This window comes from Labrus mixtus, chromosome 12 (genome assembly GCF_963584025.1).
Source record: "Labrus mixtus chromosome 12, fLabMix1.1, whole genome shotgun sequence".
Lineage (NCBI taxonomy): Eukaryota > Metazoa > Chordata > Actinopteri > Labriformes > Labridae > Labrus > Labrus mixtus.
Window position 1 is genome coordinate 10,009,538 of NC_083623.1, and position 51,887 is coordinate 10,061,424.

Genomic DNA, 51,887 nt, shown 5'->3' on the forward strand with positions numbered 1-51,887 from the left:
CTGAAAACAAATGTCAGAATTTCCAGGAAAGATTTATGTTCTGTCTTCAGGAACTTGAAGTATGCTGTAGCAGAACAGTACATATGGATTAGTGTAAAGCTAGCATTGTTTGCTACAGTGACTTTAATTTACGTCCACCAAACGCCAGAAGTAGCTTTTCACTTCCTGACAACACTAAGCTTTGAGACATCACAGTCTCTATTCTGAACCCAAACCACTTATTTCATACCAACAACAAAGGGGCAGGCAGCGATGACATATTAAATCTGAAAGAGACTAAAAATCTATTGATTTGTTTCTTAAACTTACCACAGTGTTTCTGACAGAAACTCGATTGTTCAGTGACACCTTTTATCCTTGTGGTTTCACGCTCCACTACATCCAATCAGCTTGGATTAAGACTTCATTTGACCAGCAGTAGAAGTATCGTAGCAAGCGAGTTCACCTCAGCCGTAATGTAATGAAGGTTGTTGCTCATTCAAAGGGAAAAAATGCCTACAGGGGGAAGTTTGAAGAACAACTCTCACTATTTCTGCCAACACAGCCACCTTGACCTTTACAGGTAATTGGCTTTTTTTCCCTCTACATTAAAAACCACCTGACCAATGTCATGTATAATGGCCACTATATGATCTGTATCAATCCTGTTGCTTTTAGGAAGAGGTTATTGTTTCTGAAACCCTCTCTTCTGAGTAACACCTGCAGCAAGATATTGCTATCTATAAATATCCTTCAGTAGCCTATACAAACAGAAGCTATATTCCTGTTAAAATCCTCACCCCAGTCCCTCAACAAATAAAACAGACAACTCTCATCAGTATGACAGCAAGCAATTTAGAGAACGCAGCAGTGTAAAAACTATTCATGTATGTTGTAATTCGGCTCGTTCATCAGTTTTATCCTGCACTTTCCCTACCATTTACCATTTCTCCCCTGCCTCTTATAGGTTTCACCAACAGGGAATGGATTTTTTCTTAGATTATTAGCGGGGGTGTTCAAGAAAAAAACAGGGTGTTACATGCAATCTGCTTTGGATATACCCATCAGACCATACTGTGGACTACAAATAATAGGTTAATTTGCCCTTGTCTCACCCGAAGCCACTTAAAGAAGAAACTTGACTTCATTTCCCAGCTGTGATGAAGAAGTTGCCACTTCTCCACACAAGGGGCATAGTTCATAAACAGTTACGTTACAGCAGCTGAGGACCGCGCTGATCAGTTAAAGCTAGCTAGTTTATAGCTTCCCTTGTGCCACTTGGTGATGGTTTGACTCTCTGAGGTGTTAACACTGGGTGGTCCATAGTTTGCTTATTATAATTTGACTATTTCTAACACAATATTAAACGGGAATGTACCCAATATCAGTTTCATATACTTCAGAGGTCTCCAAAAATATCTGACACAAATTTGATTGGAAATGTTTTGATTTAGGTGAAAAATCTATCTTTAATTCAGTCTTTGCCATCATTTAAAACGAGTTCTGTGACACAAACTAAACTGCAGCATCTAAAATGTCCTTTTTTTAAAACACCAGTCAGATGAGAGACACCAGCTTTGGCAATTTATGGCAAAAATAAAACATCCTGACACAAGGTCAATAAGTGGATGCCTTCTTGCTGGCAGCAAGTGACAAAATATTGATATCAAAATCCTTCAATGGAACCCAGGCCTGAACCCGTAAGGCTCAGAGTAATGTTCAGGAACATAAAACTATCATTATCTGTTGCCGACGGTGCTGGATCATCTGCAACTCGTGGAAAGACTGTGGTCAGCTGTTCACAAAAGAATCGAATAAAGATGAGATGTGATGACGATTGAAGTTTTTAACCAATTATACCTCACAAATTGTGAGAAAAAAAAACATGTGTGAAGGCATTTATTAAATGATGTTTTTATTCTTTTGAGGTTTCTTGAGATGTACTCATTATAACAGCATCAGTCAAAGTGTCAGAACAGCAGCTCTTATGATCATCATAAGCATCCAGTATTATTTCATGGCACATATAGATCATTTTTACACTTTTGTTTTCCGCTCATAATCCAGCTCATCCTCACTTCCTTCTTATTTTTTTTTCTCTTTAGCCCTTAAAGAATGAAAAAACTCTTGACCTCTTGTTAGCAATTAAACCAATGAGTGATTTTTTCCCGTTCTAGGTGACCTAAGTTGATTAACGTCCTGAAGAAGTATGGAGTATTTTTGGGACAGGCATTAGGCCAAGTTGACCTTGACCTTTGAGATGCACTTTGTCTTCTGCAAACCCTGACGTATCGATGCATGATTTGCATTTTTATACATAATTGATTGCACTATTTAATGAAAATCATTGCATGTCAGTACCGATACTGTGTGTTTGTCATTACAATAAATGGCAGCTGACAAAAGCAAAAAAATAAAGTGTGGACTAAGCACTATGCTAATACATCCTGAGTGTTTCAAATCTTACACAAGAAGCCAGGTAATCGAAACTCATTTCGAACAATTAGCTAATTATCAGGGAGTAATGGTCTTATCCGTTAACATTAGGGAGAAATACAACCAGTCGACAACCTAAACTCTAAATCCAATCTGAGAAAATAAAATGGTTCGAGTAACATTTTGGAGGGTTTATTGTAATCGTAGGACGTTTCTGGTCAACTGCTTTTGCTCAACACCTTGGAGTCCCCTGCAGAGAAAAGATCTTTTACATCTCTCGCTCCAGTATAGAACGGTAGCTAATCCAAGCGGACACTATAACAGCTGACAGGAAATCAATACTTTCAGTAAAAGACAAGAGTGAGGAAAGTTACTGCCACAATTTCACTGCATTTCACCACTGCTGAAAACCATGATATTGATTTCTAGTTAGAAATTTTGAAGTCACATCAGGCAGGAAAGTGTTGAATTTCAGCATTTCCACGACACGAGGCAACAAATAAAAGGGACGAACCTCAACTGGATGTTTCTTTGAATGAGTTACCTACTGTATGCCTTGTCACAAATGGGAGGCATGTTTCTTCTGATTCACTGAGTTTTATTTCATGTCCACATGAATTACCCCACAGGAGTCACCCAGCATGCCCAAACAACTGTCTGAACGACAAATGTCAAAACAATAACCTGGCAAACCAGGGATTTCAAAAAGTGTTCTGAGACAGTCTGTTGCCTCTCTTCATCGGCATCAATAAAAACTGCATAATCCGACAGAAGAATTGCATCCATTTTTTGTTCATGCAGACTGTGTAAAATCAGCCAGCTCAGAGACATACAATGCAATATTTCAGCATCAAACATTGCTGTTATCAGTGAAGACTTCTGCCTCTGTCGAACTGTCGGTCTGAACTTTCAGCAGGCAGACGAATCAATACAGGGCATCACTTTGAGAAACATTAACATTATGGCCTCCTACATGCATCATCGCTGGTTTCTCAAGCAGAAAATGGGCTTTTGAAACCCCTGAGCGAGGTTCAGATGGTTCCCTTAAGATTTCCTGGTTTTAGCGATATGGGGTATGTTTTTCGCAAGCTATTCCCAAACAGATAATAATAATAATAAAAAAAAAAAAGTTCATGGTCATGATTTCTCTGTCAAATTGCAGGAGGAAGACAGTGCAGGGAGGCAGGGTCAGTGATGGAGCCCTGAGAGGCACCAAGTGACTTGCAGTCATAAAGGGGAAACTCATTTTGCCGCCCCATTTTCCCAAGTGTCATTATCGTACAGTTCTACGTCCTGGAGACTGGAGGCATCTGTGTCGTCTCCCGCGCTGCTCTCACTGTTCCTGAAGGCGATTCCTCCAATGAAGGGGTACACGCTTTCTGTGAACAGTTCTCTGATGTTGTAATGAGGGAGTTCAGGGTCTTTTCTCTCAGGTTTAGTGATACACTTTTCCTCCATGGCTTTATTTCGTTGATAATACTTTGAGAACTTATTGAAAATGATCGAAATGGGTAGAGCTACGACTAATAGTCCACAGACAATACACAAAGTGGCCACAATCTTCCCCGCTAGCGTCACCGGGCATGTGTCGCCATAGCCGACTGTGGTCATGGTTATTGTCGCCCACCACCAGCCTGAAGGGATGGTCCCCAAATCTGTGCTTTCCTCTTCCTTCTCAGCAAAGTAGATCAGGGCAGAAAAGATTGAAATCCCCACCGAGAGGAAGAGCAGCAGCAGACCCACCTCGTTGTAGCTGTGGCGGACTGTTGCGCCCAGCGCTCGCAGTCCGATGGAGTGGCGAGCCAGTTTGAGGATTCGAAGAACCCTCATGAGGCGCAGAACCTGTACCACCTTCCCCACGTTTTCCAAGTCCTCGTTCTCCTCAGCGGCCTCCTCGTCGGCTGTTTCTAGCGCTAAAGTGGCGTAATATGGCAAAATGGAAGCCACGTCAATGATGTTTAAGGGGTTTCCAAGGAACTTTCTCCGAGAGGGAGCGACAATTAGCCTGATGATGAACTCTGCAGAGAAACAAGCGATACAGATTTCCTCAAGGATGGCAAGGACCGGATCCTCGATGGGTCTATCATTTTCATCCAAGCGTTGGAACTCGGGCATGCTGTGGACACACATAGCAATGATGGAGGTCAACACCACACTGAGGGAGGCCACGGCAATGATCTTTGAGGATGTGGAGTGGCCTGGATCCTCCAGCCGGAGCCAAATGTAGCTCCTCACTTCAGCACACCAGGCACCTTTGAACTTAGCCAGGTCTTTATCGAGAGCAGAGAGCTCCTCGAAGGAAGAGCCCAAGCTGGGTGGCTGCTGGTCGTCACTTTGGATTTCCCAGTCTTTGTCCTCGATGTACTCTTTCCTCTCGTGGTACCAGTTGCTACAGCAGGAGCTCAAGTGCAGCTCGTGGATACCCCAGTACTCGATCTCCTGGCTGAAGGAGAAGACGCACAGCTCCTCCATCATGTGGATTTGGCCGGTGTAGTAGAAGTTGAGCACGCAGAGGAAAACTCGTGGATTCCGGTCAAAGTAGTACTCCTTCTCTGCCGGGCTGTAGTCGTCACACAGCTCGAGGATCGCCGCCTCGCTTCGACAGCACAGCAGACGAGCCAGGCGTGTGTGAGGGAAGCGGAGCAGCATGTCTGGGTCCACTTCATGTCGTACCCCTCCCACATTTAGGTGGACCTGGTCCTCCTCGTTGCCCTGCCGGTGGAGGAATTGCCCATACCCCATGGTCCTAATGACACAGAGATATCACAACTACAAATGAGGGCTGACATTTTTAGTGACTTTATGACAACAACAAAAAAAAATGCATCACACGTTTTCATCGAGGACTATAATTGGTATATATTAATTCAGAGCGATAAGGACACATTCAGAGAGATAAAGACACATTTGACTGCATTGTTTGTAGAACACATTAGTCCTCTGAAGGAAAAAAAAAAAAAATCAATAAAGCACACACAGGAAATGGCTTAAGCTGGAGTGAGTGAAGAAGCGTGAGATACTGTCACTTCTTTGAGGGCTCCAGTGCCGGATTATTAGCAGAGGAATCAAATTACAGAGAGGACTAGACAAACACCAAAGGAAATCAAAGGCAACAAGTTGAAACTGAACCCTTACATCATTTCAAGCAAGCATTAGATATTGTTCTCCAACATGTGCAGATTTCTGTTTTGTTTTCGTGGGTCTAGTTGTTAACCACCCTCCTAGAAATACAACACAACATGTGCTGGTTTGCAAGCACATTTGCTGACTTTTGCATGATTTTATTTGATTACTTTTTAAACCAAACCTCATTTAAAAAAAAAAAGTCATTTACTTTTAAGTTGTGTCAATTACTAAAGTTAACACTTACCTGTACTTGGAGCCTTTCTTCCCATTAAACTAACTTTTATCCGGCTGGTTTAGTTCTGACATTGTGAGTAAACCTCTCTCAGGGAGGGAGAGCAGAGCTGCAGCTTCACGGACGGGACAAGAGGAGCTAGAGGAGGGACCGCGAAGCTCCGGCAGTTTGTTTCCTTTTACAGGGAAAAGGGAGGGGCGAGAGAGGAGAGTGGAGAGAGGAGAGAGGGGGGGGGGAGACCATGCGAGGATTTACCGTTATATTATAATCAAGTCCTTTTATTATGGTAATATACTTAGAGGAAGCTGTATATTTCTTTTGTTTAACTTAAGTTCCTCGAACTATTTAAAGGTACTTTCCTCAAGTAGGCTTAGAAGAGCACCTGCAATAATTTAATGCCTTTTAAATATTTAAAGCGAAATTGCACCAGGTTTTGTATATATGTTAAAGTGGTGCAACTGAAGGCAGCGAACCACAGCTCGTCTGCACGCTGGAGGGAAGTAAGTAAAATCACACTCTGACATTTCAATCTGCGAGAGAGAGAGCGAGAGAGAGAGAGAGAGAGAGAGAGAGAGAGAGAGAGAGAGAGAGAGAGAGAGAGAGAGCACTGCTGGAAGGCTGAGTGCCAAACGAGGCAGTAACACTGCATTTGGCAGAGGGGAAGTACAACATACCTTTATAGTTAAACAAAAAAAAAGAAGGCTGTCGTAGGTCATTTTGTTTCATCCATTATTTTATTTTCCCGAACAAATCATTTTCAGAATCTCCCAGATGTGAGGCTTACAGCATAAAACTAATTTCTCTACCCTGTGCAGAGGATCTGTATTCCAACCCTATAATGTAGGCTATGTGTCATTTCTGTGGCGAGGTAAACACCCCTTGATGCATCCTTTCTGCACAGGATTTGCAATAAGTTCTGTACTGTTACAGACAAAGTTAACAAATGAACCAGGGCAGGACTTTCAACTACACAGCTTGTTGACTTGTTTTTGTAATTTTGTGAATTGCAAATTTGTTAAAATGTCTTAAATTTGCACTTGTTGAATAAACTACAGGCTGGTCCTGACTCCTGCTCTTGTGTCATTGTAAAGCTTTGTGAAAACATTTTGATGTTAAAGCTCTCGACTGGAAAATACTGCAATGACAGCGTCTTGCATCTGAACAGGCTCACATAGCCGCAGTACAAAGACGTAACATCTTCATGCAGAGGTGAAGGAGATGTCACAGGGCAGGAGGGTCATTTTTATTGATTGTCATTCATTTTGTTTCTAAACGTTCCGCTTACTCAGAGATATACGTTTCTGTTGTTTAGCTTTGACATTTATTACATTATCAATTTTGTTTTTCAGTTTTTACTGTTTTAGGCTTGTGATCATAGGATTGCAAGGAACAAAACACCATTTGAAAATGATTGATTCTTATTTAAAACATGTTTTATTCCACGACACACTTCAAGAGTTTATCATCTATCAGAATGTTTCATGTGTCTGGATTCAGGCCACATTAAAAGACACAAGTCTGCACTCATCAGGCCGTAATGTGATCCACCTGTGAGTGGGTGTATTTGTAAAGAAGGAACTCCCTCAACCTGCCCAAAGGGTAGGCCTAAAGAGTTGATTCCCTCTTCTAACCGCAAATAAAACTGAAAAAGCAAGGGACTCCTGAGGCTGCAGTATCACACCTTATGCGCCATGGGTGGATTTATCGGATTTGGGTTTGTAGTTTAGATTTTATCTGTTGCTTCCACTCAAATTGGTTTATGTTATCTCTAAGCTGATTCAATCTCTTTCAGGTGGTTTGTTCTGCTGATTGCAGTTGTAATTGTAGCTGCTCAAAAGAAGCTGTCTAGAAGTATGTTTTTGACCATTTGATAACAGAATTACATGAATCGTTCTCTACCTCCAAACTAATATAAACATTTAATCCCAGATATCGGCACACAATGCCTGGGAAATGTCATGCGTGTGGATATTGGTCCACTTGGAGGAAAAATTCTTGAAGTTGCTGCTGTGATGAGTAAGCTAACACTTGTAAATTCAATATTTCTTTGTGTTTGTCTCACTTTTCCATTCTCTTAAACTGTCCTCTTTTTGTTCCTCAGATAACGCCACCGTCTTTCTTACACCAAGTATGGCCTCTCAGTGTGGCCTCAGTGTGACAGTATGCCAGTTTGGCAATGCCAGGATCTATGCCTCCCTTCAGAACTGTTTTGCCCAAACTGTGGTAACAAAAGCTAGATTTTTTTTTTTTTTTTAAATAGAGATTTTTAATGTGGTAATTCTGAGTCTTACTTTCTTGTGTTTGTAGGACTATACAGCTTTCACAACAACATTAAAACTTCACCTACACGGGAACCAGATGGGTGAAGATGAGCTGTACCAGGTGTCTGAAACCTGCCTCTACACTACCTGGGCCTCCAGGGACATTATCTGTGAACGCAACTATATGGAGGCAAGTGAAGGCAGCAGGACCCTCAGGGGTCATGTTCCAGTCTATATGATAAGTTGTTTTATGTCCCTTTTTGAGCATCAAGGCTGCATTTGATGTCACTGCAGAGGGGATGGTGGGAGATTGATTATCACTTATGATGCGGCCTCATTTCTAGGTGTCCATGAAAAGGGCAGCTCCAGATGATTATGTCCTGCCTAAACATCCTGCCAAAGGGGCCAATTCAAGGTTTGGTGATCCTCGACAAGATGCTGAGGTTCGATGAGCTAATTTTTAAGGCTTTTTATATTTTTTAACCCCCTTTTTATTTGATGGCATGCTCTATTTCCATCCAGAAACGCCCCGTAGAGGCAGGATCCGGAATGAACACGCTCATCATCACCACTCGTGCTCCAAGGCTGCTCCTGAGAAGTCCGAAGACTTCCCCTGAAACATACACCCAGATTGTAAGTGCACTGCGGTCACTACATTTCAAAGTTCCTCTCAGGCAGACTCTCTGGGTGAATTACTTGCAGTCCATTCGATAACTCAGTACTTGCTTACACTTGCAGCCAGTAAACTATTGGATTTAAATCCATCAATGGCGTCAAACTGCCTTTTTTAGATTGATTACTTTGTCTGAAATCCAGTTGGAAGCGTTGCTTATATTGGGAGGCAACCCTTATTATATTTACATCCTACATTTTGTCAAATTACAAATATCCTGAGGTATTTCATGTTCTCTTGTTCCCACAGTATGCCCCATACTCGCCCATGAAAGCATTTTATGGACCTAACAAACACTTACACACACACTTTTATGTGACTTTTACCACACAGGTCGCGGGAGTGCCCATGACTGTTGTCAAAACATCAACTTTATTTGAAAAGAAGTGGCTGGCGACTGAAATCGACGCAGCAGCTGCTTGTCCAATACTGGAGGGTAATGAGCTTGTTAGCAAAACAGGAGGCAGGGATGTAAGCTAACACTGAAGTTGGTGTTTGCTGTCAGTAATGTACTTGTTTTGATAGGCTGCACCAAGTATCTTTGGAAATTGGAAGTATCTGGAAATGTTCATATTTGACTCCAATGAGTCAGCTTTATTTAACTTGATACACCTTGTATCAGTTAATTTCAAATGGCAGAAAACAATTGTAAGTCTAACATGGTAAAAAAAAAATGCCACTTTTTTTTGCTGAGAAGACTGTGCCTCATGTCTTTTCAGTAACTATGAAGGTGGAGCAAGCAGGAAGTTAGTTTAGCTAATAGCAGAAAACCGCTAGCCTGGCACCAGCCCAGACAAACCACAAATTGTCATTTATACTTCTACTAGCGTATGCAGTTTTTCTAAATGTCAACAGTTTCTTTTTAATCACTGTGCATATTTGAGCTTTACAGCACGTAGTTTGTTGCTGACTGCTGTAAACATTTGGGATTAGCTAAGCTAGCATTTTCCAATGCTAAACTCTACTGTTTTTTTTTTTTTAATTCAACAAGTTTGAAGGTCATATAGATCTATTCATCTACCTGTAAACTAGAACACAAAGCATGTTTCCTTTGTTTATAGGAAGTGTGTTCTTCACCGCATACTCAATCAGCTGGTTCCTGCCGAGGCACATCGACCCTTTGATTTCCTCGGGTCATTACCAACTGTTGGAAGTCCACATGGGCGTCGATGGTCAGAAACTGGACGCTGCTGAGATGGCTGCCAGACAATACTCTCTGACAGTCAGTGACATGCACATCATTGTTGAAATCCCAATTGGGGCTGTTGGCGGTTACTTTAAGGTTGGTGGCACCAAATAATAGCTGTAGGTATCAACTTAATATGAAGGTTATAAACTAATTAAATTGTCTTTACAGGCTCAATAGACTTCAAGATGAAAAATGTTTGAAAACACATCTAATGTCTGAATCAACACAACTATAGCCAACATTGAAGAGGAAACTTAAACTTTGTTTTTTATCAAGCTGAATTGTGAAAGTTGCTTCTTTAAATGTGGGTTTGACATGGGATCCTTCACGTGGGCCGTTCACAAAAGATTTTTAATTTTGCAGAGTCACGTTCAGGATGGTCAATACCTCACATCCTACACGATTGAGCCGATGATAGAGATGCTTTGGACTGAAGACTCCACTCACGGGGACACTCGTTACAAAGTCCTTCTTCCCATCACAACACCATTACTGTCTCGACCTCCACAAGTCATCGACAGTGAGTCTTGTTTTATATATATATATATTTAAATGCAAGCTGCCTTAATTTCTCTTGTTCTTCTGCCCCACAGACACTATCCCTGAGGAGCGGGTTTTTAAAGTGCTATTCGGGCCCTTCAGCTCTGATGTGGCTCTAATAAACATTACCTTCCCCTCTGAGGTTCTCTCTGAGGCAGACTGCAAAGTCAGAGGCATTAATGTCTTGGAGCAGATGTATCCTGAGAGCAGCTCCAAGGTCTTAACTGTAGAGGTGCCTTTCACAGACCAGGTTGTGCTTCAAATGGTAGGTATCAGTCTAAAACTTGGAAATAAAATAGTATGTCTTCCTTTTTTTTTTTTTTTTTTTAACTGAATCTTAAACTCTTTCTATTTCCCACCAGACTGAAATGGGGATAACTGTCTACATTCTTGACATCACCTTAGGCCTGGTGGTCCTGCCGGAGTTGGCGCCATTTACTCACACTGCTTATCTGGAAGCCAAATTAGTAGAAAATGGTTTGGATATTGATTTGTCTTATTCTTGATCAAATGGTCCCCAGCAGGTCAACTAATAATATTGCACTATAGACTTAAATTCAGACCTTCTAAAATCTTGAATGTCAACAAGACTCTAAATTCCTGTGATACTGAATCTATATGTATTTCCTCGGCAGTTCCTCCCTCCATTTCTGGTGCCTGTGATTACCAAAACTTCTACGTCTTGGTTAAATACGGGACCCACGGCTTCAACTTTCAGACCACAGTGGGGAAGCAGATTTTAACCCCTAGCCTGGCTCAGCAGTATAGCTTCATGGAGAACGGGACACACTTTAGCTTTGCTGTGCCCTTTTCTTCCCCTGATGTCGTGTTTGAGGTGCTAACATTATCTGTCTTGATAAATGGGCAGGGATGTCTTTGGTTTCATTTTTGTAGATATGTGATGCCCATATAAGGCATAATTCTCGTGCTTTCTGCATCCCTCTAGTCTGTTCAGTCGTCAACTATCAGGAGCAGACTAGATGTGGTTTTGAAAAACCCAGAAACCAGCAAAACAATCAAAGAATTCTCCATGTCTTGCAATAACATTTCACCACTAACAGGTTTGTCGGACAGTTAAAGATGCCTATTACGGCTAACAAAACACTCGACGCAAACTTATGTCTGGCTCTTGTCTTTCAGAGTGTTTTCCTAATGGCACAATGACAGCCTGGGCTGTCAAACTGGAGTCTGTTCCCAGTCTGAACCCCAGTCAGCTCACACTCAAAGACCCCACCTGTGGTCCCGTCTTCAGCGACGACCACTACGCTTATTTTGTCTTCACTGCAAACTCCTGTGGGACGACCAGAAAGGTGAAGTATACATTTTTTAATACAGCTTGTTCACATGAGACAGAGATTTTATTTTTAACTTTACTTTTCCCATAGTTTTTGCCCAACATGATGCTGTATGAGAATGAAATCTCTCTGCCGGATGAACTGGAAAGAAAAAAACAGGATTCAAAGAATGAAGAGCCAGAGTTTGAGTAAGTTTTTATTATTCTAAGAAATTAAACTGTTTTTAGGAGATTATTTTTGCACCAGTTTATTTTGTTTAAAGATGTTCTGGTTGGCCTTAAATGGATAAGGTTTTGCTTCAATCTTTAGGATTTAACAGTCACAAAAAAACAATCTTCTGACTTTTGACACGCTGGTAGAACAAGAAAATCTGTATCTTTAAAAACCTCCTACAAATTCTAGAAACTTGCACTCAACAAAATGCTGCTGTTTCAGTAGTTACACATGCAACTCTGAATTAAAACCAGATTCATGTAATTCTATTCCAAATGGAGTAAAATTCAGTTCAACATGAATCCTGATGTGAGTTTGGCAAAAACATGTATTTTATTGTCAGACCTGTGTGAAATGGGTTCAACGTTGCCACTACATCACAAATCGAAGCCATACCTCGTGTGTCCATTTTTCAGATTAAAGGTGTCATGTTACTATGACATCAACAAAACGCACGCTGTGGCCTTCCATGCCAGACCTCGCAGGAGTCAGCCGTATGCTGAAAATGCAAAAGGAGAACTCCAGGTGGAAATTAGACTTGCTTCCGGTAAGGGGAAAGTTTAATTTGATTAAAACATATATTTCCTAAATGTGGAGAAATGTTTGTCTTTCTCCACCTAAACTTTAAAAGATTTAGATGAAGATATTTAAACGAAACTGGGAAAACAAAAACAGTTCTTTAACCTTAAAGTTGGACATTATTGAAAATATGCATGGATCAGATGTCTGTTATGGTGACTGTTTTTGGAGTGCTGCACATGTGTCAAAAGCAATTCAACACTCTGAAAATTGGTAAATTGACCATATTCTCTAAAGTCGAGAAGCAATTTCACAAATTGATATTAAATCAATCTTGGTGAAGTAATAGGACTTGTATATTAACTTAACTGATGTTTCGTTGCCCTCATTGTGCCACTTGCCAATTTGGTCATTAAGAGAATTAGACTGAATGTACTTTTGATTATTATACAATTTAAAGTCCTGTCCGAAACCCTTGATGATGATTCAGGTCAACATGCACTTTCTCTTCTTACTCAGACGACTCGTACAGTGCGTTTCACAGAGTGGAGGATTATCCTGTAGCAAAGTACCTGCTGCAGTCGCTGTACTTTGAGGTGGAACTAATGAGGTCAACGAACTCCAAACTGTCTGTGGAGCTGGAGAACTGCTGGGCCACGCTGGATGAAGACAGGACATCCCAACCAAGGTGGAACCTCATCATAAACGGGTAACTATGCCAGGATGTTTAACCTTTCACAAAATGTAATAGTTATTTATTTTTTTAAATCCTAAATCTGTCTGCATTTCCGTAAAACCCATTTGCAGTTTTTCTCACTGTTCCTTGTCTTTCAGGGAAGCTTTAAAAAATGTTTTCATGCACTACTGTGTATTTGTAGAAAGTAGCTTGGAAGAACTTTGTTAGCTTTGATTGGTAGCCTGCCCCTTTGGTTGATTGCACAACGGCTACAAAGAAAGCAAAACTGGCAACCCAAAATGTGTGGATGGTGTTTAGCACGAGTTTACACTTGCAGAAGCTGGAGCGCAATGAATCCTGGTACATGCACAAGTCTGGGAGAACTTGTACTCTACAGAATATATAACTTAAAAAAAAAAAAAAAAAATTCAACATTGATTGGATTATTGAATTTTATGACTGACTAAAAAAAAAATTATGTCTGTCTTATCCATCCCAATAAACATGACATCAGAAGGGGCATGAGCAGAGTATTATTAATGGGTAGAAAGTTGGTCGAGTGTATGATAAATTGTCATAAAAGCAACAGGCAGGACTTGTTTACCTTATTCTGAAAGCACCCAACATAGAAAATCTTCTTTCTTCCCCCTTTCAGCTGTGCAAACCCAGTGGATCCGTACCAGTTGATCCTCCATCCAGTTTGGCGTGATGACAGAGTTCAGTATCCCTCTCACTTTAAGCGCTTTGAGGTCAGCATGTTTGCCTTCTCTGAAGACAAAGAAACTTTGAGTCGCCAGGTAATTTGATGAAAGCCACTATTCAGTTCTGCAGAAATTGAACATCTACCTGTGAAGCTGTTAAATGTTTATGAATATCTTTGCATGCCTTTAAGGTTTATGTCCACTGTGACGTGGTGATCTGTGATGCCAGAAATCCTCAGGGTGGAGTTTGTACTGGGCCGTGTTCAAACCAGGAAAACAAACTTAAAGGTAGGAAATGGTGTGCTGTGATTGGAGGGGAAAACATGTTTTAAAAGTGGCTAACATGTTGTTTTTCTGCTTTACAGGTCAAAGACGTGCTGTTCCTCACAAAGACAGTGTCAAACATGTGTCTTCAGGACCCATAAATCTGAGTTAACAAACATAATAAAAGCTTTTTAAACAAATTCAATCTTGCATTGTTCTACTTGAAAGTTGACTTAGTACACAAACACAACAGAGCTATGTTATTGGTGTTTTCAAGCCATGTTGTTACTGTAATGATTTTTCTAAAGTTTCAGTTTTTTTTAAGAGAATTATTTTGGGGCCTTTTATTTTAGAGATGGGACAGTAGATAGTCAGACACCAGAGTGGGGAAAGATGCCACATGCTAGCTTTCGAGTACTACAGCCTCTGTGCACTAAAAGATTGGGGGCCGGCAGCCTATCGACCTCATCCTTAAAATAAAAACAAGCTTTCGTCTACACTAATTAACAATACACAGTTTATCATGAATGCAGATCTAAAAGTCTACAGATGCTGTAATGTGCCTTGACTATTCATGAGTTTAAGTATGAATGTTCCTGATAAACATGAGGTTGCAAATACAATTTCATGGACGAATGAGTTCCTTTTTATCAGTGGTACAAAAGATCATTCTTAGGTAAACCTGCTTTCTTTGTTTTGGTGTTCAAGCTGCTGAGGCATTAAACCAAAATACTTGAACTTCATAAATAAAATGGTGTGTGAAAGACTTCAAATAGATCTGACAAGTCATTTCATTTAAAATATGTTTCACTGAGTACTTCACCAATTTTTGTCTTTTTTACTTTGCTGCCAGTATCACCTTGAGGATGGGATTCATTTGACGTGTTGACAAAGGGGAGAACACATTTTACCCGCAATACAATGGCACCAACACTTGATCACTTAATCATACAAAGCCCAGATTCAATGTTAGAATAAAAGTTGTAATATTCATTTCAATTCAGAAGGGCTTTACTGGGATGGGAAACTTACATTTGCATTGCTAAAGTGAAAATAACACTAAATTAAGTACAATAAAAGAATAACAAATTAAACATGTAATAAATCTGTGCAGGAATGTAGTATTAACAAGCGTGTAGACAAACTGAAGTTTCAGGGGAAACTCAAAATATAAAGAGAATGTAGGTTCACAATTTACCAATTAAAAGATCTTTAGTAACCTGTGTTTGGACAGAAAACAGAACTTGGAGATGCAAAACTGTTAAAAAAGAATCCAATCATGTCATTCTCAGACTTTTTGTACAGACTTATTTGAAGCTTAGATTGTTAATAGTTTCAGCCTGTCATTTTAAAATAAGGAGACATTTTTAAGCTGTCATGACTGATCTATCCTGTTTCATTCAGTTACTCTTTTCAAAGATTGCAGGGAGAAGAGACTGGGGGATAAAGGGTTGGACTCAAGCTCTGGACTGAAGCCTTACCACAGGGCCAAACCTGCACCCTATCAGTGACTATTTTTGGTCAAGTTCAAGACAAAACAACTCCAAGATGGGGATTATCCTGGACAGTCTTAATGCTACAGATTCCAACAGAAATAATTTCAGAAACAACAAAATTCCCATGAACCTGGTCTTCAGGTAGGGGAGGATATTTGACCAGGCAAATCTGGAAATGTTTAAAGATAAATACATCCTCACTTAACCCCAGAGTCTTAAAAGTTCAAGTACAGTGTAGGCCATATTTTGGATCAAGTCCTCAGGACACTTAGAGCTACTAGGGGAGAGCAAGTACACAATGGAAACAGCTTTCCCAAAACCTCAGGGCCTATGCAGACATTCATTACAGTTACTCAGCTTTCCAACCTTCAATTACATGTAATATACTTATCATTGATCTTGTATGCATGCAGAGCTGAGGACTTTAATTGTTCAGTATTGACCTAATCATTTTCTTGAATATGTGTAGCTAACATAATTTGAACAGAAGTTACTTCGATATATTATGAATTTATTATATTTATTTTAAGTGTTTGTTGCTGTTGTAGTTATTGTTTTTTCTTCAGAATTTTTAAGTTTCTTTTTTTCCCCCTTTGTCACTTTAAGCCCTGTTGCTATATTAATGAAGTCCTTTCATGCAGGGATCAAAAACGAAGTAACCAAAGAGTTAAGAACACTTTCTTTATTTTCAGAGTTTTGAATCATTTAAACAGAATGATGGGTCCAGAGGAGAGCTGTCTGTGATGTTCGGAGTCTGTACTTCTTTTTTCTGGAAACAAGAAGAGTGTTAATCAGTGTCTGCACATGGACTTCAAAACATTTCACTCTTATGTAAAGCACTGAAACTCACGTCTTTTTACTCCTTTAATCCCTTGATGCCTGGAGGTATTCTCTTCTGCAGTTTGCACACACTGTCCTCCGCAGGATCCATCAGCTCGGCTGTCTACATCACAAATCACTGCATCACAGTGGACATAAATCTGTGGACCGAGATGGATTTATTAAGCAGAGCAACATGCAGCTGACCAAGAGCTGGCTCATTTTGACTCCATTTGTACCTCGTCTTTCAGAACTGCTTCATCTCGAGTGAAGGTGAACATCTTTATGGAGAAGCGTTTGACGTGGGATGGGATTGTAATCCTGGAGTCGCTCACAACAGGGTGGAAGAGTGTGACATAGCTGTCATCATGATTCTCACAGCTAGTAGAAGTAGAGAAGTTGAACGCATCATAGCAGCTTTTTAACCCATGAATATGGGATTTAATTTGGTATTTGCATCTCTTTCAAATATCACAAAAACAGGACAGTCAGTATGGAAACCTGTCCAATCCCCAAGCACTGGATTGGTATTTGCATCTGTAAGAACACAGCATTGTGTAACTGTTGAAGTACTTAAACAAGTGTAAAAAGTAAGAGTTTCTGGCTCAAGTTTTTAAATGAAAATAAAACAGACAAGTAGACTCTGGGGGCATTGTTAGTGCTTGCACCCCATGTACAGAGGCTGTAGTCCTCTAAGTGGGCAGCCCAGGTTAAATCCAACCTGTGCCTCCTTTCCTGCATGTCATGCCCCACTCGCTCCCTGATCTGACTCATCTCTACAAAAAATAAATCTTAAAAGTATCTGGGTTGTGATGACTCATTTATTTGAACAAAGAACTTTTCAGTAACATTTTTCCCTGTCATTATGAAATTGACAAGTATAGGTTCTGACATGCAATCAACAAAGATTTTAAACAACTCAGTGCTTAATGTTTTACACTTCTCAAGTTCCCCACATTGATGACAGCACATGTCTGATGTCTTTTTTTAATACCCTGTCATAAGCAAATTTCCCCCAGGGCATACATTTTGCAAAGTAACTAAAGAGGTTTTGTTATGCAGTACATTACCTATCCACAATAATGTCCCAGCTAGGCAGAGACAGCCTGTCTTCATGCAGCGTGGCCCAACAGTTCTCCAGGCTGAGGTCCAACTGCGGGTCATTCGACTTCATCAGCTCCACCTCGAAAAACAGAGGCTCTCTCAAAACACCGACCACTGGAAAATCGTCCGCTTTGTAGAAGAGCTTGTATGAAGAATCTGGAGAAGAAGACAGTAAAGTGTTAATGCACCTACTATGGAACAAGATGAGCAATTTCAATTTAGTCAAATTCAGTTTTACCATGAGCTAGCTTCATTTGCACCAGCAGCTGGCCTAAACCGATCTCTGCTGCAGGCTCATTGCTTCCGGGTTTGTAGTTGAATGCAACGCTCTGAGTGCCATTGACCATATAGTAGCAGGAAATGGTTTGCCTAGAGAATATGTAGAAGTGTGCTTAACTTCAAGAAACACAACATCAGATGGTTCATGAGGATAAAACAGAGGAACAGTCCACCTACTTGTAATCGGGATCAATTGGTGATGTGTTGGCTACTCCTTGGTTGTAGTTTTGCTTCTTGTCGTCATTATTGTAGTAGAGGCCAATCTCGTTTTCATACAGCATGTAGTTGCCCAAGAACTGAAATTTTTTTGCATTAACACATTTGTAAAATGGTGCTTTAATATCTAGAATTTAGTTTTCATTGAACTTACGGTTCTGGTGGTCCCACAGGAATCAACGCTGAAGGAGAAATATGCAAAGCGATCGTCGCTAAACGTCGGTTTGCACGAGTCATCCCTGAGAGTCAGCAAACTGGGGTTTAGGTTGGGAACCGATTCCACCTTGACAGCCAGAGCGGTCATGGTTCCATTTGAGTAGCACTCTAAAGAGAAAATATATCATGAACATGTTCTTTTATCTATTAGGAGAGCAGAATACACTAGAAGTCGCAACATCTTACCGGTTGTCGTCGTCGGGAAGTTGCAGGCCAGGTAAAGATCCGCCAGCACCCAGTTGTTGATCGGATCGAAAAGCAGCATGTCAAGCCTGGCTCTGAGTGAATCTGATGTCAGTTGCTGTAAGATGAAATAAGTTACCCAAAGCAGACATGTAATGTTGACATTTTCCAGTATGTACCCCTACCTCGAACGTTGTGCCCTTGGCAGTGTACGGCACTATCAGGCTGAAGTGTGTGCCGTTCTCGTGATACCTGTAGTCTTCAGCCAAATCAGCAGTAAGTTGTCGCGGTCCAACCATGGTCTCGAAGTTGAGTCCTTGGTTTCCATATGCCACACTGATGTAAAACAAGTTCTCGTCGCAGTTGCCAGTGACCGTTGGTAGCACTAAAACCAAATGAGATTTTCTTACAAATTATTTCCGTTGGGTAAAAGCCTCGATGGTAAGTCAATCAAGTCAATGAGCTCACCAACATCCTGCAGAGTTGCCTGTACATCCACTGGATGGGCAAATGGCGTTCCTTCAGGCAGAATGATGAACCCAAAGACCAGAGGGAGGAAGTAGTTTGTAACCAAGGGCTCAGGATTCTGTAGTAATCAGGAAAAAAAGCTCAGATATGCCACTGAAAGCAAGACAAAAAGCAGACCAAACACTGGCTAAAGGGAGTAAGATTTTGCATACGTGTTGTACGACAACATCAGCGTCAAAGGACACTTTCAGAGAGTAGCTCTTGGTTCCATTGGGGAAGCTGTGCTCATGGACAGTAAATCCTCTTCCATTGCATTCCTCAACAGTGAGCACCCCAGTGGAGAATGTGATGTTCGTCAACACCACATCATGAAGGAAGGTTCCTACGTGTACCATGAACACGCGGTCCTCTGGGACAGTATCTGAACGAGAAAAAAGGGATGGTTAACCACGTCCTAGAGCTTGAAATTAAGAAGTCTGGCAGCTAAGAAATGGGACTCACTGTCTTTGAAGTGGGGAGGTCGGGGCATCAACGGGGTGGTAATGGGGAACAAAACCTTATATCTGGTGTCCTCTTGGGTGCTGTCGGCCCTCCACAGCACCTCCAGCATGGGCTCCACAGAGTATGTGATGTGGTACTGGTAATCTGGGGCATGGCTCTGCAATTATTCATGGCATTTCAATAAAACATGCAAATGGACCAGTGACTGAAATCTTGCATATGGAATCTAGAGACTTCCTCAAACCTTGTAGTAACCATCGGGTGAGCCCACTGGGATCACAATGATGATGTGGTAGTCTGTAGTGCTTAGTGTGTACCCCAGTTTGGCCATCTGAGATTTATCCAGCCGCTGCCCATTGATACCCATGTGCATTTCTATGATTTTAAAGGCACCGTCTATCAGAGGAGTCACTTTGCGAGGCACGTGCCAAGAGATTCCATCCTCGGTGAAGAGGACGCCACCTGTTACCAAAGAAGACTGTTAAGTTCACTGTCCAACAACCCATTTGTTGCATTTTATGTTACTTGAGACTCACCTGTGGGACAAGCTGCTGCCAAGTTTATCACATTCAGACCATGGGGCACTTTGTAGTAAGCGCTCACCCTGAAAACTTCCATTGGGACTCTAGCCACCTAAATATAGAGTATACAATGACTTATACAAGGAGGAAAAAACCCAATTAAAATACGAGTGCCGAGCAGTTTTGCTTACATCCTCCGAGTAAGTCTCGGCTGTGTTGTACGGGCTTCGCACAACCAGGCGGCTGGAAGTCATCATGGCACCATAGCCAGCTTGTTCAGCCTCCTTCAGCACCATAGACACTGGCTCGGGAGCATAAAAAGTCATCTTCCAGATACCAGAGGCCTTGAAGGGAGAAAAATACACAATTATTTCAATTGAAGAGTTGCCAAATGGTGCAATTATTGTAATGTAATGAATTAATGTTTTTACTTCAGGGACAGTGTTCATCTTTGAGTTGTCTTCCTGAGTTTCCCCCTGAGCGTCAGCATCAGGTGTAGCAATGAAGTTTGACACCTTTCATAAAAAATAAAAATAAAAGAGAGCGAAAAGGAAATGGTGCTTTAATTTGTCACCACAAATAAGATGGTAGCAAGTATTAAGTTGAAGTGACATACTTCCATGAAGTTCCGGTCGCAGAGAATCTCTCTAGAGGCCCATCGAGTGTAGCTGCAGGCCTGCGTCACATCATGACTAACCACGTCTGAAGGACTCTCGCTGTACATTTTGAGTCTCAGGCCAATGTTAAATGTTGTATCGTCCTTGAAAGAAAAGTACAAATGGAAGTGCATGAGGTGAGAAATTAACAATGAAACCATCTAGGAAATAAGAGTTAAAAAGAGCAATTTGTTAAGTTCGAGGTTCAAGCTACATCTGTCTGTTCCATCTAGGTAAAGTTAATATCCGAGGACCGTTCAGCATTTATCAGGGACATTCAGTACTTTTAGTTGCAGACTTGCATATCTCTGTCTTTTATGGAAATGCAACATGTCTTTTAACTGGTCTGTAGACTAGAAAAGCTGAAATTACAACCCTCATTGAAGTTTTGGTTTCAAGTGGTAACTTTTCAGAGAAACGCTGGTATTTATGGACCAAATACACATTGATGACAGAAAAACCACAACAATGTCCCGAAAAATTCTCATTGAAAGACTCCAGTAGGTCATACTTTGTTGTCCACGTAGCAGGCCATCAGTGAGGTATAAATTCTGGTGTTGCCCCACGGGTCAGACTCCATGCTGTAGCCACACTGAGCAGCCAGGTTGGGTGTCAACACAATTTGATTGGTGCCATCTGGAAATAAAAAAAGGAAAACTTGACTGGGATCACCTCTTCCAGTGATTAACCAATCTGCTCAGTGAAAGCGGATTTCACACTCACTGAGGGCTTCCACCTCGAGCTGGTTTCCCACTGCGAGCGCTTTGTCCAACGACAGCCTCATGACATTCCCCACACAGTCAGACTTTAATCCACTGTCTGTTTGAAGAAAAGGCTGAGGTTACATTACTTAAAACGGTGATTTATGGAAACTTATTCCATATGAATGAAGCCTTACTTGAGTGCAACTTTTGCTTCGTATTTGGCCTTGCTTGCCCCAGGATGGTAACTGCAGCCAGCAAGTTCCATAACAAACTTAAACAAAAAACCCAACATTTAGTAACATTAAAACAATGAAACAGTCACAAAGAAACATTTAACTAAACTTACATGTTCCCAAGTCGCCTCATGTTGCAGTCTCAATACAGCCAAAGGGAAAAAAAACCTGCAGGAATCCAGTCACTATCAGAAATTGGCACTGAAACGCCAGCACACACCAACCAAAAAACCAACTCTGAAGTGAAGGGATAACTGCTTAACTGAGCATTCCCCAGGTGTTTTTTATATCCCTAATGACACTGCACAGGTGAGGCTCATCAGTGATGCTCCACCCACCTCACATGTAGTTTTGTATGAGAGAGATGTATGAGGGCAGAAAACAGCACAATCAAAACTTGTATCATTTAAATAATTTATTGCTCGTGACAAAAATATATACATACATACATACATACACATTAGATTTTTGGAAAAATCCATGCAGCAGTGGGTCAAGTAAACCTTTTCAGAAGCTGTCCGGAACAAAACTACTTTTAAGTTTTGTGTCTCCGATTCATGAAAAACAATCTAAAAAAAAATTGGTGTACACACAAACGTCATGATCACGTTGATCTACCCTGAGAATGATCACGTCAGAGATGGTTTTTTTTAGGGGGAAATGATTGTGTAAAGCATTGTGTTATAACAGCTACCTAAGCATGTACGGCCAGATTTCAAACTTATATCAAATATTCTGTTATCTCGATAAATTACTGGACATTCGAGATTCATTAATAAGCCAGAATTTGCAGTAGCTGTTAATAGTTCTCTTTAGAGAAAAACATTTTGATAAAATGAGGGCTTCCATCGAAATAATATGTCTGAAATGATTATGGCAGACGGTACAAGGTGCAGTGAATCAAACCTTTGAGTAAACTAAACAAAAAACCAAAGGATATAGGTTTAATTCGTTTTATATATGGTTTGAAAATAACAGTGATCGTCTCTGCAATTCCTGCCAGCTCAAAGCTACTTGGTGTTTCTGCTCAAACAGGCGTACATTTTATTATAATGTGTGAAGTTGTAGTACAACTGATTTCTCTTGAATTACACCGTCTTACAAAAAGACTAAAAGCTCCTTCAAGCAACTTTGTGACAATTGTGGCGCCCCGATAGACAAAGTGGTATCTTTTATCTTCCGCTGATCTTGTACTGCCCATGTGTAAGGAGTGTTTACTGATGGAACAAAATCAGATTTAAACACGTCACTCACTGTGCATCTGTGTCAACAAAAGTTGTTTCCTGAAGTGTGCCGTAACTCACCTGTCTGACAGCAACCCAGATAAAGAGGTTACATAAGGAGGTACTGAGCTTGTCGCTGATGGTCATGTTCGCTTATGTAGGTCTTAAAGAGACATCAGTGTTACTAAAAGTCTATTTCATAACAATCTAAAAACTTCTCACGGGAGCTACATTTTGTGTCAAAGGTTCAATATAAGACAGAGAATGTGTTCCTCTGCAGCTGAGAGCCTCCTGTATCATTACTCTATGTGAGCAGTTAATTAGGGTTTGTTTTATATCCACTAAACTAATCCAGTGTTTTTATTACTCACAGTAAAACACAAGCTCATCATTTTACCTGCTAAGCTGGAAGTCTCTCAGTCTGCACCGTGTAGTTTCAGACTTGCACAGTGACATCAATCCAGGTAAATGTCTCAGCTCATCCAGTAAGACGTCCATTTCTACATGAGGCCGAGCTGGTTTTTTCCAGAAGAAGACGCAGGCCGCCATCGAGTGTTGTTAAAATGATCATGTGGTTTTCAAAGGTGTGATTGCAAACTGTTTATAATAGTTTATGCCTCACTTTAGAGGACTTTCCACAATGATATCTTTAAAAAAAACAAAAACTGCTCATTCTCAGATAAAAAAAAAACCAACATATTATGTGACACAACTGGACAGTAATCAGCGTTAACTGACAATTAGCATCGTCTCACATTTCAGGATATATAAACAAGCACTCTGCAGTGTATGCGTTTGTCAGTATCCTCTGTTGATTTTGTCCTGCTGGTCCAGAAGTGTCTGTTGCAGGCTCACTTTTGCATCTTCAAAATCTGGATTAATCTTTAAAGCTTGCTGGAAGTCACTCTTAGCGTCATCAAAGAAACCTGTCAGATTAAAACAAAGGGTGAAAACATAGTAAGTGTTCTTGTGATTTGTCATAGTATGCAAAAAGAGTTTGGCTGGAGTCAGCAGTTCTGTTTTCTGGGCAGCATTAGTAAAGTAAACGCACAGCTCCATCTAGTGTAGTAGGAAGGAACACACACAGAGGATCATCACATATAACCTCACGACAGTCCCAACAGCAACTGTAACAAATACACTGAATGAACCAGGATTTATTTGAACAAGATGCACCTTGATTGTGTTGTGTTTTCATATAGGGGCGCTGGTGGCGCAGTGGTTAGTGCGCTCGCCCCATGTATGGAGGCTGTCGTCTCAAGTGGGCGGCCCGGGCTCGCCTCCCACCTGTGGCCTCTCTCCCTGATTTCAGACTCTATCCACTGTCCTATCTATCCATTAAAGGCACAAAAAACCCAAAAATAAATCTTTAATTTATTATTTAATTAATATTTTTGAGGAAAATGTGTTTGCTAATATACTGTATATTTGAGTGTTTTTGGTTCTTTGTAATGTGACTTTGAACCGTCCAAATTTTGATTTCATAGCCATGACTTAACTAGACGGTCCCACCATTAACCAAACTTACAGATTTGTTTATATAGGGGGAAAGTGCTAATAAGGTCTTGGGCAATAATGTGGGTGATAAAACAGCTTCAATACCTTAACTAGAGGATTAGCTCATTCTCTCCAATTCTTCTGTAGAGATAATGAACACTTTTAAAACTGAATAAAAAACATACTCCCTCATTGGTGTGAGAGTGGTTGTAGAGTTGACCTGTATTTTTCATTTAGAGTAACAAGGTCATTCAGCCTGTGATTATAAAAATATGAGTAATATGAGAGTTTTTTTGAGTATTTCAAGTTGAAATTGAATAAATAATGAGACAAAAATGGCAAAATATCGCAGCACAGCATGAGTTTAGAATTTATGACAGAAAAGTTGTCTCAGTTGTGTTTTTGCAGGATCCTTACCTAATCTATAGTGGATGAGCCCTCTGTTGTAGAAAGGCGTTTCAAAACTGCTGTCAACTTTTATTGCGGAAGTGTAGTCCTCTACTGCTTCATGAAAATCCACCCGGAGATACTTTATTTGTCCGCGGTTGTTAAAGGCAGTGGCCAGATTACTCGCTTCACATTCCCTGCGGAGATATCACAGTTAAATAGTCTGATATAAAACATTTGGTAAAGGTTAGTGACACTGAAGAAAGAAAAAGATATGTAAACGTTTGTGACCAGCTGAGGAGAAGGCGAGTCACGGATTTGACAGGGTTACAAAATGTGTTGTAACACTACCTAGCTCAGCTAATGACTTTAGCACGTTTTTACTCTTCCACAAAGGATAACGGGTACCTGTGCTGTGAGCAGGAAGAGATAAACTTCGTGAACAGTTCCTCCGCCTGTTTGTAATTTTGTTTTTTGAACTCGGACTGAGCATGTTCAAGTATTTTGGTGTATTTGTCCTCCATGGTTCAAATTCTGCTTGGTTTGTTTGTTTTTTTTTCACCTGCGGATGTGACGTCAAAAACATGACGTCCAATCATGATTGAGTGCGTCCTTAGTGGGCGTGGCGTATCGACATATTAAAATCATAGTCTGTAATAGATAAATGCTTGATTTGTTTAAAATTAATAGGAGTATATGGAAGCCCATTTCCGCCAGTTAAAAAAATGAAAATGAAAATAATAAAGTCAAAATTATGAGATAAAAAGTCAGTCAATGCTACGTACATTTTTTTTACATTTCGACTTTATTATCTCATAATTATGACTTTTTTAATGTAACCTTTTACTCAAACAACGAAAAACTTTTTCCTATTCATAAATAGGCAATATTTTAATTTGCCTAAATTTCTGTTATTGTGTGTGGAACAACAGTTTTTTAATATTATTGATTTTAGTTTTGAATTCTTGTCATTTTTATTAATTTGTAGAATTGTAACAAAAATAAACATTTGTTAAAACTAACAGATTTGTTGTTATTACAACTGCAAGAGTCAGACTTGAATCAGATCATTTTAAAACAAGGCCGTTATCAATGCAAGTACTGTGTGGATGCAATTCAAAAATAGTTTGATTTACACATTTGATCAGCAAAAAGCTTTTTTTAAGTTGAAAATGGATTTGCATTTCATGTATTTCAGTGAAAGGATGTCCCGGGGTTACAGACTCAAACATATGTTGCTGCAGTTCAAGGACAATATTGACACTTGCTGCAGTAAATATACAACAAGAAGGAAGCTTATAACCAAACTGGTGAGAAAATTTCAAACAATCTCCAAGGTCATAAAGTCAACAGCCTTGGTAAAAAACGACACCTTAAGGAAGTAGAGGTCACTATAGCTATGCACAGGCTTCCCTTTTGTGGCCCATTTACCTCCAGACTGTGTGGACCAGTGGAAATAGATCAAACAGAGACCAGTTTGACCCGGAGAAAAAATATTTAGCACACTGCCTTTTGAGACTGCTGAGAAAATCGCAATAACATACAACCTGGGGGTATAGGTTAGCTGCGGGCCTTTACATTGCATGGATCAGGAAGTACCTCCATCCAAAAACCTTAGGAACTTATATACATGTTCCCACACACATTCAACACTGCACCGACCCTCCTACTTTCAAATCACTTATCAAAACTCACCTCTTTAAACAAGCTTTTAATGTATGATTGTGATGTATTTTCTGTTTTCTGTAGTTTACCTTTATGTTGTTATCTTTATGATTTGTTTGTAATACTGCGATGTCCGTTAGTCTGTCCTTCTGTGCTATTCTTTATGTGTTAACCATTGTAAAATGTCTTTGAGTTTTTAAAAGCGCTTATAAATAAAATGCATTATTATTATTTATTATCAAGGAAGCACACAGTCAGCCATTAAGTGTAAGAAAGTCTTCAAAGATTTATTTTGGCATGTCAACGTCTAATCCCAAAGTATTTACTCCTACCTTCAGCAGCTCCTCTTGCTCCTTTAAAGTTGCTGTTTGCCGACAGAATCAACACAAAGTATTAAAGTCCACTTTGGCAGAGCAGAACCAGGCCTAACATCCATTACAGACCCTAATCCAAAGGGGTCCTCTCCTCAAACAGAACCGAGCCCTTATTACTTCTTACTATGTATTGCTGTAATGGTGCATTTTTGTATCTCGACATCATTGTAAAAGGGAAACCTCAGTGCTGGTTGACCTGGTGCTCTTTCTTGGGTCCCAAAGGAGGACAAAAAGCAGCATTGCAACCGAGCACATATAAGTATGGCAGTGTATTTCTGGAATGTGTTTCTTTTTTTGTGTGTCTTTACATCAAACAGGTAAGCTGGTTGTTCCTCGCACAAGGCTAAAAACCAAAGGAGACTGTGCCTTTGAGGTTGTGGCATCTAAACTTTTGAACTGTCTTGCCCCGAGAGCCTTGACCTCTGTGGACACTTTTAAAAAAGCAGCTAAATACCCATCGGTTCAGACTTGCCTTTGTTTGATCCGTCTGCATTTGATTTTACGTGACTGTTTGTATTCTGTTTTTGTTTTATTGTGAAGCAGTTTGTGACGTCTGCTCTTGAAAGGTGCTATATAAATAAACTTTTACTTACTTACTCGCTTCATCAGTCTAACATCCAACCTTTCTCGTCTTATCGTGCAACTTTTCAAGTATTACGCTAAACCACCTTTTCTCTAATCAGAGATGGTGTTGTGTTTGTGTAAAGTTGTCATTGAATGTAATGTTTTTATGAAATGCAGTTTACTAAATGTTGTTCTGAAATGTTGTTTTCTTTTTGGACTGTCACTTTTGTGCAACCGCTCGTGTTTACTTAAACCTTCCTCGACACAGGGGAAGTCTTTAGTGAGGTTTTTTTTTGTGGGGGGGGGGGGATTGTCCAGTGTATAAAACGTCTGCCCCTTATACTCGTACAAAAACACAGTTATTGATGAAATAGTCGACTGTGACGCTGTTCTGAGATATTGTTGAAAGTTTCCCTGCCTGACGGGGACTCTATGCACTAAAGTTTATGTGTCTTTTTCCACTTCTCGGAGGTGTGTGAGTCTCATTCATCTTCTTTTCTTGAAACACTGGTGGGCTCACCTCTCTGACCGGACGTGTGTGTGTGTGTGTGTGTGTGTGTGTGTGTGTGTGGTAACCATGAAAGCCCCTGAAATAGCAAACAAACATAAAACAGCTGTCTGGTTAAAGGAAGTCTGACCAGACTCGGGGTAAACGTTGACGTGTTGACTCTCTGCCTCACACAGACGGAGCAGACAGTGGAGCTCTGTTATTCAGGCAAATATGCCAGAGGTTGCACCGTGACCCCGTCTGTTGATGTTTTTTTTCTTTGCTATAATGAAGGTGTCAAATAGACATGAGGGTGATAACAGGGAAGACACAGATGGGGTGTAGGTGAGGTTTTTTTTGTTTTTTTTTTACATATATTATATATATATATATATATTACCATCCAAAACAGATATATTTAGAGCTTTCATACATATTTGACTTTAATCCAGCTTTATAGTAAAAGGGTTAAAAGGGTTTAAAGTGTATGTATGGAGGCTGTCGTCTCAAGCGGATGGCCCAGGTTCACCTCCCACCTGTGGCCCCCCTCCCGCATGTCATTCCCCACTCTCTCGCCCTGATTTACGACTCTATCCACTGTCCTGTCTATCCACTAAAGGAACAAAAAGCCCAAAAATAAAATCTTCAATTTTTTTTTTAAAAGGGTTAAAAGTCAAGTACTGATCGTCCCCTGACCTCACATATCAGAAGGATTTGAATGTTTTTGAGAAGCAGGAGTAAATTATAACACATTGTTAATAGAAATGTCAGAGCCCGACTATCATATTTACCTTTCTATATTGACACAGAAATACATACCAGACATTAAAACTTACAGTTACATAAGAAAGATGGATATAATGCCTCTTTGTATCTACAGAAACACATTTTAGATGGTATGTTGAATCTCCCAAATACATTCAAGTGCCCAGCAATATTTTCTTCTCTCAGAGGACCCCTACAAAGCTACTCAAAGTATTTAATAAAAAAAACATGGGAATATGTATTTATAAGTTTTTAAGGGGTCGACAAGAATGATCAGAAATAAAGTAGGCCGTAGTAAAGACAAAAAAAAGTTTCTTCTTCACATACAAATACATTTGAACATCTTTAATAGGTGAAAGTTTCTGCTATTAGAAGTAAAAAGTTAAAACTAAGCAAGACTAAATTAGATTTAGTCTTTATCATTTTTAAAGCAATAGACATTTAATGAATCCACTTCCTGTTATTTCCTCTCTACAAAGTGCTCGTCTTGTAAGTAGCTGGTTCTAATTGTTTTTCACAATGAATGCATGGGGCATGACATGCATGTATATTACAGAGTGATATTTCTACTGATGTTAGCTGTGGTGTGGTCAGCTTATGGAACTGGCCCCTCTAAATCTGACCCACACCAAATTAGGGTGTGGGGGACATAAATTCAAACTTCATCCATGTACGACTGTGTTGCACCAGACGGCTAGTCATTATGTGATGATGACTTTTTAATTACATGTTATTTTTGAGACTTGATAGAATGAAATGTTAAAGAATGATTTATTGCAGTTCTGTTGTGTTACTTTTTTTTAATCAAAACACCTTTACAAATGAATGAAAAAGAATATAATACATTACAGTTGGACATACATGGTTGGTAAATGCTATCTGGACACATATTATCAGTATAACCGTGTAGATAAAAACAGAAAAGAAAAGCAAAAACAAATGTTTTCTTTTATTTATTATTTCGTTTTATTGTCCGATTCCTGTGGTCACATTTTCTTAACAAGGATGTTTGGACATATAAGTTTAACATTCATCATCCATAACACACAATACAACTTGTAACAATATAAATCTTCATAGTTAAAACTACAACAGAGATTATATGATAAAGAGAATATGCAAACATATGACATACAGTTAACTGATAATTGGTTAAATGCTCAGAGCATGAAGTCATTCTTCAATTATAATATGTTACTGAATATAGCTTATATGACAAAACTACTATATACAATATAGAACAAATAGTACAAAACATATACATGCAACATTACAAAAGAAATGGAAATAATGCTCTTATTCTTGGGTTCATTATTTTACATCACGTTACTCAAATAGTGTAGGTTGCCTTTACAGCAGTTTCAAAACATTTCATTTAATATTAATAAAAAACATAATGAACTGTATACATTTTAACTCTTTACTCAAGAGTCAATAACTTGAGGCTTGAGCATGACACCATCTGAGGTTGATGTCCAATCCGGTCGTGATGGGAGAGTGGATAACAGGAAGCAAACCATCTAGCTGTCCCTGCAGGAAGTAAATAAACAAAAGGTCAAAGTGAACGGTTGATAGAAGGTCATTTAACTACAAAACATCCCAGAGAGAAAGCTGTCGACACCTACCATTACGTCCAGCTTTAAGCACGGCCCACCGTGTTCTCCAGATGCTCTATTCTCCCAGACACAGCGACCAGTGAGATCAGTCAAGGAAACACATTTACAGGAACACTTAAATGAAAAACGGGTGGTATATGTCTCTTTAAACATATACACGACATGCTGGTAGGAATAAGTGACCTCAGTGAAATGTGCTGCAGAAAATGTGTTCCATCTGAAACAACAGGAAGGATATGTTTGGCTGTGAGCTGCTCGATGGCAGCCTGCGTCTTCTTCTGGAAAACCAGCCTGGCTTCACATTTACAGGGATCCACCACCACCTCCACCTTCACCTCTTTCCCCAGGAGAAAGACATTTCACATCAGAGTGGCAAGATCATGTAGAGAGCACACACAGAAAAAACACCCACTTTACTTTTTCCAACTGGGATGGAAAAGAAGTAAAGCTTGAACAAAAAAGAAGCACATTGGGAAACACATTTATCAACAAAAAAGAAGATGTAAAGAATCAAATTTGATAATATTACCTGATAATTGTCCAACAAATGCTACAGTCAACAGAGAATAATAGCAAAGTCATGCATCAGTTTGAGGTGACGTTATGAAGCCAAACACACACTGTACATTTCTTTTTGAGCATCAATATCAAAAAACACATCAACATTTGCTGCAAAAATCTATACAGTACACCCTTACGTTTCAGGGAACATGTTTTCTTGTCTGCATTCAAGATAAAACCATCCCGGCACTGGCAGTAATAGGAGGCATTGCTGTTGACACAAATGTGTTGGCAGTCATTTCCCATGGCACAGGGGTCCAAACCTGCAATAAGACGGGGATAAAAACAGGGTATTAAAACGGTTTCATGTGCTAGCATACAACATAGTACAAATAGGTAGTTAGTTGAAGGTAAGGTGTGCTCTGCAAATTGCAAACATCTACTTAACCTCTATTTCTAATGGAGGATAAATGCAAAAATATGTTCTATTTTTCAATGCTGCAGCCAGTTTTGGTTCCAATTTTAATACATTGTTTTGCCTGTTCAAGTTCAATAAATGATACTCGCAAGCTCTTCTTCTGCGTTTGTGCTCGACCACATGTTATTTGTAGTGGAGAACTTCAGCCTTCACCACATCTCAGCCAAGGTGATTTTGCAAACTGCTTAGGGTCACTGTGTGTTGGACAACACACAGAAACCTTGAGTACAACAGCAAAGACAGTAACATGGACAAGTTATTTCACAAGATAAGACAAACGTCGGACTGATTCTGAAACATTGGAAATATGTTACAAAAATGGCATAGTGCCTTATAACTGATTGCACAACATATGAACAGTCATCAATAGGCCTTTAAATCTTTGCTTTAAAAAATGAAGCTGAAAGTTTAGGGCTGTGTGGCCCCAAGACTTTACCCTTGTTTAGTTTGGCAACTACACGAGCAGGTTCTAGTGCCGACATCTGCAGTCCATGTGGGGGTTGAGAGCATCTGGTATTTCCCTCATATTTCAAAGTTTATAATTCACCAATAACAAAGTAACTGATCCGAACTGTGCAGCAAAACCCCCCTGTAGACTGTAGGTGCCCCTTACCGAGGAACTAGAACTAGGGTTAATGGTGGGAAAAGGGTCTCGTGGGTCTCTTTGTCCTACCGCACAGCGTCTCCCTGAACTTGGAGGTGAGTTTCTCAATAACGCCGTAGGTCTCCACGTAGAAGACGTGGTCCTCCAGGGGGATGCTCGCCATCTGCTGCAGGGAGCGCATGTCGGCACGGTCAACGCCCACAGCGTAGATCTCGATGCCTGAAGCCCGAGCTGCTGCGGACACTTCCTCCACCTGGTCCTGGGGTCTCCCGTCTGTCACGATGATTCCCACCTTGGAGATGTTCCTGGAGCGCGGCCGGGCTCCGGACTGCTCTGTGAAGGCTTCATTCATGGCCGTCTTGATGGCGAGGCCGGTCATGGTGCCAGCCGCCAGGGGTTCAATGCGGGAGATGGCTTTCTTCATGTCGGGTTTGTTGCCATAGTCTTTGAGCAGGAACTCGATCTTCACCGTGCTGGCATAGTTGACCACAGCCACTCTGGTGGCCTCTCCGCCCACGTCCAAGGTATCAACCATGTCGGCCAGGAATATCTTCACCTTCTCAAACTCAACAGGACGCACACTGCGAGAGCTGTCGATGATGAAGACCAGGTCCAGGGGACGGCTCCTGCACTGAGAGTCTGTCTCTGGTGATCAACCAAACCATAGCAGATTAAGTCCAGTTCATTATTCAAGCTTGTTTCACTGTCACAGTTAGAGGGGCGAAGTTAACATTCAGGAACAAAACACAGGACACTTAGGGATGCACAATATACGCTCCAAAGGTGACACAAGGACAGTATTGTGCATCACTGCAGTGGTCAAATGAAAGTTTGTAGTTCTACTGAAATTATACAGTATGCCATAGTTTGTACTGTGTCATTTCAGTGTCATCAGACTTTTTCCATTTTCATCACTTGTATCCTTTTTTTCCCCCATTATCTTGAAAGAAAAGGATGCTCGATGCCCACACATAAAGAGTGACATCCCACCTGAAGTTGGAGACAGTGGTAGGACCCCACAACACAAATCACATACACACACGCTGCACAACTAAACTACATTTCTGCTGTTTAGTTAAAAATAGTGACTCTGCTCGTAATTTGCACAAATAGATCAGTTCAAGCTTGGTCTCATTTAAAGCTTGAAACTCATATTTCAAAGTTATTTCAAGTTTTAGCTCAAATTCTTGAGACATGTAAATTCAGACTTTGTTCAGACTTTGGATGGATTGAAATAAGCACCTTACACCTCAAGCCGCCACAAATGTATTGCAAAAGGCAGCGTGTTACCCCATGCAATCCCTATGTGGCCTATTTACACTTCAGCTGGTGTAAAATAAAATAATAATAACAAATAAAATAAACAAGACAGTTGTAAGAAAGATTGAATTTCCACTTTTTCCACTACTCAAAAACTGAAACAATTGAATTCTTCATTAAAAAAAGTCATTGTATGTAAAGACATTGTTTCCACATTTAATTTCTCTAAAATAAATCTTACATGTACAGCTGGATGTTAAAGTGGTTTTATCTGGATGAAAGCATATATATGAGATATATATATGAGACGATGATCGTTCCTTACTTCCTTACCTCTTAAAAAAATAGAATTTGTTTATTTCACAAAAGGGTTGACTTATTTCTTTACTTAAAACAATGATTGGCTTTGGTGGTGTTTCTTTTCTTTGTATTCTTTTTGATGGTAAAACAAACAGATCTAACGTGGTAAGCATTGAGGAGCAGTGTTTGGGTTGGAAAGCAAACCTAACTGGTAATATTTCTACCTGTCTCCACAGGACTGACGGTGGTGATGAAGCCGCTTTGGGTACTGACCGGTTGCGTCACAGGAGCGGTGGTCTCCACAGTGGTCACCAACACTGGCATGACGGTTGTCAGCGGTGCCTCTGTAGTTTCTGGCTGAGTTGGCAGCACTGTTGGCTCTGGTAGAGTTGGAGGGATTGTGGGGGGGAGTAGCACAGGTGGTGTTGGTACTGTTGGGTCTGACTTTTCTGGGCATGGACCTTTTACTTTGTAGTGGAAATGGCCTTTGAGCCTTTGATGAGGATGGCGTGATACAGGTGGAGATAAACCTTTGTATATGTGGTGCATGTGTGGTAACACTGGCCCTTTAAATCTGTGGTGATAGCGGGGCATGGGGACTGAAGGTCTGTGGTAAGTCACTGGAGGAGATAGAGGAAGGGGTTGGAACAATACCGGTGGAGGGATCCTGGGTGGCTGGTAGTGGTAGTGATACCCTCCTCTATACGTGTAGTCACTTCTGTGAACTACAGGCCCACCAGAAAGGAGAAGTGATAGAAAACATTAGTAGGATGAAAGCAGGTAAACTGGAAAGTTGTGTTGAAATAAACAACTTTTGCTTTCTTGAGACACAGACAAATTATTAGTTGAAGCATGAGTGTAAGTTCAGCCAGCTGGTGTGTTTGCAACAAGCTGGATTATCCTGTCGAGTGCTTGTGAAACATCCAGTAAAGATTTAAATTTTTCATGCATTTCTTTTTCCAGAGCAGAGTAAAACTCTGGCATTACACTGCTGGATAAATACCGTTTAATAAATCATTGTTTAAACCAGCAATGTCCTTATGAATGATATCTTTAATGTCAAGAAGACTGAATTAAAATGACTTGTCTGCAATATATTCTGCAAATCCTTATTGTAGAAAAAGATCTCTACTGTTCACTGTTAATGGAAAGCAGCTTATTCAAGTCAAAAGTCAAATTTCTATACCACATTTAAAACAATATTTGGTATGAAATGCCACACAATCAATCACACATAACTGATTTAATGAGCCATTCGCAGTTTCACTGTACCGGCCAAGTTTAACACTTCCATCCCTTTAACCTCACTTATACTTTATACTTTAACTTGATTACATTACACAGGGAAAGGTTCTACTTTTTCCTCCACTTATTTTTAGAATAAGGTTGCACAAAGGCAAGCTCATACAGAATGATTCATTTTTTCCAACTAAACTACCAAAAATTAAATAATGAAGTGAGCACATCCACTTTGAATGTGTATCTATAGCCTGAAACTATACAATGAAAAAAAATGACAGTTTTGACAATATCTACTTTGAATTCTGTTTGCATTTTAGAGGTTCACAAGTTTTAAAACTAAAAAAAAAAAAAAAAAAATACAACGACAATACTCAATTACAAGTACAGGTCTTGCATTGCAAATCGTCTATTGACTTTTCTCAACTATTTTTTTGTGAAACAGGTAGTAACTCTAACGTATGTAACGTTGGAAACCACGTACAGGTAAATATTGTTCTTGAAGCCAATCGTGCATTTTCAATGTATTTTTGCAAAACGCTAAAATAAACTTATTATAGGCTACACTGTGCTTATGTTAACCCTAAATTTGAAAAGTCACCAGAATCCACGACTGTCATGTGAAATAAGTGGAGTAAAAAAATACAGATTTTTTTTTAATGTAGTGACGCATAAATATAAAGTGACATTCATGTAGGTGTATACCTTAAAACTGTAGCAGTAGGCCTGGCATAATTGAGGAAATGTGTCTTCCATATCTAGCTACAACTTTGTTTTAGAAAACTAAACAGTGTTTTCAGTGACACTTACTTGCTGGGTTGATGGTCCTGAATGGTGGTCTGCCATTAAGTCTGCTCTGTGCGTGGCTCTGTGCGGCCAACAGGTGAGGGTCTCCTGCACTGAGGTGGTACGTGGCCCTCACGTCAGACAGCAGCAGTGAGCCGCAGTACAAGAGGCTCCATAGGAAAGACTTCATCATATCTGCTCTCAGGGTCCTCATGGTGTGATCTGCTCTCCGGGGTGACTGTCAGCCTCACAGGGTCTTGTACAACTCAGTGGGGGTCTTACCGCCTCCATATATGAGGGGCTGCCGGTGCAACGCGTCAAACCGTTCGGCCAATCCAGAGCCGGGACATGACCTGCAGGTCACGGTGTGGAAAACCATTCAGAGGACCACAAAGGGACATTACAGCCCTTATTAGCCTACTCAGTTACAAGTTTATTTTTCTTCTTATTCGTCCCGTTTTAATATTTCTTACTTGCAAAGCTGCAGCCTACACTATAGTTAGATTAGTAACATTTCATTCATTAATACCTATTGTTTTAGTGCGCTAAATAAGTTATTCCCCCTGAGGTTTAAAGGTGTTAAGAGACTTTCCACAAAGTATCAGCTGGAGTAAAAGTGAAGTCTAATTTAAAAAGGTTGAGACTAAAGATGCTGGAATCAGCTTACCCTACAGCTGTACACTTCAAATCACAGGATGTGTATCACCTATAATAGCTTTTTTTTAAAAAACAAATTAAGTAAAAAACCTGTCCTCACTAGTAAATTAAGGTCCTTCTATGTCAAGGCATTAAATCAGAGGTTGGTGGTTGAGCCTCACTAGTTACTTTTTGATCTTGTCAATAATGTGAGTCATTCGGCTAAATCAAGCGTTTATGTTACCAAAAATCAGCAATCAGCCATTTCTTTTAACATTTCATTCATCCTCATTGATGAATGATTTATTGTTTGAGAATCATATTGTTCTGAATTCCAAATTTGATTTAACAGTTTCATCAAAATCTATATAAAAATCTAGTAGTACTAGTTTAAGCCAGCATCGATGAGGTCTTACCTGTCAAAAAAACAAAAAACCCACAATTTAAGAATTTAAAAAAAATAAAAATCAGCGATCTTCATCTGCAGATGAGTAAGGAAATGATTCACACTGACAGGCCTTACCTAAAGATCTTTACATTTGCTTTAGATTAACTTGAACAAAAGAGTCACGATGGTGTCCATTTCTTTTTAAACGTTTATTGAAGTCAAATGTTTTTTTTTTCCACTACAGTAAGATCAAATCATAAGAACCAGGAAAATAATGTTGAGGGAGGTTGATGATCGGCATGCAACTACTAATGTTCACAAGACCAGCTGTTTGCTCCAGATGTGGCATGAGAAAGAAGCAGAGACTATGATCCATCATCAGCTCCCTCTGCTGTCACTGTCTCGTTCTCAGCTGGGAAACTCCTCACTAGCTTTGCTAACACATCGGGGCAGTAGAAAGTGGTGAGACCGTCGGGGGCTGGTGGAAGTGAACTGAACCACAGCAAAACTAAATAAATAACAGACAAAAAAGTGCTACAGACTCCATTCAGTACTGAGATGGAATAGCCTAGATCTCCATAATGGGGGGGGGGGGGTAAAGTAACACAACTCAACAGTAAGAGCTATAATAAGTGGATTGTCATAATAGATTCTTTTTACACTTCATATCAATCTATAGATAGGATGGTGCTGGATCTATGAAAGCATTTCAAGCTAGTTATTTTCACATGTATCCCTTTTACTAAGACATAAAAAAGGCCGGAGAGTGGGAGGGGTAGCAGCTTCTGTTGCTTTTCAAACATCACATTCATTCATTTTATTTCACGCAGACTTCAGTCTCTCCCACCTTTTCTCCTCTCACACCTCCAGAAGGCTCTTTAGAAATACACAGGGAGGGGTTGAACTAAACGCTTAAGTGGCTCTACACATACACAGAGGGGGGGGGGGGGGGGGGGGGGGGGGGGGGGGGGGTTGGGGGGAGGGGGGGGTAAGGGCTTAGTGGTGCTCAGAAAGGGTTAGTGAGGGAAAGTAGGAATGCATATGGTTGTGTGTGTGTGTGTGTGTTTTGGCAACAGGGCTGGTGCTTAAGCGGGCATGTAAGGAGGAGGTGGCTCCTTCTCTGGCATCTTCATTGCCATCTCATAAGTGGGCAGGATGTACTGAAGGAGAAAACATAAAAAGATGAAGATTGCTGTTACTGCATAGACAAACACCAACAAGCATTTATTTTTTCAGGCAGTATTTTAACTGCTCAGCTGGCTCGGACTCTGTCAATTATTCTTCCGGGCCAGTTATGATGTGGAGCCATCCTCTCCTATGAGAATGATGTTTTTTGATTACTGGTGAAAAGTAATTTTGTTAGGAAAAAACTCTACCTTTGATTTCATGATAGTGACCCGTTCATGTTTTGGTTTTCAGCGTTGTGTTGCAAAAAAAACTACCATCGAAATATGTCAACCTGAGCTTTCAGGAATTCAATTGGACATTTTTCTACAACATGTATTTAATGATTATTCAACATAAAGTGCAGAGTAAGTGATGATGGAAATAATTATTAGCTCCGTTCCTCATTCTGAGTTCACTTCACCATGTGAGAACAGTGCAGTTTTCTCTGCTGCATCGGATAAACGATCCTTTTTTGATATCTTAAAAAATATCTATCTTAATGGTTTAAGTCCTTTTTGATGGAAACTGTATATAATAAATATATCTAAATGTTATTGGTAACAAATGGTTATAGTAGAATCCTATTAACAGATGTACAGTATATCATAGTGACTGTCCTCTTTATGCTTGTCAGACTGTCTGTGCGACTGGGGCGCCATCTGCTGGCCTTTCCTCAGCATTACATATAATTTAACTCAATGGGTGTCAGGAGTTTTTTTTTGACTGTACATAATACTAATTAAAACAATCTTAAAGGTCATTGAGAGAGAATCTGGGGCAGCTTAAAGAAAGTTCTATCTTATACCTGGGGAGGGGTCTCGAAGGCAGGGTACACAGCGATCTCTGGCATGTTCCTGTTGTTGATGTACTTGTAGCAGTTCCACACACAGTTGATCAAGTAGGCCTGGAAAACAAAGATAAGATAGTGTTCAGAGTTTTATGGTTTAATGAGGTTAACAACACTATCTTTCCTGGAGCTTCTTAAAACACGTCGTCCCCTCTTCTACTTCAGAACACCAGGAGACATTGAAATACTGCTTGAACAGCTCTGCTCGCTCTGTCTCAACCTGTATCTGATCAGATAGAAAAAAAGATTTTTACTCTTTGCTCACTTAAGGCTAAACACATCAGTGCAACAGCCTGGTAAAGCACTGAGATCCCGACAGTGGTACATTGTTTTAAAGTTGTTTCAACTATTTAACCACGGAAAAACTGAAATACGCCAAAGTAATGTCACTCAACACAGCTGCTACATAAGAATCACATGAGATGTTTTTTTTTGTCTCCTTTTCCCCTTTATGTTCTTATTTGATTCATTTTTGTTTAATTATTTTTTTTGTCTCTGTGTTTGTATTCACTGTTTATGTGTGCACCTGCTGTATTGTATCTTCTTGAAAAAGCACAATAAATATCACTGTGAACAAGTTAAACAAAGACAAACAGACAAAACATAAACCAGGTTCAGCTGTGAGAGATCACTTCACCTTCAGGATGATGAGAAAGGCAAAGAAGACGAGCACAAAGAGCAGCAGGCAGCTGGAGTCCATAGAGAGGAGGTTGTCCTTATACGGGAAGTCCGGCTGAGGAGGAAAAGAACAGTGTCAGATGAGTCTTTGAGTCTTTGTTTTTATTCTAAGAATTTGGGCTAAAAGAAGATTTTTATTTTTCCAGAATCCTGAATACAGAACACAGAGTGACTGAGGTCATGGTCATGCGCTAACTTTTTGGACATTGCAATTACTAATTGTGGTGCTGTCACATATTTCACTATGGTTACAGGTCGGCTGTGGCTCAGTTGGTAGAGTCAGTCGTCTCCAAACCGGAAGGTCGGAGGTTTGATCCCCAGCTCCTGCAGTTACATGTACGATGTGTCCTTGGGCTCCTGCTGCTTCTTAGGCAGCGTATGATTGTGTATGAATGGATTAGTTACTTCTGATAGTCACTTTACATAGAACCCTCTGCCATCATGTGTGTGAATGTGTAGGTGTGACCTGTGGTGTAAATGCGTTTTGAGTAGTCAGAAGACTGGAAAAGCTCAAGTCCACTTACCATTAACATACTAATACAGCAGTTATAAACATAATTAGAAACACGTACTGACATGCAGCTTTGTTGAAAATGTACATATATATATATATTAAAGTCAGACTAATAAAATCAGCCAGTTTGTGTAATGCTTTGGCTCCAGCATTACCAGTTGTCAATTAGTCATTGGCCACTAGATGTCACTGTTGTGTTTTCTGACCGTGAAGCCGAAGCGTTTCAGATCCTTTTTCCAGCACAAACAAGAAAAAGGCCCGAAGCGCCATAGAGCTTCATCTGCTCAGAGCTACTTCACTGCTGTGATAATTAGTGCGAGGGTCTCTGACACGACAGCAGCATAGTCAGCCGTTTATTTGCCTCCCAGTCTCTCTGAATGTGGAATCATGTTCTGCAAATGCCAACAGTGTCCTCTAGTAGGAGGAAACCACTTATTATTAATGTGGCAGATGTAAGACTGACATAAGAACTACTCTCCTGTACTCCTTTTCTTCGGTACACACTGGGTCTAAAAGGCGTATTTGTAAAACCAGGATTGTGTTGTCAGGGTTTCTCTGTGGTAAAATAAACATGGGAGTGGTGAAGTGACACGTGCATAACATCAACGGGATCAGACTTGTGATTCTTGAGTCACATTAGACAGTTGGCACTGACCAGCTGGTCCAGGTAGTCCTTGATCCTGGGCAGGTAGGTGAGAGAGCTAATGGCCACCAGGCAGCTCAGAGCAAAGTCGAACAGCTGGTAGCAGAAGAACGGGATGAGCCAGCCGTCACGATGCTGAGGAAAACCACCACAGACCTCACATTAGAAAACAAACTCTTGTATGAGGACCATTTACTTTAACTTTACTTTTCTCCACACGTCTAGTATGTCTTTATCTAATGGGCTGATTCTATTGCCCACAAACTGAACGCTGGAGGAGACACTTACAATCTGAAGAGCGGCCTAAAACTTCAGATTTCATGTTTTAAAGTTCAACATTTGTGCTCCAAGAATCGAACTGTTGAGAAGTTGTTTTCTTCGTGTCCAATCAAAGAGTTTTTGGATTCAAAACATCTGTCCTTCTGAGACTGTGACTGAATCATCCCATGTGGTTTGGGGTAAGATTCTGCCTACAGAAACAGGAAGTGTGTCATTGTAATTTTGCACTTTACTCTAACAAACCTCAGTCCAGGTTAGAAAAAAACAAACAGCTCAGTCTTTTAACTTGGGAACTTAACAAGGATATCTACAGGCATTCGTTTCTACCAAATACAGAGTATACTATCGCCCTGGTAAAGAAAAAAGAAATACTACTTCACTGACTACATTCCTACGTCATACAGAAACATGTCAAATCCAGTTTGTATACTATGGTTCAAATGTTCAGGGTGTTTTCTGGGAGACTACAGCAAGAGTGACTGTGAACCACCACACCGTAAAGGGAAAAGGAAAAGCCTACTACAGTAGTCTGGGAGGATGTACTTACTCAGCTAAAGCATAACTCTCACACAGACAGCCACGCTGGACCAGCCTGCAGATGTGTGTCATACTTTAACCGAGCAGTCATCTCCACTCGCAGCCTAAAGCTGGGCCACATCAAAGGGCTATCAAACCTGTCAGTCTTGATGCCATCAGACAGGCCTGTGAGGTGAAGACGACAAAAGAAAATGTCATTGTTTCCTACACTCCCACTGCGTCACAACGCCCAGCTCAGATTCCCCTCCGCCTTCTTACGTCTCGCTCGCCCCCTTTTGCTCTGCTGCTCTTATTAAACCACTTTCGAAAGCAATGCACATCCTGGGATTACATATTTGCATATTGAACCGTGGCATGGTCTTTTAATACAGTGCTTCCTGTCAAAACAGAAGTAAAAATAGACATATCCTCTGTAAAGACTTACAGTGATCGCTCCATACACCATCATGGCGCTGATAGTTAGCATCAGCAGAGAGATGGCAAATCCAACACAGGCATTCTCTGTGGGAGAATAAGTAAGAGAGGGATTAATTTGAGGTTCTGTTCATCTGTAGTCTGGATGCATTTCTTGCTGAGTGTGGATGGATGTATACATTTGACTGCTCTCTTAAGAGTGAAACCATCTCCAGGGCTTCTCTCTTTACAGCTAACTCTTGTTTTAAAGGCCAGCTCTGGGGAGCATTAAGCCTCTCGCTCTCAGCCGTGTAGCGTCTGCAAACATGCAGTGAAACTTGGTATGGGATAATTAATAGGTCTGCTTTTCATATCCTCTTTCCGCCCATCACTCACTCGCCCTCTTTCTTTTTACTTCCTGAAACTGTCTCTCGCCTGTTGCACTGGAGAGCGGAGGCCCGTGAGAGCAGCTGTGCACTGCGGTTCAGAGGCTTTTCTTTTGGTATGTCTGTCGCTCAAGCGGAACATTTTTAAGAAACTATTAAGAGGACAGTCTGGGGCTCAACTTTAAGATCAGATATGTCAAAATGTATCTAATATCACATGTTTAAAACAAAGAAAAAGCACCATAAAGCAGACCTCATACATCCTCCTATACTTTTCTTCTAAATTAAAATGTGAATAGTGTTCTTCAACAATGTATGTTTGATCTATTCTATGTAACAAAATTGTGAAAAAAACAAACACTTTTCTGGAGCCAAATGTAAATCTTAAACATTATCAGTTTTGGGGCCACTGAGAAGTTTTGTTAAACGCCCCACGTGTAGAGAGAGAGTCCTCATAGCAGAGGATGTTTGTTTGAAACAGACCCTTTTCTGCATTTCATCCCCCGCTTTCTCTTTTTCCAACATTTCCTGTCTCTCTTCAGCTGTCCTATCTAATAAAGGCAAAAAGGCCAACACAATGTATGGTTTTTTTTTAATTTTAAATTTTTTTTTTTTTACAGGGTCCATAGACCCACAAATATCCTGCTCACAATCACATAAAGTAAAAAAGCAGAGCACTGAAAACGGGTGCATCGGTAAGGGGAGAATATTTAGCATTTTAGAAATCACTGTTATTTCCTCAAAATACAAAAATACTATACAACTAAAAGTAAGAGGTGGATGTCGAAATGTTTCCTCAATCAGTTAATTCGCTTTTTATTCATGCCCCTGTTACGTGCAAACAAACAAACATTGGCTCTGCGGGCTGTGGACAACCTCCGCTGCACTGTGCGCTGGCATTAGCATGCTGTGGGAAGGTCAACCCATCCCAGTTGGTTCCCTTCCCTCCCCTGCTGAGTCACTGTTTCTGAGAATGATGAAGTGACTACCAAACTACCAACAGCTAGAAAGAAAAGGCGCTCGGATCGTCTCGCCAGCCCTGCATGCAAATACAAACAGCTAGCCAGCATCCACACACTCATTCAGGAAGTACAAAGTAACAGCACCAGTGAGGGCACACCAATAACATGTACAGCAGGGCCCTGTTGACCTCATGACTCGTGTTGTTGTCAGAGGGGAATTGTGCTCCCCGTGGAAAGTCAGTCACATGGGCAAGTGGAAAACCTGTTCTCTACACTTCTAAATGTTTCTAACTATGACTTGAATAGTTACACGAACATGAATCCAGTCTGTTAGGCCATGAAATAACTCTCACTTAGACGTCACTACTTACCAGACATCCTGTCAGAGGCAAAGTAGTGGTCGATGACCTCATACTGCAAGTCAATAGTGGGCACATTCTCTGGGTGGGTCACAGCTACAGTCAGCAGGATGCCCATCAACAGGTTGACAACCTGCAGAGAGGAAGACAGATTTTTTTTAAAAGAAGTTCAAATATGAAAAAAAGGATACCTTTTGCAAAACGGACACTTTCAAAACACGGCTTGGAATGGGTTTTGAAGGTTTGTCGTGCGTATACTGTGTGAAATCCACTCGCTAAGACAAGGACGAAACAGGAAAGATTACAGCAAACAATTCATTACCCATTTTTTTTTCAAGGTTACGTTATCGTCATGCGAGACTGCAGCCATGAGGAAAGCCATCTGAAGAACTCTCCGATGGGACAAACGCTGCATTTACAAGTAGCTGAGAAAATAAACTCTACACGACAAACAAGCAATTGTAGCAATTTTTGCAGAAAATGATATTACACAAACTGCCGGGAATTAACTGAAACTGATGATTAACTGGAAGGAAGGAAAAGGGAAACTTCATTAATGCTTTGAAAAAAAAAAAGTTTTTGTTTTGACGAGAAGTGTGATTATGAAAAGGGAACTGAAAGTGGACTGTACCAAGAGAGTAAACTAAACCAAACACTATTATCAACGCCAGGACTTTTACACAGGCTAAAAGTTATGCAAAGACCGTCCGCTCCCACTTCACAAGACTTTAAGATACTCTCTTTATCAACCGTGTTTAACGCTTCCATGCATTCTGACAACTTCAAGAAGAGACTGGGTGAAAGCGTTTCTCACCTTCACAAACCTTAAGTAGAGACCGGCTTACTGGGATTCAGCGTTTACTGACCAACCCTTCAAACATTATCATTCTCTTTCAACAAGTGGTCAGAATGTTCAAAGAAAAATAAGTCCTTCAAAGCAGTGTGTGGGAGGGAGAGACACGTTGTGAACAAAGTTAATGTCGTGAAGTGACGACCAATTGTTTGTTCACAGAAGTCAACAAAGCTGAGAGGCTCAAGATCATACTACAAAATGGATTTGTAGTAAATCTTTTTAAGAAAGTCAGGGCTATTGAACAAGTTGACACTTGACTGCTGACTAAAAAAGTCCCTTAGCAACACATACAAATGGACTGGCCTCTCATACTCCTTAATTTCATTTCCTTTTCTTTTTTATTTGTTCCCTACATGTCAAAACACACAACCGAAAAGGAAAAAGAAAAAAAAAAACAATTCACACTTTATCCCATGTACGGAAAGGAGCAGGGAGAAGAATAATTCTTGTTCTGCCTGCCCCCTTACTCGAAAAGCAAACAAGAAATATCTGGATGGTTCTGTCCAATTACAGTCAATGAGTGAATATCACGCCAACGTAAAACAAATCTGACAATTCAGTCTTTACTTCCCCAGAAAGTAGAAGGAAAACGCACACAAAATGCCACTTTCACACCGTCTGATAACTTTGTTCTTGTACATTTTCTTAAACTGAAATATCTGAACACAGCCCTTCCGAGTCATTCATTAAAGAGGCACAACAACAACAACAAAAACAAACAAATCCATCACATGTACAGCTTTTACCAGCGAACTAGAAATCAAGTTAAGAGAATGAGTGGTTTTAGTGTCAGATTTGAATATGAACACAGGTCTCTCTTGAGTGCTTCTGTGGGGGTGAGGCAGGGATTTCGTGAAAAACACAGAAACGTGGCTCACGTGTTTTAGTGAGTCAAACATTGTCCAGCTGGCAAAAAAAAAAAATCTTCAGAGAGGATTTATGAAGAAACGCAAGCAAAAGCAAAAAAACAAAAAAACAAAAAACAGGATCATGTGTTATGTGATGTCGCCAAAAAGGAGAAGGGATTAACTCAGCTGTGAGTGAGCTTGCATCACAATGCTGCAGAAACTGGCTTCAAAATGGGCAGAGGGCAACGATTGCTGCTTCAGAGACATCAAGTTATCGACTCCAGCTGCAACTGTGATCTAATCCAGATGCACGAGGACAGAATATATAGATCTGGAAGTGAATTCAGCTTGTTGTGATTTGACAGCCTCAGCGGTGTGTCGGGTTGCTAAGTCAGGCTAATGTCCTACACAACATTTAGTCAGAATGTCCTTTCCACGTGTTAGCTGCGAGTTGTTATCGTCTACATTATGTTTTTCTTGATACTTTCCAGTTTGCGTTTTCAAGGACACACGATATAACTCGCTGCTTCGGCAGACTTCGTGCATTTTCCGGACGGCGCTAGCCAGCATTGTTAGCTCGCTGACTCCCATCAACCATTTTACGTACCATGTACCACGTTCCCAGGATGATGGTCCCCGTCCGGACATGGCAACATCCACAACACCTGGTGATGTACAATCTGTCTCGACTGGGTTTGAAATGATGCATGTCCTCCACGAGCGTAGGAAGAAACATCGGCAGAGCTGTTTGAGAAGAGGGGAGAGAAAAAAAAAAATCTTCTCACCGTCGACAAGTCAGCTAACGACGACGGAGAAACGCCCACCAAAACAAACGCTTTGACGGGCCGGAAGAGGCGGGGCCTAAGAGGCTTCACTTTGACTGACAGGGATTTCATCCAATGGTTGTGAAGAAATTACAATTATTACTTAATTTGAGCCATTTTCAAGCATTTTGATGAAATGTGATCAATAAAATCGATTGGCAGCCTGACAGTGGTGGTTTTAGACCACTTTTACTGAGGGGGGCCAAACTGGGGGCCAGTTGTTTTGTCAGAGGGGAACATTAAACCCAGGTGAAAAATAGACAAAGATGATTGCTTTAAAAAATATATAAATATTATGCCAAATAATAGCGCGCATCATTAAATACTATGATTTACATTTGTTTCAGTTAATATCACAGTAGATTGTGAGTCCGGTTGTTGAGTTACTGTGTATGTGTTATGAGGGGGGGCTCTTCCTTTTGGAGGGGTGGCCACAGGGGGGGACCAAGCTCAGTGTTACAGGGGCACTGGCCCCTGTTGGCCCCTGCCTAGAACCGCCCATGCAGCCTGACATAAATTTTGCATATCATAGATTTTTCTAAAGACAAGGTTTAATCACCAATCAGGTCAGGAAAGCACTCAGATGCCCCTTGGTACCTTATCGTTAATGGGCACAGGGGCCCTGTGTTCACAGAGGGGGTCGTTTTTTTTGTTGGTAGACTACTTTAACTTTTTGCAAATTTCTATAAGTGTATCTTGATTGCTGTACATCCATTACTGACGCACTTTTGTCTCTTTTTATCTATAAAGCCCCTCCTGGAAAGCTTCCATCATATATCACCTCCTTGTTACATCTGAACCATGGTCCATTTTTAACCCGCTCGAGAGGCTGGTTCTCCAGGTTCCTCATGCCAGGACTGACCTGGGGAAAACTGCTTTTAGTGTTAATGCGTCAAACTCCTGGAATATTTTACAACAGGACCTGAATTTGAGCACTTTTATCCCTCATGGACACTTTAGAAATTATATTTTTAACCGCCTAATGCCTGACTGTAACTGTTTTATTAGATTTTAATTACTGACTTATCACTGTAGTAATTTCAAGCTTTTAAATTATTTTAGTGTGTATATTTTATTGTTCTTATTGCTCTTTTATTGATTTTATTTTCTGTAGTAGCTTTATCTCATTTCTCGTTGTTTATCATTTATGTATGTTTTCTCGGCATCGTTGTAGGGTCGCCCTCAATGATCTCTCCGAGAACTTAAATAAAGGTTGATGGTTGATGATGATGATAGATTACCCCTCTTATATGTATTATTTGTTTATATATTGTGCGTTTTTTTGAGCATTTTTCCAGATCACTTTGTAATAACTCAAGATCAAAATTAAATTTATCATGACTTCCATAAAATAATCTCATCATACATGGGAGAAAAATGAGACTACATACGGCTACATGAATAAAAAGAGAAGAAGATGCATGACAGAGATCAAATACGGTTAAAGACAGCAAGAAAAACATAAACCTGTTTACACATTACTTCAAAATAATCAATGGAAGAGGTCAAAAAGCTCCAGGAACACTTCTCAACTTTATTAACAAATTAGACCGACGGGTTTCAGCTTGTGGCCTTCATCAGGGTCATGAGGATGAAACAATGACTAAAGATCAGGAGAATAGATCCAAGCAAGTTTCATCAACAGTTAGGTGTGAATATAAAAATCACTGTACTGCATCGACTGATCTTTTATTGAATATCACTGTGTATTAATATGTAGGCTACATAATGATCTCTCATTGTCTTAAATAAGTTTAAACAGACAATATTTACAATATAATGACGCTACAAAATAACAATATATTAAGGATTTAAACAGTAATAATTTATTAAAAATTAAAGAATATAAAAATAGTGATTATTTCACATCTAGACAAAATAACATATTACATGTTAGCAGCCCCATCATCCTTACCAAATCATCATTTATATTCACAACCCCAAACGAGTTTTGATTCTTCATTCATATATCACATGGGTCATTAAGCCAAACATTTAGAGGTGAACACTGAGGTTTTCTGCTCAACACAGTGGATCCAACTCATATAAAAATAGTCGTGGGAGCCACCAAAAAGGTACGCTAAAAGGCTTTTTGTGCAGCAGAGAGTTGTCTTAACAGGGTAGTTAAGGTGTTTCTGCTTACATTCACAGTTCTCTGTTCCATTTCAGTGTCCTATTATCTGTGACGGTGTGACAGTGCCTACAGCAGCTAAAAGGAATGCGTCCATCATTCATTTGATTCACTGAACCTGTGTTAACTGTGACATTCATGTCTTCCATTTGTACACTCTCACATAGTCTATAAGAGGTCTTACCAGGTCAAAGCCTCACATATAAAAGAATAGTTATATAAAATAATCTTTCATAGTCTGCAAATATAAATAAATGATTAAAGAGCAACAGCATATACAGTGAATTAAGTGCTACAATAACTGCTATTCCCCATGCAACCACCTCCCACAGTAGCTTCCGGTATATGAGATGATGGCAGCGTCACTGAGGCATCAAAAAATTGATGTGAATGTTTTGTTAACATTCAAACAACAACAATTTCATCTCTGCTCTGTCTGTGATAATATTCGTCTGAGGCTCTATGCTGGCCCAGAATGTATCCTTCATCATCTTTCTTCGACCATTTGTAGATCAATACGGCTGCCACTGTAGCTGCAAGTATCAATCCGGTTACTCCTCCTGCAATAACTCCTGTAAACATCAATTACTGAGTTAAGAGACATTTACACATAGTTTTACTCTGATGAAATTCAGATCATCATATTGGATTGTACCGTCAACGATTTCTTTGTTCTCCAAAAGACTTTTCCTGTTGGCCAAAATAACGTAGCTGTCTGTTGGGGGCCACTGTGATTCGCCAAAGGTCTTGAAAGAAGAACCCTGAAGACAAAAGATGGAACAGTCACATAACATTACAGTATATCCTGCCGTGTCATCGTTTTAAGATGAACAATAGTGGAAAAAAAGTCATGGCATACATGTGAGGGATTCTTGGCTCCATCGTCCGTGATTTCTGTTAAAGTTCGGACTTCCTTGTTTACTTCATCTTCCCCTGATGAGATTGAAAACGGAGATAATTAAATATACCGTTTGCAAAAATGGACACGATGTAAATTGGATGACCAACAATTTCTTATGGTACTCAGCATTACCATCTTCTGACCAATCCCCTGAACCGGACGCAGAACTGTCCAGGTCAAATCCTGATCCCTCCAGGTCTTCAGGAGTGCCAGAGACCTAATGACATGGAAGAAGAAAAAGGAGATGAGGATAAAGATGTGGATCACTGCTGACTAAGAGCACAAAAATAGTGCTTCCTGTCTTATTATTAGCAATGTGAAAACAAACAAGAGGTTAAGGGAGCGTTTAGAGGTACTTTCCAGAAGAAGGCAATAAAGACATGAATCACAGTCCAGATACAAAGTCCCACAATCTGTGGCTGCCAAACCCACGATGATGCACATGTTATCACAGATAAAGTTAATGAGTTGAGAATATAGCTTGGATTAAAGTATAACTACCACACCCTTTGGTTAAAGCAGTAAAGGGAAAATAACACAGTCTGTTAGTTTTGTGTTTAGCTGTTAAAGCTCAGTATCACGTTAGAAAGCTCTTAAAGTAAATGGTTCTTATTTTACTCATCAATTTGCATTTAAAGTCTAATGCTCAAGTAATACTGCAATAATATTACCTTAAATTAAATTTAAATTAAATTGAGCATTATACTGGGCCAAATAACTCAGTGATGGGGACTTTATAGGCTGTGTTCATTGTAACCATTGCAAAGTACTTCAGACTCTGAATGTTTTCCAGAGAGCTTGAAAGGCTGCAGAGAATGAAGATTTGATGCTCCAAAGATTGGGTGGCGATCGGTGGAGGAAATTGAAAATTTGTGTTTAGACTTTAATATTAAAGCCATGTGGATAGACACAAATCTGAAAATAATCTCATGTACTTCCTGGATATTAAGTTGTATTAATGCAGTCTGTGTGTTAACCGTCTGTGCACACTTACAATGTTTCTGCTGGAAACACAAGGCATGAAGCTTGACTGATGCATTAAGTCTTGGGCAAGAGGCGGGGTACACCATGGATGTTTGCCAGTCAATCACAGGGCTGACAGACAACCAGTCACACTCTCATTCACTCCTATACGGGCAATTTCAGAGTCACCAATTAACCTAACGAGCATGTCTTTGGACTGTGGGAGGAAGCTGGAGTATATGCGGAGAGAACCCATGCAAACTCCAAACAGAGGGGATTCGAACCCGGAACCTCCTCGCTGTGAGTCAACGGCGCATTTTTGTCACTGTTACATTCATGCTGATAAAAAAATATTGAACTAAACTGAAGTTGTGGCAGTGCCGTACCTACAGCTGGCCAAATTTCACTGGTGGAAGGAAAAAAAAGTACTCTACGTTAAACTATACTTTAAAAGTACTTCAGCTTTACTACAATATTTACATTGCTTTACATCATGCTACTTTTAACAGGTAAATATTGTAGTTTCTCATACTTTATTTACTTAGTATTTGAATGCATTTTTCATAGCCTTTAATTTAAAATCTACGTTGTTTAATACACACACAATATGTCAAACTTACATCATAATCAGAAGATTAATGAGCCTTAATGTTTGAGTAACAATTAAACAATGGAATTAAATGATATCAGTCTTGGAGTATTGAACAGGGTCATTCAACAACACTAATTTATGTGCTTTTATAAGTACAATTTTGGATATAGCACTGATGTGTTAATGTTCATAGGCCTCAGGCAAATAGGGCTATGTCAAAACATATTATGGTGGAACTATTCAATATTTATGTAATAAATATGTTATTAGTTTGTAAAAACGGAAACAACTTCAATGGAATTCCAGAGCCACAGGTAATGTCACCTTTTTTTTTTTTAAAGTGCCCACAAAATGAGAAGTGAGATGTCCTCTCACTAAAAGCACTGCCTGTGGTTGTTAACATCTTGACTTCTACGCACTTTTTTTCCCCCATACATTTTGTTCCGAAGACGGAAATAATCACCTTGACACCAACCAATGAGCGTCTAATGAGTTTAAATAAACCTTTACCAAATTAAACACACAAATGACAATTAACTAATTAAAGTGCTGTAAATAAAATACACTTTTTTGAAAAAAACGTATCAGGGCTTCGAACATTAACCAAAATCAAAGCTTACATACAGCCTATGCTCTAACTCGTGAAGATAAACACACCTTGGTATTTCAGTAACAAGCCCTTGCTAACTTCAGGAAGTGATAAAGGTGAGCACGAGATTGAAGCAGCTGATAAAAATGTTTGTCTAATTTATTTAAACAGAATATAAATGACTTACCGACGTTTGAGCTGGGTATATAAACACCAAAGCTATACAAAAACAGGCAGTCAGGGGTGTCCTCATGTTTCAGTCGATTCGGCGACCGCTTTATCTTACTGTCTCTCGTATCAGGACCTCATCAGGTGTTTTCATTGACGGCAGGGCTGAGAAACCACGCCCACCAATAAAAACCACGAACACAATATGAACTTTAGTTATAGTGTTTACAGAGAACAACAAAAAAATAAAAAAATAAAAATATTTAGTGGTTTTATGAACTTCACTTTATCAGCAAACCATTTCAATGGATTTAATTGGCACATTAAACTTTAACACATGTCCTGAGATAAAATAATGTGTCCTTCCTCAGGTACATTGATGGATAAAGTGTTCAAATCTTTGAATTCTATGAAAAATCATAATCAAGATATTTAACCATAAATTAAAAACAGCACCAGGAGAAATTTGCATTGAAATAAAGTTAAAGTACCAAAATAAAAAAAGTGTTTTAATTTTTGGATTAGAATACGTTAACAAACTAAATGTAATGAGGTAAGAAGTATATATGCCTTTGAATTTGTATGGAGTAGACGTATAAGGTACCTGAAAATGTAAATACTCAAGAGAAGTACACATTTAGTAGTACACCTTGTGCTATGAGGATTTATAAACTACATTTAGTTTGACGTGCCTCTGGATGAACAATACATGAACACATGAATACATGAACAGTAAATTATTTTCATTTCAGCTTATACTTCCCTTAAATACAAAAAATAACTTTATGATAGATTATGCAAAATCTTAGAAAGCAGCTATAGATGCTTTAAATGTTCTGGTGCAGGGTACAAGAGGATACAGTAAATTAACTCTTTGAAATGTTGAAGAGCAGAACGACAAAGTAGCGCAAAACACTGAAGTATCTTAAAATAGTATAATATAGTAAATATTTTGGGCATATCAGTTTTTCTTTTCCCCTCAA

The 51,887-nt window shown here is 39.9% G+C and overlaps 6 protein-coding genes across 12 annotated transcripts; 1 reads left to right on the plus strand and 5 right to left on the minus strand.

Moving 5' to 3' along the window:
- Nucleotides 1-1,871: 1,871 nt before the first annotated feature.
- On the minus strand, nt 1,872-5,948 carry LOC132984872 (potassium voltage-gated channel subfamily S member 3-like). The gene is made up of 2 exons (XM_061051884.1): nt 5,786-5,948; nt 1,872-5,161 (listed from the first exon to the last, which is right to left on the minus strand). Exon 2 carries the CDS (start codon nt 5,155-5,157, stop codon nt 3,658-3,660), a length of 1,500 nt encoding a protein of 499 aa, XP_060907867.1. The 5' UTR covers nt 5,158-5,161; nt 5,786-5,948; the 3' UTR covers nt 1,872-3,657.
- Nucleotides 5,949-7,322: 1,374 nt separating this feature from the next.
- On the plus strand, nt 7,323-14,304 carry LOC132984873 (uncharacterized). Its single transcript, XM_061051885.1, has 21 exons — nt 7,323-7,487; nt 7,566-7,624; nt 7,703-7,789; nt 7,875-7,996; nt 8,081-8,224; nt 8,379-8,477; nt 8,557-8,667; nt 9,041-9,143; nt 9,769-9,989; nt 10,260-10,416; nt 10,490-10,701; nt 10,799-10,913; nt 11,072-11,271; nt 11,383-11,497; nt 11,577-11,746; nt 11,822-11,919; nt 12,361-12,491; nt 12,983-13,172; nt 13,795-13,936; nt 14,032-14,128; nt 14,206-14,304. The coding sequence occupies exons 1-21, from the start codon at nt 7,465-7,467 to the stop codon at nt 14,274-14,276; spliced, it is 2,667 nt and encodes an 888-aa protein (XP_060907868.1). The 5' UTR covers nt 7,323-7,464; the 3' UTR covers nt 14,277-14,304.
- A 1,968-nt stretch (nt 14,305-16,272) lies between these two features.
- LOC132984874 (uncharacterized) lies at nt 16,273-21,777 on the minus strand. The gene is made up of 21 exons (XM_061051886.1): nt 21,614-21,777; nt 21,462-21,544; nt 21,287-21,382; nt 21,075-21,199; nt 20,524-20,667; nt 20,339-20,422; nt 20,099-20,251; nt 19,923-20,019; nt 19,631-19,848; nt 19,387-19,543; nt 19,098-19,306; nt 18,886-19,003; nt 18,603-18,802; nt 18,421-18,535; nt 18,173-18,342; nt 17,980-18,098; nt 17,762-17,892; nt 17,490-17,679; nt 16,659-16,800; nt 16,451-16,580; nt 16,273-16,369 (listed from the first exon to the last, which is right to left on the minus strand). Exons 1-21 carry the CDS (start codon nt 21,631-21,633, stop codon nt 16,302-16,304), a joined length of 2,769 nt encoding a protein of 922 aa, XP_060907869.1. The 5' UTR covers nt 21,634-21,777; the 3' UTR covers nt 16,273-16,301.
- Nucleotides 21,778-22,430: 653 nt separating this feature from the next.
- Nucleotides 22,431-25,189, minus strand: ttc32 (tetratricopeptide repeat domain 32). Its single transcript, XM_061051888.1, has 3 exons — nt 25,016-25,189; nt 24,638-24,804; nt 22,431-23,649 (listed from the first exon to the last, which is right to left on the minus strand). The coding sequence occupies exons 1-3, from the start codon at nt 25,129-25,131 to the stop codon at nt 23,522-23,524; spliced, it is 411 nt and encodes a 136-aa protein (XP_060907871.1). The 5' UTR covers nt 25,132-25,189; the 3' UTR covers nt 22,431-23,521.
- A 4,215-nt stretch (nt 25,190-29,404) lies between these two features.
- Nucleotides 29,405-35,498, minus strand: matn3a (matrilin 3a). Of its 7 annotated transcripts, XM_061051889.1 has the most exons (8): nt 35,271-35,490; nt 33,446-33,946; nt 31,731-32,306; nt 30,777-30,902; nt 30,608-30,628; nt 30,317-30,415; nt 30,088-30,157; nt 29,405-29,992 (listed from the first exon to the last, which is right to left on the minus strand). In XM_061051889.1, the coding sequence occupies exons 1-7, from the start codon at nt 35,458-35,460 to the stop codon at nt 30,102-30,104; spliced, it is 1,569 nt and encodes a 522-aa protein (XP_060907872.1). In that variant the 5' UTR covers nt 35,461-35,490; the 3' UTR covers nt 29,405-29,992; nt 30,088-30,101. The 7 variants fall into 7 exon arrangements, with proteins under 7 accessions (XP_060907872.1, XP_060907877.1, XP_060907873.1 ...); XM_061051894.1 differs by lacking the exon at nt 31,731-32,306 and having other exon boundaries at nt 35,271-35,498; XM_061051890.1 differs by lacking the exon at nt 30,608-30,628.
- A 966-nt stretch (nt 35,499-36,464) lies between these two features.
- On the minus strand, nt 36,465-45,534 carry laptm4a (lysosomal protein transmembrane 4 alpha). The gene is made up of 7 exons (XM_061051896.1): nt 45,344-45,534; nt 43,048-43,168; nt 41,360-41,436; nt 40,132-40,254; nt 38,922-39,017; nt 38,243-38,341; nt 36,465-37,430 (listed from the first exon to the last, which is right to left on the minus strand). The coding sequence occupies exons 1-7, from the start codon at nt 45,470-45,472 to the stop codon at nt 37,356-37,358; spliced, it is 720 nt and encodes a 239-aa protein (XP_060907879.1). The 5' UTR covers nt 45,473-45,534; the 3' UTR covers nt 36,465-37,355.
- Between the last annotated feature and the right edge of the window lie 6,353 nt (nt 45,535-51,887).

Excerpts from the sequence above, each read along its gene's own strand:
- LOC132984872 (XM_061051884.1), bottom strand. The coding sequence starts at position 5,157 with ATGGGGTATGGGCAATTCCTCCACCGGCAGGGCAACGAGGAGGACCAG.
- LOC132984873 (XM_061051885.1), top strand. The coding sequence starts at position 7,465 with ATGGGTGGATTTATCGGATTTGG. Across the intron at positions 8,478-8,556 it reads ATCCTCGACAAGATGCTGAG|AAACGCCCCGTAGAGGCAGG; the intron begins GTTCGATGAGCT and ends ATTTCCATCCAG. Across the intron at positions 10,417-10,489 it reads ACCTCCACAAGTCATCGACA|ACACTATCCCTGAGGAGCGG; the intron begins GTGAGTCTTGTT and ends TCTGCCCCACAG.
- LOC132984874 (XM_061051886.1), bottom strand. The coding sequence starts at position 21,633 with ATGAGGCGACTTGGGAACAT. Across the intron at positions 21,545-21,613 it reads ATGAGGCGACTTGGGAACAT|TTTAAGTTTGTTATGGAACT; the intron begins GTAAGTTTAGTT and ends TTGGGTTTTTTG. Across the intron at positions 21,383-21,461 it reads GAAGCAAAAGTTGCACTCAA|ACAGTGGATTAAAGTCTGAC; the intron begins GTAAGGCTTCAT and ends TTCTTCAAACAG.
- ttc32 (XM_061051888.1), bottom strand. The coding sequence starts at position 25,131 with ATGGAGGACAAATACACCAAAATACTTGAACATGCTCAGTCCGAGTTC. Across the intron at positions 24,805-25,015 it reads TCTTCCTGCTCACAGCACAG|GGAATGTGAAGCGAGTAATC; the intron begins GTACCCGTTATC and ends ATATCTCCGCAG. Across the intron at positions 23,650-24,637 it reads GCTCATCCACTATAGATTAG|GTTTCTTTGATGACGCTAAG; the intron begins GTAAGGATCCTG and ends TTAATCTGACAG.
- matn3a (XM_061051889.1), bottom strand. The coding sequence starts at position 35,460 with ATGAGGACCCTGAGAGCAGATATGATGAAGTCTTTCCTATGGAGCCTC. Across the intron at positions 30,629-30,776 it reads GAAAACATGTTCCCTGAAAC|CATTTGTTGGACAATTATCA; the intron begins GTAAGGGTGTAC and ends TGTTGACTGTAG. Across the intron at positions 30,416-30,607 it reads ATTTGTTGGACAATTATCAG|AGGTGAAGGTGGAGGTGGTG; the intron begins GTAATATTATCA and ends TCCTGGGGAAAG.
- laptm4a (XM_061051896.1), bottom strand. The coding sequence starts at position 45,472 with ATGTTTCTTCCTACGCTCGTGGAGGACATGCATCATTTCAAACCCAGT. Across the intron at positions 40,255-41,359 it reads TGGTGTATGGAGCGATCACT|CATCGTGACGGCTGGCTCAT; the intron begins GTAAGTCTTTAC and ends GGTTTTCCTCAG. Across the intron at positions 39,018-40,131 it reads AGGACTACCTGGACCAGCTG|CCGGACTTCCCGTATAAGGA; the intron begins GTCAGTGCCAAC and ends TTTCCTCCTCAG.